The 60,107-nt window shown below is 40.0% G+C and overlaps 1 protein-coding gene across 1 annotated transcript; it reads right to left on the bottom strand.

The window, feature by feature from the left end:
- Positions 1 to 9,423: 9,423 nt before the first annotated feature.
- Positions 9,424 to 51,435, bottom strand: LOC136874996 (venom allergen 5). The gene is made up of 6 exons (XM_067148713.2): positions 51,339 to 51,435; positions 30,189 to 30,318; positions 23,985 to 24,080; positions 22,110 to 22,191; positions 12,142 to 12,286; positions 9,424 to 9,972 (listed from the first exon to the last, which is right to left on the bottom strand). Exons 2-6 carry the CDS (start codon positions 30,294 to 30,296, stop codon positions 9,789 to 9,791), a joined length of 615 nt encoding a protein of 204 aa, XP_067004814.2. The 5' UTR covers positions 30,297 to 30,318; positions 51,339 to 51,435; the 3' UTR covers positions 9,424 to 9,788.
- Positions 51,436 to 60,107: the final 8,672 nt, after the last annotated feature.

The raw sequence follows: 60,107 nt of genomic DNA, 5'->3' as shown, positions 1-60,107 counted from the left end.
GGTGGCATACACAATGTCAGTACGGATTGTTTTGACCTCGACTGGCAATACTGGAAGCTCCCTATTCTGTGGATCAGGCCGTCCAGCATGGCTTACAGTAACTCATTCTGTTGCTGAATAAGTGCCCTTTGGAGGTCAAGAATGTGCCATGGTGGTGGTGTTAGGTCTACAATCCTTCGGCCTAGAGCGCCGCAGGCATGTTCAATTGGGTTTTAGTCCAGAGAGCGAGCTGACCACTCAAGACGCATGTTGTCATGTTGCAGGTACCCATCCACTGTGTGGGCACGTGTCATCTGATTAACATCTAAAACCTTGTAAATCATCTTTAGTAAATTCTTCAGGAAAGGGAATTTTTTTATAAAGTCTGGACAAATTGTGCAACCATTGTTTACTGTTGATATCTCTATTGAATAGCATAGATGAACATTTCAAGTTAATCTTCGTATAAAAATGTGGTTTTAAGAAATAAAATTCTAACAAGGTTCTAAAGTTTGACTTTGAAAACATGATTATGCTATTATACCACTTTCAATGTGGAGCAGCTTATTGAATTCTATATAAGGTAGGTTGCGGTAATAAGGGCCACTGTTTGATTTTCGTATTTGCCACTTCTTTAGTCGGTAGTGAACCTACACATCTGCTTACTATCTATGCCTGCTACCTGTTGGAGAAAGTGAGAACTCAGCCCTCCTCAGTATTTGGTTGCTAGTCCAGTCAAGACGCGATAAGGTGAGTTGATCTCATTTTAATAACTTTTCGGTGGAAAGGGAAGTAAAAGAAGGGAATGTTAGTGCTAGGATAGCATTAAAATAATAAATGTATCTAATAGTACATTAAATAAGTAATGAAATGGTGTATATTTTATCAAATTTGGTTAAGAACACAAGATGATGCTATCGAAGGCCCACGCTTTGCAAAATGTGGGCCTTATTTCCTGCAGCTGCTATGAAAGAGTTTCAACTTATTACAAAAATATCATAACCCAATGTTATCTTAGGTCGTAAAGTTTCAAAAATATACTAAATATACTAAAATTATTTTAAATAAGCAAACAATTTTAAATTTTTTAACCAGTGTACACATTGGTATTGATCAGAATTTGAAGTCGAAAACATGTTCTTACACATGACTTTTGTATTAGACTACAACGGTGGTCTCAGGGTAGCATGCTAGCTTCTCAGCCTTGATTCGATTCCCAGTGTTGGCACATAATTTAGAAAAGTCAGGAGATCTGGAATAGCGTTATCCCAGCGTCGTGTGAACAATTGTGAGCAGCATCGTTCAAAAAATCAGGGGAAGCGTTATGTTGACCACATGACCTCTCCATCTGTGGGCTAAAAGCCAAGCAGCAGATCTCTTGGAAGCTTTCAGTTTTATATTTAAAATTATTACCATTTATCTTTGTAGAAACTTGTTAGCGTTATGAATGAAACCAGAAATTTATTTTTACCATCTTGTAATTATTCTATACCCAAAAAAGCCGTGGAGATCGCAGAATACCTTCTTTTACAATTAGGCTAGGTTAGTTCTTGTTTACATACACCAGAAATAAGGTATAAGAGTCGTTCACTTTGCAGTTACTATTCTGCTTAGAATATGTTTCATTTGTTTTGGTTATTACATAAGTTATAAAACTGATGGATTTTTAGCGAAATGTTCATACAGTGTTAGGAAGAAATTGAAATTCTGTATTCCTTTACATATTATATCAAATCACATCATGGGTAAGAAATGTAGAGGTCTCGGAGCCAACTGGGACGAAAGTATGATGGACGAAGCTTTGAGATTGTTCAAGAAAGGAAAATCTCAGATATATTGAGAGTCAGTGCGGTATTCCATGGAGAACTCTTAAGGATCATTTGAAATCTGGGACCAGCAAATAAAAGTTAGGTACCTATACATAGCATTCTTACTGAAGAACAAGAGGAGGATCTAGAGCAAAGGATTATACAATTTTGAGAAATAGGATTTTCCATGACCCCAGTAATTATGCGTAGGTGTGTGTACAAGTTTGTGGAAAAGCATAATATTAAGCAACCTTTTAGCAAGGTATCACAGTTAGCTGGCAGAGAGTGGTTTCATGCATTTATGAAAAGGCATCTGCGATTTTCGAAAATAAAAGCCCAGCCTATGAACCCTGCAAGGGCTCAGAAACTGAATCCTGCAATTGTGAATGATTACTTCAATAAATTGGATGTCACCCCTTCGAAACTGGACTTAAAATCTCGCCCTAAGAACATTTATAACATGGACGAAAAGGGAATTTGTCTCACCTTACATCACCAACAACATGTTCTCCCAAAGAAAGGAGCCAAACGTGTTCATATTGTTTCTCATGAACATGCTGAGAATGTGACAGTGGTTGCATGTACAAGTGCCAAAGGCTGTGTGATTCCTCCAGTGGTGCTATTTAAAGGGGTTAGGTACAGGAAATCATTCAAAGCTGGACTTCCTAAGGGAAGTATGACAGAAGTTTTCGTGAAATGGATTGAATACTTCGCAAAATACAAACCTCCGGGCCCAACTCTACTCATTATGGATGGAGCTAAGTGCCACCTCTACATCTTCATTGTGGATAAGGCAGAAGAACGTGAAATCACTCTGTTTTGTTTGCCGAGCAACACTACGCATGAGCTACAGCCACTTAATAAGGCCGTATTCCGTTCATTCGAGCACTGTTGGGACCAGCAGCTTTTACAATTCTGGGAGCAAGATTCTGAGGATCCAGATAGAAAACTTACAAAGGACACATTTTCCGAAATTTTCACTCCAGTTTGGGGTAAATGTATGAATCTAACATATCAAGTGGGTTTAGAGCAACGGGCATTTACCCGTTCGATTGCACCGTGATTTCTGAAGAAGCCTTCGCTCCAAGTTCTGTGACACACCGTGAAGAAGAACAAGACGTGGAAGACAACGCACCACTCTCCGAGAGGTTAGCTGCATTATCTCCTGGTAGTAGAGACAGGGCTAAAATGAAAGATAAAATTAAGTCCCCTTTCCAAGAACTGATGCCATCACCTTTGCAAAAAAATTAAGAAAACAATTTCAGCTCCTCGTATAAAGGCCATTAACTACCAAGCACAACAGCCAACTACAAATCTGTTTGGAGGGACTACTCAGATTCATGAAGACATTAATCAAAGGGAAGATGAAGTCAATCAACCATCTACGTCCACATCTATTGATGTAACAACCCCAGATATAAGCTGGTTTTGTACTGCATGCCAGGAAGAATACATGGTGGACATGCAAGCTTGCAAAACTTGCCTAGTTTGGGTGCGTGAAATGTGTGTTGGACTTCCTGTAAACAACAAGGAAGATATTTTTGTCCTGACTGCTCATAAGTTAGTGTTTTCAGACTTCGTTTTCAAAAGATCAAAGACTCTTATTTCATGCAGAATTAAATGTCACCTTAAAGTAAATTTGTTTTTTAAATGTGAATGGAAAAGTTAAAAATGACTTTGAAAATTAAGTGTTTTTTTAAAATGTTTGTGTGATTTAAATTTCAAGAATTTTATATTTAATGGTTACGATTAGTTTTTAAAAGCACATTTTTCATTAGCTTAGTTTTTCGAAGTAAGATGAGAGGAATTTATGATTCCTGTAACTTTTAAAGAGGTAAATTCAGATCTCCTAACTTAGCATGGTGAAATGTTTCATATTATATTTTCAATTTTAAAATTTCAACATTGAATTAATGAACACGTTTTTGAAACTTCTTATCTACAAAACGTGCCATTTACTGTTCCGACTAGCGGGCGAGTTGGCCGTGCGCGTAGAAGCGCGCGGCTGTGAGCTTGCATCCGGGAGATAGTAGGTTCGAATCCCACTATTGCCAGCCCTGAAGATGGTTTTCCGTGGTTTCCCATTTTCACACCAGGCAAATGCTGGGGCTGTACCTTAATTAAGGCCACGGCCGCTTCCTTCCAACTCCTAGGCCTTTCCTATCCCATCGTCGCCATAAGACCTATCTGTGTCGGTGCGACGTAAAGCCCCTAGCAAAACTCTTCCGATTTGACCTCATAATTGCCCATAGAGATGAGGTTAAGGTACGCTTCCACTGCGGGCCTTATTACATGTCAGAGCAGGAAAGAGGGCCCAATTACATTAATTACATAATTGTGCTATGTGTGAACCATGGATTCATTTACAATGATTTATTTGTGATATCTTGTGAAAAGATATATCACAGAACATTTCTTATTTGAAACACATTCTTGTATCTCTGTTACTTCAAGAGCAAACAGCACCTTATCTGTAAGTGGGCCTTATTTGCCCCCTGTACCTTATATAAAATAAGAGCTTTGTCTGTACATTGCTGAGAATTTTAAAAGAATGGTATTTCTGTATCGGTCATGTCAATAGTAACAAGGAATTGCACTTCTTAATTTTCCGTAATTTCTGTATGTATGTACGATAGGGTGTCCCTTAAAAGGGCAAAAACATTTTTCTTCATTTCTTCAAATGCATACCGGTACCCCGTTATTGTGTTTATTAGTCTATTAGTTACCCAAGTATAGAATTTCAACTTCCTACATTAATTTTAACCCATGCCGACGGGGCCTAAAAGTTTTAGAAAATAGCTGCTTAAAGGGTCTCTTAAATGTAGTTGTAGGTGATCACACAAAACAATTATTTTAGGGAAATATATTTGAAAACATAAATTTATATAATGCTCTTCTTGTAAGTAACAAAAAAGATACAATTTTTATAGTAATTCATTTGGATATTTCCTCTTCAAAGTCTCTTTTTTACAATCTGGTTAAATTTTTCTATGTTCTTGCACACAATTTAATAAGAACTGCTTCTGTTCTTCATCTGTGGTAATCAAACCATGAAAGTCTGTCATTAGTTTAAGAGCTCTTTCAGCTGTGTCATTAACTGCTTTTAAGGTAGAAACCTTCTTTTTAGCTTCCACAAACGCCACGTTGTCTTTCCATGAAGATACAATTTCTTGAAGGAAACCACTGTCAAGTTTACTGTCAATCTTTACTCTTGACAGAAACAAAATCACTCAAAGATTTTCCTGAAATAAGATAAATACTTGTAGTGCCTAAAACAAATGTTCTAAATTAAATACCAAATTAAACACTACTAGTCTACTACTTACCATATAGAGAGCCAGATATCTCTTCTTTCGATGAAACATATCTCTTTCCGGAATTACCAAAGCTTTCTTTTTGTAAGTTTCCTACAATGTTTCCTTTAGTCTGCTCATCAGCTTCATTATGAAAAAATTGAAAGGATGGCTATTTCCTCTGACAAGTACGGTACCACAAGTGTTGACTGAACTTGTTTAAAGCCACATTGGAAATCTATTTACCAACTTTCTCGTAATCTTTTAAGGTTAAAAAAAAAATCTTGATTCGGTGCTTTTATCGCCAAACTATATCCACATAAACTGCCACAACGAATAAACAAACATCTTGTAAAGCTTGTTTGTCCTTAGCGCTCGTTTTAAACTGGGACTTCAGTAAACACATTTTAAGGAGTAAATAGCTCTTGCCATCCATCGTGCTTGATGTATTGTACCAGAAGGTCTGATTTTTATTCTATTTTTAATGTCTCCACCCAGAAAAACAATAGCGAGCTCAATGAGCTCGCGATAATCATCTCATACAGTCGATTTTGCCAGCTCATTGTTAGAAAACGTCACCAATTCAATAATATTTGCCTCACAGAGATGTTGTTGGACAAAATCAAAAATCAGTGCACGGTTCGATGGCACTGGGATTAATATTCTTCGAATTGTCTCTAAACTTTTTGAACAGCGGAATATCAGGACTGCTAGTGATTTGTTGGATCTTAGATTCAAACACACTTTTGAGCACCAGTTTATAAATATGATGGCGGCAAGGAGAGAATAACAACTCTCTTTCTAGTTTTTGCTCTAAAATCACACAAGCTCCGTTCAAGCGTCCTGTATTAGATGCTGTTGTATCACAGCACATTATTTGTACCTTATCATCCAGGTTCCAGTCATGAAGCGCATTTGACACTGCTTTCACTTGCTCTTTGCCGGAAGAGTTATCTAACTTCGGCACAGCAAGAAGTTTTTCTTCCTCGTCATATGAAATAATTGGTAGGCGTTCTTCTTTAGAACTTCTTACGTCCAGAGCAAGTAACAATTTTCCATCCCAATGAACAGTAACTACTTCGGGCACGTTATTCTGAAAATAGGATTGAATAGATCTCGCTCTATCTTTTCTCATTTGTGTTCAAATGCGTTGAATAGAAGATTTGTTGATCGGGTAATTGTCAGAAATAAGACCAAGTGCTTCTACTACAGACTGAATTATATAAACAGAGTCTCTGATGCTTAGTTGACATCTGTCTAAAGTTGCAACTAATTTAGATGTAATAAAATCTTTTCTTCCTCTTCTTGTCGACGTAGCTAAAGAACTTACAGATTGAGGTGTGGATGGCAGAGATTCTTCCAGGCTTTCTTCAGCGCTTGTGGATTGTTCTTCTACGTCTTCATGTGTATCAAAAGTCTGTAAAGTTGCAGATTCCAATGAGCTCACGGAAGGCATTTGCTTTAGTCTCTTTTTATCTTCTGCGAGTTTTCTCAGCCTGGCCCTTTCTTCAATATCAGCCAACTTTTTGTCAACACCCGCTGGGCACCCCCGCTCTCTTTGCTTTTGCAAAAATATACCTTCTTCGATTTTTATTCTTTCAAGAGCATCGGCATGTGCGATATCGAATAAATTATCTAATTCAAGTTGAAAGTTCTCTTCGCGGCGCCTATGTAAATCCTGAATCATCTTGCTATTTTTTTGCAGTTCTCGCCAGACCTGATAAAGATCCACTAACTTCTTAACATAATTAGGCACAGCTCTGGTAGGTATTCTAGCCTATTCCCAGAATATATTGCACTCCCAAATGACAAGATTTGCGCTCTCACTAACAGTCAACTTAACCTCACGTATGTTGAAAAATAGAACTGCGAGAACTTGACGATTAGATGGTAATTTTGCGTCTGTTATTTGGTTATTTACTTCACCAACCAAGAAAATGCTTTTTTTATTGCTTCTTAGTTCCACTGACATCTTCAATATCAAAATATAAAACAATCCATGATAGCTACCCGATAAGCAAAAACTAAGTGACAATAACAATGAGAGCGCGCCACTCTTGTGGCGCAACTTGTAGGAACATGTTTGCGCGCGAGTCGGCACGGGTTGCACTATTCCAAATGAGGGGAAAAAAATGTTTTCGGGTGTTTTAGGCCCAAATGAATAAAACAATAACCTATGCATTGCAAAATTAAAACTTTGAAAAATAAGGGACACCCTAATGTACGACGTATGTGCATCATGAGAAAACGGCTGGAGAGAATTTAATCAAAATCGGTATGTAAAGTCGGGGAATACGTCACTTCAATCTAGACCATAAATAATTTTATTCATGCTGAGTGAAATGGTAGTTTAGAGGAAGTCCTAAAATTGAATTCTCAAATATTCATGTTAGTGGTCCTCTCAATAAATACTAAATGTTCGATCATTGATGTCTTATACGTATTTACTTTATCGGCCATGCTAACAGGTATGTTTATGAATTTGCATTTTTGTTGCTAAATCCATATCAACGCCGAGCCAATAAAAATTGGGTAAACAGAATTTGATAGTAGCCTATATCATTGGCAGTTATTGCGTGAAATAACGTTCTCTTATGAAAACCTGTGAGCCAATACATTTTGTCAAAAGCCTGGAAAAGTACTGCATGTTCAACTGTGAACTCCTTAATACCATTAACTAAAGTGGAAACAGAATGTCAGTATCTTAAACTGCTCACGACTTATTTGGGGTGGACATCTTAGGTGAATAACAATGCATACTTTGTGAATAACTGTAGATAGGATGTACACCTACTTGGATACCAAGGCGTGCATTATTCGAACCTGAGACGGGGAAGATGTGCTTTGCTACATACGCAACCCCCATACACATGAGTAGAACGTGTAACAGGGGTGATGGGCAACGCTCTCGAGACCGATTATCGTGTGCTGCGAGCTGTGAGACGTCGCAGTAACTACGAGTGTAAGCTTGATAGTTATCATCAACAGTTCCCACATGGAAACGTGTGTGACGATAAATTTTGTCAAAATCCTATGCAAGCACTGCATGTTGAACTATGAGCTCCTTACCATTAACGAAAGTGAATACAGAATGCCAGTATCTTAAACTGCTCACGAGTTACGTCAGGTGGGCTTCTTAGCTGAATAACCCGTATAATTTGTTAATAATTATTATTAGGATGTAATCCTACCTGGATGTCTCACAATCGTCGGCAGGGTAGTTTCTTGCGATTCAGACCGGGCCGGAGGTGTTCTGTGACGATTCCTCTTCATTGATATTATGCGTTTGTAAGTGCCGGATCATCCCAGAAGTATTTCTGCTTATGTATTTTACTACTTTTGAATAAGCAACACAGTGGGCTGTGCTATGTGACATCTCTTAAAAATAACCGACATCCACGACTTCACGTTGCGTTTCGGACATCGTCTTCAAGTTGTCGCTTACAGTTCGACACAGTTCACATTGCACCGTCATATATCGAAGTACCTACCTAATTATGACGCGAATACTCTATGGCAATTTAGATTGCACATTCCACTCATGCGTAATGGTAGTTGCATATGCAGCAAGGCGCATCTTGCCTCGTCTCGAGTTCGAATAATGCACGCCTCTAGTATCCAGTTACGTGTACCTACAGTAGCCTTCAGGTCTGTACTTAAACCACTCATTCGTGTACCTATCCATGCATACAATGCCCGAATCCGTATCCCTTATAATTATGTTATACTGCGTCAAAATTGACCTCGGTATAAATGAACGCCCTAGTCGCTTGTTGACACGTATTTACGAAAAATGAGAAGGCCCGTGGTTGCCTATTTGCATATTCGGTACAAAAAACATTCAGCTCCGACTACCTGCAGGCCTACGACACGCTGCTCGCTGCACATTGTGGGGACAACGCTCTCGAGAGTTCTCGAAATTTCTCGCGAGAAGTAATGCCTGCGCTAGCCTCGAGAAATCTCGAGACCTCGTCTCAGACAGCCCATCACTATTTTACACCATGCATAGCAGGACTGGCTGTATAAGGAAGTACTAGCTTCGCTCATACTTCAGTCAATTTCACATTGTCAAAGTCAAGGATAAGACTGTAACAGATCAATGAAAGTAAAAAAAGCTAATAAAAAAATTGTTCTAGCCCATACCAGAAGACAATGCACTGTAAACTCTAGGTCTTGTCAGCCAATTTTATTTCAAAAACTAAATTACGAGTAAAAATTACATTTTGTAAAAGAAAGTAATGATTACAACTAAAAATTACTTGAAAAGTATTCCTTTCGAGTAATTCAATTACTTCCCAACTCTGGCTAGTATGTTAAGCCTTTTAATAAATACACAAACACGATTTTGTTTTTTTGCAACAGGTTTATTCAAATGAAAAAATACACATTATCTGAACTGCATTCTCTATGTTGTAAAGTACTTTCTTCCTGCTATACAACACAAAGTCTTTAATACTAAACAGATTTCATAAACAAAACCATTTTACAGAATTATTTAATGTTTAAAAAATGTATCTGGTTTAATGAAGGATTGTAGGAACATTTCAAACACTGTCTAAACTGCATATGGTGGAAGAGTGGGAACATGTCATATTGGTCTTAAATACTGTACTCTGTGGATATTTTTCATTTTTCTTCTTCAGTCTCACCAGTCTACTTTGGCCCTTCAACAAAGAGCGGGGTAGTTGGAGTTTACTTGTGAATTAGGTCAGGCAGAACTAGGACTCCCTGTTAGGTACACCTTCGAATTGGAGAAGTTACCAGTAGGTCCGTAGTTACAGACGTAGTAACGTCTGCAGCTTCCTCCTGTGGTGTAAGTCCTGAATCCACAGCCAACCTTGTTTGTTTCAGCCCACACCACTTGTGAGTAGTGGCCAATGGGCATCAGAAACCTGAAATCAGTAAATATCATACATGGAGGCCATAAGGAAAGTGAAGACTGCTCTTGAGGTAGAGCTACAAGTGTTTGCCAGACTCAACGGTGTGGTACAATCCGATAATGGTGGCAACAGAGATACAGCGATATGTATGAAGTGAACATCACTGTTATTGAGTAATATTACACTGAGTGGCCAAAAAAATGCAACACTTCAATTTCTTTCAAAACTGAAATTTATTTTAAATTTATGACAATTTTATGACACTAATCCACTATCTTACGATAGAATATCTAAGTTTCTAACAATGAAAAGAAAAGACGATTACAAACAAATTGTACAAATTAAACCAAAAATGCACGTATGAAGGAAATATTGAGTAAGCTCATAAAAGTAATGCACTTCTGTTTTGATGTTATACACTTCACATTTTTACTTTACAGAGCTCGGAGATGATCTCGGGGACCTCTGGTCGCATCTTCAAAAGCATGTATTGCCACCTCTCGCACCAATGACGGCATTCAACCTTTCAGGCATGCTCCTGATTAATGCGGTAATGTCCTGTTGAGGAATCATCTCCCATTCTTCCAGGAAGGGCATTCTGTAGGTCCTGTAGGGTCTATGGATAGTGTTGACAGGCTCTTCTCCCCAGCTGGTTCCAAACATGCTCAGTAGGATTCAAATCATGGCTTCGAGCAGGCCAGGTCATAGCACGAATCCCTGCTTCATCCAAGAACTCTTGCAGAATTTTCGCAACATGTATACATGCATTAGTGTAAAATCATCACAAATAAATGGAGAAGCTCCAGAAGGATTTTCTCCACATACTGATGTGCGATAAGGCTTCCATTCTCCACAGAGACCAAATCTGTCCTTGCAGCTGTATTGATTCCTGGCCACACCATCACGGGACCACCCTGAAAAGGCATCCTGAATGAGAATGTGCAAGGGGAATACCTCTCCCCTGGCCTTCTCCAGACTCTCTCTCTCTTTCTTCTGTTAGATGATCGGAGGCCAAATTCTGACTCATCGGTGTACCTGATCCCATTGTTGTACTCTTAAGCCAAGATGTTTCCTTGCGGAACGTAGTCGAACTTTGCGATGCCCTTTGGTGAGTTTCGGACCTTTAGCAGGTCTTTTGGACTTAAGATTGGCTTCTTCTAGACTTCTTCGAACGGTTCCCTCACTAACATTGACCCCTTGAACTTGGTGAAGTCGATTTCGTGCTTCGACGTCGGTGGTGTGACGGTTGCAGATAATTTGAAGTTCTAAGAAGTGGTCATCTCCCTCCAATGTTGCTCTTCTCGGGCCTGATCCTGGTCTCCTTGCAAAGCCTCCAATTTCCCTGTACCTTCGTATGGTTCTGGAAATCGTGGAAAGTGTAGTCCTAAACACTTCTGCAACGTATTGCATGCTGCGACCATCTCGAAGCAACTGCTTTAGCAGCTTGTTCAGGGTTTAATGGCAGGTTTATTCCAGAAAGCTGATTAAGACAATCACAGAAAGATCCTACTAACATGTGTGATTGAAAGGGGAACAATTAAAGGTACAAGCGCTACAAGAGTGGGAAAACGTTATTGGCTCGCATCCAGCGATGTGTTTTCCAGGTTGCACGGGAACAAAAACAATTGAGGCTGGTGCAATAAACAATCAACACCTCATTGTTTGCTTGAAAAGCGATGCCAATAACATACCCCATCTTAAAATTGGTTGAAGTGCTTCACTTTGGTTAAATAGATAAGTACCAATAATTATACATCATTTATTGGGTGTTGCATTTTTTGTGCCGCTCTGTGTATTAAAAAGTTGTATTTAGATATAATGGAATATTTAGACGAGTTAGGACAAGAAGTATCCAGACTGGGTTTTTGAAAAATTTTAAAAATATCAATCTTGTCCCTCAGAAACCAATGATAACGTACTACAACCCCCCGTTTGCTAAACAGAAAATTTAGCGAAGTGTAAACATATAAATTTTACTTGTAGACCACTGCAAGTGCCATGAGAGTGAGTTATTGAGGATTTCCCCATACCTACATTCATACTGTACCTTAATTCCAAACTACAGGATAGAGATCTAAGAAATAACAAATACCCTCCATATTAGACAGAAGAGTAGTAACAAACAAAAGTACCATTGAACACCAATCAGAAAAATAGTTTACAATGGCCTACAGCACTCACCTGTAATTGTTTACATCATTTCTGTCGAATTTGGAAACTTCATTGTACCACATGTTCATAGGCACATTCCAATCTGCTTTCTTTTCACAGGAAGCGTCATAAGCTACGTTCTGACCAACCTGGTTGATCACATCCTTAAATCGGGCTGTAATAGGCAACATTCTGTTATTAAATTTTACGTCTTTATTAAAATCATTGTCATCAAAATATGAAATATGTTAATGTCACCTGAATGAATAATGTAAGGAAGCTTTTAAGTGACTCTTGATATTGAGATCTATGGCAGATGATCGGTAGCTGTACAAGAGGTTCAGTCCACTGGGAGGTAACTTTCCATTTAAAAACTTCACTGCATTCATAAGGATATGAATCGCAACCACCTTAGCCAATGACATGCCACTCAGCAATTTTACCCATGCTGTATAGTGAATTATGTTATCAACTGGATCTTAATAAGACTTTATTTTTTATTTCTACAACTTGCTTTGTGGTCCACCGAAACAGATAGGTCTTATGGAGATGGGATAGAAAAGGGCTAAGAGTGGCAAGAAAGTGACCATACCTTAATTAAGGTACAATCCCAGCATTTGTCTGTTGTGAAAATAGGAAACGGCAGAACACCATCTTCAGGGCTACCAACCCACTATTAACCCTCGAAGTGGCAGTCATTTATCCTGTAGTGGCAGCGATATTTTACCGTTGTTGCGGACTCTTAGTATAAATTGTGTTAAAAATCGTTGACGTGTTATACATGCATAAACAGCACACCCTTTTATCGTCAAAATTATAAGGAATAAGATGATGACGATACTAAAGCTGTTATTTATCATCCAAAATGTGTAAGACCAAAAATATATTGTATTTGTTTATATTATTTATTTTTGCAAAAGTTTTGCTGTATATAGTATGTTTATATTTAAGTAAATTTAAAAAAATGACATATAGAAAAGGAGCACCAGTTCATAGTGAATAGTTGCGTACTGGTATATAGTTTATAATACTGTTCTTAGCTGGAAAAAATATACAATTGTATGCTGCCACTTGTACATTTCACTCAGAGTCACTTGGGTGGGTCTTTCTTTTTACCCCTCGATTGTCAGGCCTCCAGAAGTGCACTAGTTTATGATAACACCCCTGGTGAATACCACCATTACATCCTAGACACCAGAATGTAATTCTTCTTTTCTTGCAAGCACACAACATACAGGCAATTGTTATTCTGTGGCAATTTTTCGAGAGCATGAGAGGGGCCTCCTGCATGATCTGTTGGCCTCACAACTGGAATTTGGAACAGTTCATTTACCAATCCCCTAATTATACTGACCACGAAGTCTCGTCTTGCTAATGGCTTATCAGTGTTCTTTGCGTACAGGATATATGCGTCAAATAATGCCATATCTAGAAGGTTTGAAAAAAATTGCTTCCATTACCTTCTGGTCAGTCTGGAACAAGTGGCATGGTAAATGCACTTATCTTTATTATCTACACCTCCCGTGAAGATATTATACTTATGAATCAGTAGTGGTTTCAACCCTTCATTTCGCTTTCGACTCCTTACAACATTATCCTCAGCGTGACATCCAGTTGTGAGACAATAAACTGGTTTCCGTGTTTTCTTCTCTTTATAAGCAACCAGTAGAACTTCACTTTGCCTAGGTTTGCCTAGGTTCAAGTTTTGTACCTAAAACAATCTGAGAGAGTCCCTTTGAAGATTTATTCACTGTTCCTGTGAGGTATGTATCCCTTTCAAGTAGTTTGTTAGCCAAGGGGATTTTTGTATACCAGTTATCCGTGAATAAATGGTTCTCTCTGTCTAATAAGTTGGCTCTTTCTAGCAAAGCCAAAATGACCTTTTGGGTAAATGGATCATTTCCATCGGATAGGAAATCTTTCCCACTATAAAGTTCCACATGCAAAACATACGAGGTCCTACTGTCACACACTTCAAATTTTTTTATGCCAAACCGAGCATGTCCTTTATGTGGCATGTATTGTATAAACACGCATCGGTTCTTTATGCCTATCATTGATTTGTCGTTGCATATTTCCTGAGTTGGTATGAAATGCCTCTTGAATGATGCATTGATGGCATCTAGAAAAGGACGTACTTTGAACCAGGGATCGTGACCAGATTGGCCCTTTGGAATATGATGTCCTGAGTTTAAATGTATCATTGATGATATCAACTGAAATCTCCTTAGTGACATGGTCTCTGCATAAAAGGGTATTCTTTCAAGTGGATCCATGTCCCAATAATGTGTAATATTGCTGCAAAACGTCAAGTCCATATTGAAATTTCTTTATTTCAGCTATAGTGACATCTACCCACCCGCGTATTCTGCTGTGCCTCGGTACTTCACCAGAGCAACGTTTTGCTGCAATTTTTTCACTAGCATAAATATTTGTCTGCTTTCAATCAAGTTCCACACAGCTGGAGTAAGAAAACAAATGAAAGTAATCTATAGGGTGTGAATTTCTTTGTGGACAGTTCTTTATACCTGCACTTGCTTCTCTCACCTTGAATTCGGGGTTCTTTGGAGGTTCAGGGCGATAAACTCTGACCCAAACTGGAGACACATTAGAACAGTCGCGGCTCGTTCTGAATAATGTTGGTGGTTCTGCTCTGTGACGACCAGTCCATTGCAGTAAGTATAATAGACAAATCAGCTGAGCTCGTGTGAATACGTCCTCGAATTCTGCAGAAATGCTTTTCTCCATGTCCTATCAGTATGAAGTTCTTGAAAATGTACCGAATATAAATGTAAATAACTGACTTGTACAAAAAACAACAACTAAAATTTACAAAACATAAAGCACCCCTTCCGCTTATCGAAAAAAGTTGACTTATCGACACATTCATATTTACAAAGGTTCTGAGACCTGCATACATCTTTGGCAGCCGGCTTTCTTAATTTAGAGGGAACATCATCTGATGGTACTAGCGTTTCTGTTTTCATTTTCATGATTACCTAACTCGGAAGAATTCACTACCATTACAGAGAAACATAGACATGATTACTTGTAAGGCTAAGAACTCGCTCATTCGCTTCGTACGAGAGAGAATGTTTTCGGTCGTTGGATAGAATTTTGCTGAAGTCCTGGTCATTTACACAAAAGATAGAAAAATATGCATACCCCAATCATAAGGTACGTTGTTTGAAGACCTAACATGGACAGTAAATTGATTTTGTGTTACTTAATCACAACCATCCTCTTTTATCACGCATTTATCCTGTATTTAAACTTTTTGGGCTTTCTTTCTACTGAACAGAAGCATCACAACTCTACTGTAGTATGTGAGAATGTTGACATGTAAGAATTTTAAACCATATCAATATCCACACAGTTTTAAAAGTTCAAAAGTTACACTGGTGAGTACAATGGAGGGAGCTTTTCCCAAACAACTGAGATTTCAACAGGATCACTCGCTGCAGCGATTCTCTTACGGATGGTGGCGCTGTCCAGTGTATTATTTACTAACTCTATAGTCATGGGAATAGGCCAGACGTACTGCAAGGCGTGCAGTTCATACAGAACCTTATGGGCGACTCTTAGCCACCTACCGGAAGAAAGCTATAGTTAAGTGTGCTCTCCTAATATTCTGTCGTTCACAGATCTAAACAGGGTTGCCAGATCTCCAGCAGCTGTGTCGGTATCGATCTTTGGCTCGATATACACACTCAATATGAAGGATGGGATCGCTAATAGCTATATATTACATTACTGTATATCTTTCATTGTGGTGGTTCTGCAGCTCTGCAGATCATATTATGGAGCTGCGCCTGCATTAGAAGGAGCAGGAGAAGAACTTGCACTTGCTGAACTTATATGACCTAGGCCTACTGTAGGAACAGCATCTTCACTATCAGACATGTTACAGTTTGATGGCACATATTCTTCATGACTTCCTGATGAAAAATCTTCCATCTGCACTTCACTGTCCTCGTCAATTTCAAAATCTGATCCCTCAACATCACTGAAATCAGCCTCGAGAATTTCTCGAATATCACTGGAACGATCCAGAAAATGATCTGCCATAATAAGGGTATTTACACATTCATGAACTGGAAACTCTACATAGATCAATTACGGCAATATTGAGAGGCACAAACACAATGCGGAACATTACTCTTGACAACATCAACAAGATATCTCTCTAACGACTAACATGAAATTTATCTTGCTAGCCAGCAATTCATTCTGCCAGAAGAATGAGAAAATGATTCAGTATTGCTGATATGAGTGCATATAAACACTTCAGATTGATATCAGAAAGAAAACTGGCGACTAAATATAGCTGGCTCAGCTGAGACATTACGTGTGGCTGGCCGCTGAGTATGTAGCAGCTAGCACAAGACAGCGGGATTATGACGCTACTTTGGCAACGATTTAAACTAGATTAGTGCAACATGCTATTATGCAAACTATTTCATGATTGTGACCAAACATTTCTTCTTCGACTGATTCGTAATTACCACATTTCGATAAATAATAATTGATTATCGAAATAAAATAAAGAGCATGTCAAAATGCCTGATATGAGGCGTTGCCACTGGGCAAACGCATAAAACGCCTGATATCAGGCGTTTACCACTTGGAGGGTTAATGAAATGCAAGTTGACAGCTACGTGACCTGAACCACATGGCCACTCCCTCGATCTTAATAACTTAAATGATCAATTTTATTTTATGAAAACTCCAAGGAATAGACACAGGTTCAGATCACTACGTAATTAAAATTAAACTCGCTCCCCAGAGGAGACAGCAAAAGCAAGCCCTTAAAACTAAAAGAAAAACAGACCCTACCCAGCTAATCAACAACAAAAATTACCAGAAAGCAACTGAAAAAATAAAAATCACAGATAAACTTGAAGCCTTAGTACACAACCTTAAACAAATTGCAGAAGAACCACGTAAAAAACACCAATGGTGGAACAGTGAATGTGATGAAACAGTGGAGAAAAGACATCAGGCACGGCTATTACACCAGTCCAAAAAAACAGAAAATTCCTATCAAAATCCAGTAAAACAGAGAAAAGAAACAACCAAAGTCTTAAGAAGAATAAAAAGACAACATCATAGGGACACACTGCAGTTAATTGAATTTGTCCTTTTTTAAATTAATAGACAACAATGAGCATTGTATTCTGTTATGAGACATTATGGCTGGCATGTCATGTTTCAAGAAATGTTTCAAATTTTAACATTGAAGATAAATTTTTTTATAAGAAGTGAGGACAATTTTGTGTAAATAATGTATATATTTTATCTTTAGTGTATTCTCAAATAGTTCTTAAAGGACATGGGTTCCTCTATTTTTTTCATTTACTGGACAGCAATAATGAGCTTTGTAATCTACTACGAGACGTTATGGCTGATGAAGTCTCAAATGAGATGAAACATGTTCCAGAATATGTTTAATATGTTTTTATATTAAACAGTTCGTCTCAAAAAATACCACAACAGGATGTAAATGGATCAGAGAAGTAAGAGAGGATCTGAAGGAAATAGGCCTTACAACAGAAGACACCAAAAATAAGATAAAATTGAATACAAAACTCAAGAATACAAACCTCCGCTTTACCCTTACACAAAACAAACCAACAACACGCACATTTTCAAATGAGGAAAGGGCACGAAGATCGGAGCGTCTGAAGAAGTACTGGGAGGACCGCAAAGCCCGAACAATCCCTTCAAAGAGACCTGAACGACGGACTGACTAAAGTGATCCTATGTGGTCATAAAAGAAGAAGAAGAAGAAGATTAAACAGTTTTCACTTGTAAAGTGAGGTGTATTGATTGGGTGGACCATTGAACCTAACATTGTTTCTTATTTTAAACTTTATCAATACGGATCTATATGATGAATTTCATGAATTGTACTAAGTGGTATGTTCCGACCTGTCAGTGGAGAGATGGTGTGGAATGACATTAGTAAACAAATAAGTTTGAGTGATGTCTTTAAAAGTAGGAAATATCACAATATGATGATAAAGTTGGAATTCAAAAGGACAAATAGAGCCAAATATTTGTTTATAGGAAGGGGAGTTAGTGATTGGAATAACTTACCAAAGGAGATGTTCAATAAATTTCCAATTACTTTGCAATCATTTAAGAAAAGGCTAGGAAAACAACAGATAGGGAATCTTCCACCTGGGCGAATGTCCTAAATGCCGATCAGTAGTGATTGATTTGATTGATTACAGTTCGAATCTTGTAGCTGTGAGCTTTCATTTGGAAGATGGTGAATTTGAAACACACTGTTGGCGGCTTTGAAAATGGGTTTTCTACCAGACAAATGGTGGGGTTGTACCTTAATTAAAACAACAGTTGCTACCTTGCCATCCTTGCATAAAAAATAACCTTCCATGTGTCAGAGTGACGTTAAACTACTACAAAAAGGAAGTTTTAAATTTAAATGATGTGATCAAAGTTTACTCCCAATTGTAACCTGTAGATTGTTGCTGGATGCAAAATACAGTGAAACCTCACTAAAGCATTCCTCATTCACACGTTTTCCTGCTTAGCACATTGCAAATTCGAAGTCCCGATTCTCATCGTATTAAATCTAAATAAAAATACCTCACTTATTGCGTCATGAATTTTCGCTATTACTTCTTATTATGATCACATTTTTCCCAGCCCTGAAAATGTTATTTGCCATCCCTTGTGAAAGAAACGTGATTTCCAACTCTGCTAAAAGCCATCGCCACAGTTGCATGATTACGGAAAAAGGCCTTAAATTCCTGAATTTCACAGGATAAGTTGTAGCCTAGCTTTGGGGAGCAAGCTGTTAGCCTCAGGAATGTTCAGTTTTGCTTGCCAGTTAGCAACGGGATTGCTGAATAACACAGTAAGCCTATTTGTACTTGAATTTCACATTACATTCAGAAGTTAGCAATTTATTTTGTGTTGAGTAGTACAGTGAAGGGTAACGAATATTTGTCACATGATAGCCTATATATGGATTAACAACATAATTGTATGAAATGGACTTGCGTGGTGCATATTTTTCTTGTTATAACCTAGTTATTGATACGAAAAAAGTCGTGAAATTCCTTACTTATGAAGAAAAGATAAAATCGGTCAGAAAGTGGACTAGCATCCACATCCGCACACAGAGGTTGTGAATGTTGAGCTTGCACGTTTGACATAGGCGTAATTCCGTGGTGGCAAGGTGCGGCAGTTGCTCAACCCCCCTCCCCTAATATTTTGCAGGAAAACAAATTTTTGTAATATTAGACTTAGAAATACATATTTAGAAGTATGTTTTTCGTTACTCTTAGTGATGTGCGCGAGTGATGCCTGGAATCGCGGTACTCGATTCTTTCGAGTCCAGGCTCGGACTCGCTTCGCTTGCGAAGGCTCGATGATAGCATGACGTCACACGTTCGCTCACTCGCCGGCTCGTAGATGGATGAAGCATGCGTACAAGCGGTCGCCGAGGGTTTATGGGATTGCGACAGCGCGGTACGATATGAAAAAACTGAATGAATGCGCAAAAGGAATAACCTAAATTTGATAATTACTTGAGAACGATAATAATGCCACTTAATACGCATAATAAGATATGAAAATATCCGTTTCCGGCGTCTCGCACACACTTCACTGAATATGCCATCTATTCTAATATTGATAATATAGCTTATCTGGCCTTCATAGCCCAACTTGGCCGGTTCGATACTGGTTTATTCCGCTAGTATTTGAAGGTGCTCAAATACGTCAACCTAGTGTCGGTAGAATTATTGGGACGTAAAAAATCTCATGGGGGACTAAATGCGGTACCTCGGCATCCCCGAAAACCATACAAATGTACGTACTTGGACGTAAAAGTTATATTATTATTATTATTATTATTATTATTATTATTATTATTATTATTATTATTTCAAATCCCTGTCACGGTATTATGTTGTAATTAGTGTATTTTAAACATGTGCTATTTGTAGACTATAGACGGTATTTCTGCACACATTGTATTGCTTCGCTACTGGTAAATTATATCTCATGTAGCCATTATGCATATACACGGGCGTAGATGTGCTAATATGATCGGTAGTATGACAGATTTATTGTAACCATAGCCTATTGCTAACCGCGCCAAAGCCTACAATCGTCCGGAGGAACAGGTGAATTACAGCAGTTTATATGTACATCATACTTTCGGCAGATATAATGTCGGGTATTAAGATGAGGCGTCCAGAATGTGACGTACGTTCACGCAGCAAATCAGCGGACAGAACATCATTCTGTTCTAGCTAAACAGCTGACAGTTTGTTAGTAAGTCACAACCTTTAGTGCCTATGATGATGATAATAATAATCATAACAATCGAATTATTGACGACCGATGACTGAACAACATCAATCATCAGCAGCAAACACATTGCACTCCACACCACAAAAATATTCTGTGGGTGACCCTGAATGCCGTACACTCCAGTACAGTAGATTTTAGTTCTAAGGCATGTCCACAGATAGCGACACCAGTATGCTTGGACTCGAGTCTGGAGTCGAGTAATACCGATTCTAAGAGCACATTACTCGATTCTACTCGATTCCGTCGCTAGCCCATCACTAGTTACTCTGTTTAATTAGCTCAATTAAACAAAATGCTCATTGCAAAATTTTATAGTCTATGTATATAATTTGGATAGAAATAATTTGTATTATTGTTCAAGTAATTTACCTTTATATTATGTAAAAAAAAAGTTTTGGTTTTTGTTCATGTTGTCTGCTTCATGTTTTTTTTTTCTGGTTAAAAACAGGCCAAGTAACAAATACATTTTCATTATGTCCATTTTTTAATTCTGTGCGAATGTTCTTTCCTTTACAGAGGTTTGGTTATTACATTAAAGTGATCAATATAGAATATTAGTAATAATGTTGTGGTCGCAAATTGCTCTCAACAGGGAGGACCCATGTAACCTCCAGTAATCCCTGCCCTCCCAGTCAAAATGCTTAAATTATGCCCATGACCTACAAGTTTCAACCTGATTTGAATTGGTCGAAATTTATTGATAATGGCAGCCAAAGTCATTCCTCCATGTCGCACGGTCGATTGTAACCTCCAGTTAATTGTCCAAGAGTGTGACCAGAAAATAACCCACTGTTGCAAAATAAAAGGCTTCTACTAACATTTGTTTTAGAATGGGCGTGATCTGCAGTAATACTCTGATATTTTTATTGACCCCATGCACATGTTTTCATATTTGTTGTTTGGTGTTTTTCACACCTTTCATTGCACTTGTTATTTTCTAAGCCCCAGCGGGAAAGGTTTTCGTAATTGTTCTCTCACGTCTTCCACACCTTTTAATATTTTCCTCTCATCTTTAGAAATGGTAGATATAATTATCACTGTACCCATGACGTAAAATGCTCTGTCGGAAAAAAACCACATCTAGTATTCCCATATCCCTGTTGGATAGTTTTTATTCATATATTCATTAGTACTTTTTTTGCTTAATACGTTCTTTTTGTTGTCCCCTGCAGAAACGTCTTAACGAAGTTTTACTTTAATAAGTCAGCATCTCTTTTCATTGCCTATATTTTTCTAATTTCTGCCTAACCACATGTAATTCAGAAATGAGAGTTTTGCGCAGATCCTCATACGAATTCAATCCTAGATTTCTATGTGTTTGAAATAATAATGAAGTTACCAAAATCCTACTTTAGTTAGTGATGGCTTGCTGAACTTCTCCTTCCACATAAATGCACCTTCAATGGTCCAAAGCAATAGTAGTCTCCCTTCTTCCTGATTCATAAAGTGTTCCGAAGATAGAGGCTGATACAAATGACAATCTTTATTTTTCCAACTCTAGGAGCAAAGGACTTTTAAATACATTCAACTGTACACACAGTGCCAAACACTTTAATGAATAATTAATTTGAATAATATTTGGTGAGCCCTAAATGAAGATTAAGTTTACATATGTTTTTAATTATTTTGAACTCTAATATACTACTTACGGTCTCTCCTGCATGCATCGTGTCCATAGTTACACTGATCTGCCCAGCGCTGGGCCACTTCAGCGAGACCATCATCCCAGGTCTGCAAAGGAAGTCCCAGTATTAATAGGAAAGTTTTGTCAAAACCATCATCCACTACCATTAATTTGGTTTTAAAATTTTTATGAAATAGGAACTATTTTGGCTAGTGTTTAACATGTCCAGTAAATGTTTGGAAACCGATTAGATTTGATGACAGAAAAGTACATACACATCCTCATGTTGTTCGGATTACTATACCAGTTTGATGCTGCATTCCATGCCACCCTATTCATTCCTGCGTGAGTAGTATGTTTCATATCTACTGTAATCTGTTTCTCATGTTCATTCTTTATCATTTTTTATCCTTTACACTTTCTTCCAAAACCAATTAACCCTCAGCAAGCATCATGACACTTGCAAACATAACCGGAGTTGTGAGGTCCGGAGGACTGCACACGTTTAAGGCTGAATAAGGTTTAGAATATCTGAAAAATGACATTAGATCGACAAGGTTGTGTTTAGTTATTATTGATTCTAATAATTTGTCCTAATTTTACTAAGAAATAACTCGTGAAGCAGTTATTGATAGGTTTTTGAAATATCATGTAGCTAATGTCTACTTCAGTCAAGTATGTAAAAAATATTCAATTGATCTGCCTAAGACACACAAAACATATCTAATTGTGTAATCACAATACCAGTAAAGATCCCAACAATGAAATTACAAAATGATTTATTCAAAAACAAAGTTATGTGGAAACCAGCAGATCTTATATTTTAGGCACTTCCGAAACCTATTTCACATGGTCATCCATGCGAACACTTGAAAAATTAAAATATGTCCTACTCATAACACCAAAATGGAAGGTGTAAATCTGTTCTTTCCCCATTCACCTCAAGTGAAAGCTAAAACTTAGTTTAATTTGAAGATCAAGCTGAATTTCAGAGGTGGTCACTTTTTTTGTACTGGTACATTCATCCAATATTGCTAACACATCTTCAAAGGAAGCACTGCCAATACACATCTCTAACAGTCTCGGGTTAGCTATAGTTTGGAAATTCAAAATGATTTTTGGACAGCAATAAAAAAAGTCGCAGCAGAACCGAAAATTTAAAACTTTTAAGTTGGCCATGCTGTTAGTGGCACGCAACTGTGAGCTTGCATCTGGGAGAGACAAATAAGCTTCAGTAGAGCTCTTAAAAGTGTGAAAGATTACAGTATGAAGATAAAGTAAGAATTCCGGAGGACAAATTGGAGCTAATATTCATTTATAGGATGAGGAAACAGTGATTGAAATAATTTATGAAAGAAATGTTTGATAAATTTCCAAGTTCTTTGAAAACATTGAAGAAAAGTCTCGTACCTGGGCAACAGACCTAAATGCAGATTTTTGATGACTAATTGATTGATAGTGAAGTAAAAATGACTCAGAATTCTTTTATCATATCCAAGAAAAGATATAACAAAATAACGCTATTCAAAAGAAAACTAGTTTTAAGGTAATGGTTGCTGTGCAACTAGCAGACTTGGTAATTGACCGATGACCCAACTGTTACAATGTTTGTATCATGTTCTTATATTTTTAATATTGTAATTATCATTTTAGCATTTATTATTACTGTATTATGGGTCTACTGAGTTCTTTGGGGCCACCTCCATTGGGAGTTAGTTTTATAAATTAGAAAGAATTGAAATGTGTGTTTGTTACTTAAGTTTGGAATTGAATCTCCATTTCATTGTAAAATTATGCAACAGTGGCCAACAGTGTAACATTAAACAAGGTATCAGGGAACGGGCTTGCTGGCCGACGGCTGTGGCCCTGGGCTGCCTTGTCCCTCTTGGCCACTGGCTACCTTGTTCCGTAGCTTGTTGTGGAGATCGACAATCATGTTCTTCTCTTCATTTGAAACACCATGAGCACCTTGAGGATCGCAAGCGTTTGAAATCCCCTGTAACAGAGTAGAAGGCAAACAAATATGTAATTATAACAGAATGTATACATACATACACACACAGATACATCCAAATAACCCAGAACCACTTGAAGTGCCTGCTTTGTTTTCAGCACATTTCTAGCGTCTTTGTATGTAAGTACCCAGAGAATGAGATTGGAATCTATTTCTTCGTCATGCACTTGATTCAAAATCCATTTACTAAATCTAATCCTATACACAGGATCATCTGGTTTAAGTTCTTGCATTTAGAGGAAACATGGCCATGATCGTTAAGGCATAAAGTTTATGTAGTCTGATACAGTGTTCAGCCAGTTTGAGTAGCATTGGTTGAAAAAGTTTTCACCATCAGCATGTTGGCCAGCAGGTAGGAGCTGCTCTAGCCTGTATGGTTCCTGATAAAAGTGTACTTAACCCTAGAATACTACATACGTAAAATTAACATGTCTGTATCACATAACTGCACACTGCTCCTTCCCGCATTAACCCCAACAGACCACCTCCATGCTGAGCTTCCCCTGATTAATGTAGATGATGTCACCATAGCATTTAGATGCAAATGTGAGAAGTGAATGCCAGGAAAGTTCATTTTCAATAAATCACTGCACTTTCTTTTTACGTATTGTTAGTATTAATGAATTACTATTGGTAGTTAAAACTTACGTATTATTAGTATGTAACATGTACTTGGATGTTGTATGTGGGCAGGTTGCTCATTCCGCATGGTTGCTTTAGAGTTATTAGGTGTATGGCTTTTCAGGACACAACGGATAAAGGAAGAGAGAAACAGTATTCTTGATGAGCTGCATGAAGATGAGAAGGGGGTAAACACTGTTTAGAAACTGAATCTGAGCACGAAGACTCTACAGTGCCGATCTGAACTATGATAATTGTTTGTAAAATAATCTCAGCTTTGATTCAAATTTACAAGCTTGTGTTGAAATTCAGCAAATTGAGCAGCCATCAAAAGGGTAATCTCAAAAAGGAACTAGAAAGAGAATAACAGAAGCAACTACTTCAAACAGCTCAGCTTTGGCCTCTTAACTACTAGAATAAATTTTTGTTGACTTTGAAGTGGATCAACTCATTGTTAAGGATGGGCATAATTTGAAAACAACTGATTCATACAAAGGAAAATACAAAAAAAAAAAAAAAAAGAACAAGCAAGACCTACGTCGAACATAGAAGCTGGTCCACTGAGGTGTTTTGAATCATTCTTTACTAACAACATAATGCAGACTATGCTTTGTAATTCTTAAATAATCAGTGGCGTGAACTGAACCCCATCTACCCCAGCATTGCTGTGGCAAAGAATTTTGTATGAATAGTATATTTATATTTTTATCAAGTTTAAAAACTACAAATAGCTACGTCAAGCCTAGTACAGCAGTCAGCACTCTCCAGCACCCTGGATCTCTTTCTTCTCTTCTTCATGTGCCATGTCCTCACAGAACGCTGGTGATCAGTAGCATGATCTGTTGTTTGTTCATAGCTGTTCTGAACAGAGTAAGCTTTGTCACCCCAAGCCACTGGCTCAAGTTGCTGAGCCAAGATGCCCTACTTCTCCCTGGACCACATTTTCCATTAATTTTCCCTTGGAGTATTACTTGCAGAAGGTGGTATTTATAGTTCTGCATCATATGACCAAAGTATTCTAGCTTCTTTCTCTTGATGGTAGTGAGAATTTCTGGTTCTTTATTCATATGGTGCAAAACGTATATATTGGTCATTTTAGCGGTCCAAGGTATCTTCGGCATTCACATTTCAAATGCTTGCAACTTCTTGCACATGGTCTCAGTTGGTGTCCATGCCTCAGCGCCGTATAACAGAATGCTGAAAACGTGGCACCAGAGTAGTCATGTCCATAGAGAAATGGAAAGGTCACGGTTTGTCAAAAGTTTTCTAAGTCTCTGAAAAGAAGTTCTGGCTTGCTCAATTCTGCATCGGATCTCGTGAGTAAGGTCCCAGTCATCATTGATGCGACATCCCAGGTATTTAAATGTAGCCACTCTCGTGATCTGTTCCTTTGCTGTTGTGAGATTATCTCGAATGCCATCTTCTTTCCTACTTATAACCATCCACTTGGTCTTCTTTACATTAAGCTTCAACCCCATTGCGCTGCTGGCTTCAGTGACAGCATTAAGTAGTTCCTGTAGATCCTGGAGATTGGTTGCAAGTAGCACAGTGTCATCGGCGTACCTGATGTTATTTATGATGAAACCATTAACCACAACTCCTTGAGTCTTTCCATAAAGAGATTCTCGAAAAATCTTTTCTGAATAGATGTTGAAAAGTTTGGGGGGAAAGAATACAGCCTTAGCGAACTCCTTTCATAATTGAGACTTCTTCCGAGACACGACCATCAGCTCTTATGCCAGCATACTGGTTCCAGTAGAGATTACTAATAATACGAATGCCCCGTCCATCAAGTCCTAATTCTCGAAGAATGTTCATAAGTTCATCATGGCGGACTGTATCGAAGGCCTTTTCGTAATTGATGAAACAAGCAAAAACATCGACATTGACATCTCGGCACCATTGGACTAATACCTGCAGACTGAATAATGCCTCTCTAGTACCAAAACCATGTCTGAAACCAAACTGCGAGGTTCCGATATTCTCCTCATATTTATGATAAATTCTCGCATGCAAGACTTTTAGGAATACTTTCAGAACGTGGCTCATCAAACTAATTGTTCTATATTCATTGCAGAATTTTGCATTGGCTCCCTTAGGCAATATTACGAAAGTCGATTTGAGCCAGTCTCGAGGAATGGTTCGTCTGCCGTGAATACTATTGAATAGGTCAACTAATAATGAACGGGATTTTTCTTTCTCAAGCAGTTTCAGTATCTCAGCATACATCTCATCAGGGCCTGGAGCCTTCCCATTTATCGCTGTTCTTATGGCATATTCTACTTCTTCACATGTGATATCCACACCATCGTCTGCCCAAGCACCACAATCCACATTTCTACGATCGAAGAAGAGATTTTGTACATATTCCATCCATTGCTTCAGTTTCTCTTCTGTGCTCGCTAAGATGTCACCATTCTTATTATATGGACCGGTTACTTGTCTCACTTTCTTGTACATATTGAAAAAATCATGTTTTGAATTCATTAATTCTATTTCGTTGCATTCCTCTGAGAGTTGTTGTTCTTTTGCATTCTTTATTCTTTGTCGTATTAAATTCTGCAAACTTTTGTACTTTATAGGATCTTTGTTTTTAAAAGACCTTCACTGGTCCTTCAGCTTCAGGATTTTTTCTGTCATCCATGGCTTGTTTTTCCTTCTTCCAGCATCCATTAATTTTACTTGACTTGCATCGTTAATTGCACATTTGATGTGATTCCAAGTGCCTTCAACATCATTTACATTAACGCTGTTTTGAACTTCCGCAAGTTTTACACGTAAGGCTGACTGAACTTCATCCTTCTGTGCTTGGTCTTAAAGATTCTGAATCTCAGTCTGACTAAAACACCCCTTTAAATGGCATTTCTTCAGCCTGAGATTCATGGAAGCAAACAGTAGGCTATGGTCTGAGTTGATATCAGCACCTGGACATGTTTTCACACATTTCATGGAATTTCTGAACCGCTTGTAAATTGTGATGTAATCAATCTGGTTCCTAATACTGCTGTCAGCATTACAGGTCCACGTATAGAGTGTTTTGGATAATTCAGGTGAACTCATAATGGATTCCAGGGAATCACTGGACAGGTGGAGGGAATATTTTGAAAATCTTCTCAATGTAAAAGGAAATATTCCTAGTGGTGTCATAATCAACCGAGCGCATGGGGAGCAGGAAAATGATGTTGGTGAATTTACGCTTTAGGAATTGGAAAAGGTGGTAAATAAACTCCATTGTCATAAAGCAGCAGGAATAGATGAAATTAGACCTGAAAAGGTGAAGTGTAGTAGGAAGGCAGGGATGTAATGGCTTCATTTCTCATTTTCAGTTTTAACTTTGCAAGGCGTCACTATAGTAACCAAAGTAATAAGATTAGCGTGATGTGTTGATAAGGTATGTTCAGATTGGACAAAAGCAGTAATTACACCTACCTATAAGCAAGGGAACAGGAAGGATTCCAACAACTATCGAGGTATCTCACATTGATTATCATACCAGGCAAAGTATTCACTGGCATCTTGAAAGGGAGGGTGCGATCAGTCGTTGAGAGGAAGTTGGATGAAAACCAGTGTGATTTCAGACCACAGAGAGGCTGTCAGGATCAGATTTTTCAGCATGCTCCAGGTAATTGAAAAATGCTACGAGAGGAATAGGCAGTTGTTTTTATGTTTCGTAGATCTAGAGAAAGCATATGACAGGGTACTGAGAGAAAAGATATTCCATATGGGGGACTATGGAATTAAGGGTAGATTATTAAAATCAATCAAAGGCATTTTTGTTGACAATTGGGCTGCAGTAAGAATTGATAGCAGAATGAGTTCTTCGTTCAGGGTACTTACAGGAGTTAGACAAGGCTGTAATCTTCCACCCTTGTTGCTTGTAGTTTACGTGGATCATCTGCTGAAAGGTATAAAGTGGCAGGGAGGGATTCAGGTAGGTGGAAATGTAGTAAGCAGTCTGACCTATGCTGATGACTTGATCTTAATGGCAGATTGTGTGAAAAGCCTGCAGTCTAATATCTTGGAACTTAAAAATAGGTGCAATGAGTATGATATGAAAATTAGCCTTTTGCAGACTAAATTGATGTCAGTAGGTAAGAAATCCAAGAGAACTGAATGTCAGATCGAGGATACAAACCTGGAACAGATAGATAATTTCAAGTATTTAGGATGTGTGTCCTCCCAGGATGGTTATATAGTGAGATTGAATCAAAGCTAATGCAGTGAGCTTGCAGTTGTGATCAACAGTATTCTGTAAGAAGGATGTCAGATCCCAAGCAAAACTATCTTTACATCGGTCTATTTTCAGACCAACTTTGCTTTATGGAAGCGAAAGCTGGGTGGACTGTGGATATCTTATTCACAGGTTAGAAGCAACAAACATAAAAGTAGTGAGAATGATTGCTTGTTCAAACAGGTGGGAACAATGGCGGGAGGGTACTCGGAATGAGGAGATAAAGGCTAAGTTAGGAATGAACTGGATGGATGAAGCTGTGCGCATATACCTGCATTGGTGGTGGGGGTCACGTGAGACAAATGGAGGAGGTTAGATTACCTAGGAGAATAATGGATCCTATTATGGAGGGTAAGAGAAGTACAGTAGGGGGAGACCATGAAGATGATGATTAGACTCAGTTTCTGATGATTTAAAGGTAAGAGGTATAGAACTAAATGAGGCCACAGCACTAGTTGCAAATAAATGATTGTGGTGACATTTAGTAAATTCACAGAGGTTTGCAGACTGAGCTCTGAAAGGCATAACGGTCTATAATAATGATGTATCGTTTGCAGCTGGGGTAACGAATGTGTTCACCGCACCAGACTGTAAATAATTTATTAATTCTGGCAAGAATGTGGAGTTTGCTTGTTGCTTTAGCATATATAGCGGCATGCATGTACTTTTTACGTACGTTAGTATTGGGCAACTACCGATAATGTAGTATTCTAGGGTTAAATATTTAAAACTGTCATTTTAAGAAAAGTCATTTAATTGACAGCAGAGGAGTAGTGAAAGTGGTGCTATCATATTTAAATAGCCAATTAAAATATACCTTTGTTATGTTTAGAAAAATAATATTAAAACATTGTTGGAAAAATGTGTAAAAGAACAGGCTGTATGGCCAAATGTTACTGGCAGTCTGAATTTTACTAAGTAAAAGGAAACCAAATAATAAACAGACCAAGCAGAGTGGCTGTATCTTTGCAGGTCTACATTCAGGAGGCAATAGTGTTGTCCTACCGTCGGCTATCCTGAGAATGGTTTTCTGAGTTTTCCCATCCTCCTTGCTAAGGTGAATGCCGAGACAGTTCCTTTTCTAGGCCACAGCTGCTCCCCTCTCATCCTTTCCACACCTCAAATCACTACAATACATCTCCTGACCTGAGAGAGGGTGACAAACTCTACGGGGTTCATTGTACCCCGTCAGGGTACGAAGTGAAAGCTAAAAATGGAAATAAAAAATATTTACTTACGTTATAGATGCACATTGTATGTTGTCCTGGGCATGTAGCACAGTACTCATCCCTAGTGGTCGCGAGAACCATGGAGCAGGCAGCAAATAGACATAACAGCAGCTTCATTGTATTGGCTCAAAAATGTAAACTGGAAAGAATTTATGCATTAATCAGTAGCATAGCCAGGATCGGCCAAATGGGGGGGGGGGGGGTTATAGTTACAAAATGATGATAGGACATACCGAAGGTGCTTGTGCATGTATAGTGTCATTAATACGACACTGATACAAGTGAATAATATTGATATTCACATTGCAGTACACTACAAAATCTTACATTAAATACAGAGCAAGAAAAATACAAACAGTTTTACAGTGAATGGTATGTTCAATTTACAACCTAATATCCAACATTTGAGGCTTCTTAGAAAATATATTGAACAGGTCTCTCAGTTCTACAGTTATGTCTCTGAATGTTTGTTTAGTTTATTGTTTATTGTCAGTTTCTGTCAATTTCTTTTTGTAAAAATTCCATGGTAGGGTGGTTTTAACCCCAAGTATCCCCACTGCCCCTGTAGGGTTGAAAAAATGAGAAACCATGTGGCTGCCAGTACTAGCTTTTGAATCCATAATTTCCTTACCACTCACTTTCTACTCCACGACCTATACCATAAAACCAACTTGTTCTTGTTGTTGTTCTTCTACTGGTGCTGTCTTCTCGCAGAAAGTTGGTGACTGATTTTGAAATCTAAGGAACTAAACACCAATGCTAAACTGTGTTTTCCTAATATGATTATGAAGTCTGTCCAGGGCTTCAGTTGCAAAATCTGTAAGTCCAAGTACTGATCAGGAGCCTTCAGAATTTTGTGAACAGAAGGTTGAGGAACATCCTGAGGATATGGTGGCCGCAGGGCATCTCCAATGAAGTGCTGTGGAGAAGAACTAAATAAACATCCATCGGCATTGAGATGCGCCACAGGAAGTGGAGGTGGATATGCGATATGAACAACATTGCCAGACAAGCACTTGAAAGGAACCCGCAAGGCACAAGACAAAGGGGCAGACCGATTAATACCTGGAGGAGGAGCATAGATACAGAAGGCAGGGAAGATCTGGCCTGAGATCAAGGTCATGGTGCAAAATGGAGTCTGGTGGTGGAAATTCGTGCATGCCCTATGCTCCGAATAGGGTGGTTATTCCAATTTTCTATGTTCTGCATCAGGCTTACTGGATGGTATATTTCCATTCTGTGGTATATAGCTTTTCTTTTTCTATTTTTGCTATTTGATTCATGTCACACCGACACAGGGCAGATCTTACGGGGATGATGGGACAGGACAGGGCTAGGACTGGGAAAGAAGTAACCAAGGCCTTAAATAAGGTACAACATTTGCCTGGTGTGAAAATGGAAAACCATCTTCAGGGCTGCCGACAGTGAAGTTTGAACCCACTATCTCCGGAATGCAAGCTCAATTCTTGCAGCCTGTCGCTGCTTACATCTTGCCTTCTGTGGACAGTTGAATTTGTTATTTGAGAAAATGTGGTAGAAATAAGTTTGTTTTTGTACAATTTGTGCGGGTTATGACCAGGGACCATATTTTGAGGACCTAGTAATTGCCAAAAATAACCTAAAAGCCCACAAAAAGTGACTTAAATGAGCAAATGAAATAATAACTAAAAAATATGAAGGAAAATATATATCCAGTAAAAACAGAGAAAAGGTATGAGTGTGACCCTTCGCCACTGTCTGCTCGATCTGCATCCATTGGCTGCTTATTACAAAATTTAAAATGGCACTGAATGAAACAGTGCATTTACAAATACTGACGGTAGGCGGGAGCAACAAATGGCCCCACTGCTGTCAGAATGAAATAGCGGAAAATAGGCTAATACTGTAGTTCTTTTCAGTAATGTATCATATGGGATTGTACTTGTTAGCGGATTGCTTCTCCGAAAGATTACAAATATGGACAGAGATCAGAATTAATATAGTCACCTTCTCGTAGTACATTAAATAGGTCTCCAGGAGCAAAGTTTGGGGCAGGTATTTGACCGCTAATAAAGGAAACATTGCAAACAGAATGATCTGTCTTATTTGCAACAAAATGGCAGTTAAAGAGTGGCTCCTCTATAATAATGAAGAGGACAGATTCTGTGGATTTGTCGAAATGGAGGGATTCTATGAAGAAGAAATTGGAATAAACCTTCAACTTGCCAACAAATTGCTGTGCTTCGTAATTCATGGATTGACGAAGAAATTTACGATTCCATCTGCCTACTTCATGGTGAAGGCATTACAAGGCAATGAAATTTCCTCCTGGTTCAGTAGGTATTGCTCTTTTTTTTTTCATATCTTTTCTAGTTGCTTTACGTCGCACCTGTTGTATGTCCGGCGCTCCCTTCTCGCTCCGCCAGCCAGCTGCACGCGCGCCTGTGTATCATCCTGCTAGCTTCGACGCGCAGCCCTCAGTGCGCGTGCCTGACCATCGAGTGTACTATAAATAGGAGCTCCCTGCCTGCTCACTTGCCCACTTGCCCCGGTGTCCAGCTCCAGAATACACCCTACGTCGAGCACGGAGGCTACTCCTCTTGAAAATGTGCTTCGACCAGGTGGACTGAATTTCTGGCAGTACGAGGTTTCACCTCTGGTCACCGCTCCCTTACCTGTTTCCGCTGCCTATGTTCCGTAATTCTTTTACAAGCCATTTTCATTCCCTAATGTATGCAAGCTCCCTTAGTTTCGCTAGGTGGAATTTCTTCAATCAATTGAACTTGCTTTTTAGGAATTCAGGCACTTCAACAAACAAGGACTCTCAAAGACATTCATGTTAGTGTGCCAGATAGTTCTCGACTATCAACGTGTCAATTCACAAAGACTATCTTTTCAAGATAGGAGTGTATATAAAGACTGTAAACCTGTACATATTGTATAAAGACAGACTTTTCTCAAGATTCAATATTCCTTTTTGCTTCAAAATAAATTTCAGTTATTTGTGTAAATATCATAAAGTGAAGCAATAAAAGTTGTGTTTTGTAAACTTCAACCTTGGTTACAACACAACTCTATGGCGACGAGGTAAAAAAGCAACAGCCTACAATTCTTCGACCCCAGTTGCCAACACTATAGCAACGAGGTAAACACGACACTACAATTCAACAGGCCCAGTTGTCAACTCTACGGCGACGTGCTAAACAACACCGACACTCCAACCAGTTCTGACACACAGCTTACCTTACTTATTCTTGCACGCATCTCGCAATGGCTACTGCGGAACAACTTGCTACGGTCTTCCAAGCCTTACAGCAGCAACAACAACAGTTTATGCAGCAACAACAGGCAGCATTACTTCAGGCTATTCAAGCTATTTCTGTCTCTACACAGCCATCAGCTATTCCTCCGTTCTCTGCTTTTGATCCGGCTAAGGAAGAATGGTCAGTTTATTTAGCCCGTTTACAACAGCATTTCATCTGCCATTCTGTCACAGATGATCAACGCCGCCGCGCACTATTTCTTAGTTCGGTTGGCAATGCTACGTGTGAATTACTACGTAAATTAAGTCCGGAAGAACACTTATCTGAGGTACCCTTCACGCAGCTCTTGGCCCGTCTCACGGAACACTATGCCATAGCTCCTCACATAGTGGCAGCTCGCTATAAATTTTTTCAGAGCAGAAAGCAACCCCATCAGACACATACTGAATGGATAACTGAATTGCGTGGTCTAGCTAAACCCTGCCAGTTCATCTGCTCCAAGGACGGTTGTGGTTCATCCTACACTGATTCTCTCATTCGGGACATGATAATTTTACATACTCCTGAAGACAAAATACGTTTTGACGCTGTCAAGCAGAGCAACCCTTCTTTAGAAGACGTCCAGCGTATTGCTACGGTTTATGAGCTTACTACCAAGACTGCCGCAGCCATAGCTTCTCCACACGAAGTTGCACAAGTCTCGCCTCAGGCCCGCAAGTCCTCTGCTACAGTGAACCGTACGGATAAGGCGCTCTCCACCAAGCATTCTCGCCAGGTTCCCTCTCGTAATGCTACACGGAAGCCCAATTCTAAAAGCACCTCGAAACTCCTGCCTTCCTGCCGAGGTTGTTTCAAGCATCATGAACGTCGTGACTGTCGTTTTTTCAAAGCTACTTGTGAACGATGTAATAAACTTGGACACATTAAGACTGTCTGTCAAAGTTCGCTCCGCCCTGCTAAGACTACTGCAGCACGCCGGAAGCATATACAGCCCCGCCAAGACATGGAAGTTGATCAGATCAATCTTATTCTTCCCACAAAGGATTCTCACAAAATCATCATTCCTCTCTCATTCTCTGATCGATCTGTCGATTTTCAATTAGACACTGGATCTCCTGTCTCTATTATTAACCTGACTACCTACCACGACTTAGGTTCACCTTCATGCTCTCCAGCTGACATCCAGCTCGTGACATTTAACAAGAAGAAAATTGACATCAAAGGTCAAATCAAGCTTCAGGCTCGTTATAAAGGAATTCCGAAGGCCATTCCTCTTCTCGTAGTTAACAACTACACTGCATCAAACATTATGGGCATGGATCTATTTAACTTATTTGGTTTCCAGATACATGACAACATTAACGTCGTATCTACATTGCATCCTACTTCTGACGTTACCGCTCTCCTAGCGCAGTTTCCTGAAGTCTTCGACTCTCAGCTCGGAACAGCAAAAAACTATACAGCTCACATACAGCTGAAATCCGGAGCTAAGCCTCGCTTCCTCAAGGCACGTCCAGTACCCCTAGCACTTCAAGACCAGGTCATGAAAGAATTAGAAAGATGGATACAAACTGGAATTGTTGTACCAGTTACTTCTAGTCAATGGGCTACTCCACTCGTGGTAATCAAGAAACCTGATGGTAATGTTCGACTTTGTGGCGATTTTCGATCTACAGTCAACGCACAACTCGACACAGATATCTTTCCTATTCCACGTCCAGAAGACTTATTCCGTCGTCTCTCTGGTGGACAATTCTTCTCTCGAGTTGATCTTAAAGAAGCATATCTCCAGCTACTTTTAGACGAAGAATCTAAGAAATTTCTCACACTCAACACTCCTCTAGGACTGCTACAGCTCCAGCGGCTCCCATTCGGTGTTTCATCCTCAGCGGCTATTTTTCAGCGCTATTTGGCTCAACTCACCGCCTCCATTCCCGGTTGTGCTAACTACCTGGATGATATTATTGTTACTGGAAAAGATCATCAGGAACACCTAACCAATCTACGCCTCCTTCTCCAGAAATTGAAAGACAATGGCCTACGAGCGAATCTCGCTAAATGTACCTTCTTTCAGCCTCAAGTTCACTACCTAGGACATATCCTTGATAAGAATGGAATTCGTCCTAGTACACAGAATGTCTCAGCGATAGTAAACATGCCAGCACCTCAGAACCTCAAGCAGCTTCAGTCCTTCATAGGCAAAGCGAACTATTATAATAAGTTCATTCCACGCTTCGCTACAGTGGCAGCTCCATTAAACGCTCTACGTAAAAAAGGTGTTAAGTTTCAGTGGACTCCGCAATGCCAACAGGCATGGAAAACAATCAACAACGCCTTAATTCAAGCTATACAACTCACTCATTTTCAACCCGACAAGATCATCACGCTAGCTACTGACGCTTCAGACTACGGTGTCGGTGCCGTTCTCTCCCAGAAGGATCGTCATGGACAAGAACGCCCCATCGCCTTCGCTTCGAAAACACTTAATGACCATCAACGTCGATACTCACAGATAGAGAAAGAAGCTTTAGCCATAATCTTTGGTATTCGCCGTTTCAATGAATATCTCTATGGCAACCATTTCCTGATCATTACCGATCATAAGCCTCTCGTACACTTATTCCATCCTGGTAATAAGATCCCAGAGAATTCCCTCAGAAAGCTTCAACGATGGTCCATGTTCCTTTCTGATTATTCCTATCAGATTGTATATCGTGCCACATCCCAGCATTGTAATGCTGATGCCCTCTCCCGCTTACCCGTTGGTCCTGATACTGCCTTTGATTCTCAAGAATCTGAATGTCTTCAGTTGGACATAGAACTTGAAGATACTGTATCCAGTTTTCCTATTGATGCTACCTGCATAGCTAAAGCTACGGATAAGGACAGTACACTTGCTACTGTACGTACTTACATCCGCAACGGTTGGCCTCTTCAGAGCACACTTCCTGCCCACCTGGCACCTTATCATCGTATGCAGCATCGTCTCACGACTCGTGCCGGAGTTGTATTACTAGAAGCAGGCACCATCTTCCGAGTGGTTATCCCACTTAGCCTACAGAAACAAGTTCTCGGATTATTACACCAAAGCCATTGGGGTATCTCCAGAACAAAGCAACTCGCCCGTCAACACTGCTACTGGCCCGGTATTGATACCGCCATCGAAAAGCTAATACGTCATTGTGAGCAATGTCAAACGAATCAGACCGCCCCGTCTTCTGATCTTGCTTCATGGCCTCCTGCTACTACTCCATGGGAACGAGTTCACATCGATTTCGCAGGTCCTTTCCTCAATTCCATGTGGTTAATAGTCATCGATTCACTGTCAAACTTTCCATATGTCGTGGATATGCATTCGACTACTACAACCGAAGCTACCATTCGTGCTCTCCAGAAAATCTTTACTACAGAAGGTTTACCGCAAGTACTCATTTCGGACAACGGACCTCAATTTACAGCTACTGCTTTTCAGAACTTTTGTACACATAATGGCATTCGTCATATCCTAGCACCACCTTTTCACCCTCAATCTAATGGTGAAGCTGAACGCTTCGTACAAACATTTAAAAGAAGTATGAAGAAAGCTGTCTCTTCAGGCTTAACTAAAGACCAAGCCTTGCTCCAACTCTTAAACACCTACAGAACTCTACCCGGCGCTGATAAGATCACTCCTGCACAGAAGCTCCATGGACGACCTCACAGAACTTTACTTTCTCTGTTACAGCCTCTTCCGGCCCAGCATAAGACATCACCAACGAAGTTCTCCCTCAACGACAAGGTCTACACCAGGACATTCAAATCCAACCCACTCTGGATACCTGGAGTCATCTGCAGATCTTTGGGTCATCGTCTATACGAGATACAGACTACGGAGAAACGTATCTGCCGCCATCAAGATCAGATACGTCTGCGCTACCGCCCCTGTCCAGCTATTGATGCTATTGCTAAACCCGATAAATCTATTGCTGAACGAGCTTTAGATCATTTAATAACAATGGGTTCCTTTCAGGACGAGACAGCGCCACTCCGCCCAGTTCCAGCTCCGGACAATACAACAGAGAAATCAGCAGCTCCGCCCCAGCATCGCAGTCGCCGCCAGCGCCGCCGCCGTTTCACGCCGTACCGGCGTATTTAGGAGGGGAGGGTGTTGTATGTCCGGCGCTCCCTTCTCGCTCCGCCAGCCAGCTGCACGCGCGCCTGTGTATCATCCTGCTAGCTTCGACGCGCAGCCCTCAGTGCGCGTGCCTGACCATCGAGTGTACTATAAATAGGAGCTCCCTGCCTGCTCACTTGCCCACTTGCCCCGGTGTCCAGCTCCAGAATACACCCTACGTCGAGCACGGAGGCTACTCCTCTTGAAAATGTGCTTCGACCAGGTGGACTGAATTTCTGGCAGTACGAGGTTTCACCTCTGGTCACCGCTCCCTTACCTGTTTCCGCTGCCTATGTTCCGTAATTCTTTTACAAGCCATTTTCATTCCCTAATGTATGCAAGCTCCCTTAGTTTCGCTAGGTGGAATTTCTTCAATCAATTGAACTTGCTTTTTAGGAATTCAGGCACTTCAACAAACAAGGACTCTCAAAGACATTCATGTTAGTGTGCCAGATAGTTCTCGACTATCAACGTGTCAATTCACAAAGACTATCTTTTCAAGATAGGAGTGTATATAAAGACTGTAAACCTGTACATATTGTATAAAGACAGACTTTTCTCAAGATTCAATATTCCTTTTTGCTTCAAAATAAATTTCAGTTATTTGTGTAAATATCATAAAGTGAAGCAATAAAAGTTGTGTTTTGTAAACTTCAACCTTGGTTACAACAGCACCGACACAGGTAGGTCTTATGGCAACGATGGGATAGGAAAGAGCTAGGAGTGGGAAGGATGCAGCTGTGGCCTTAATTGAGGTACAGCCCCAGCATTTGCCTGGTGTGAAAATGGGAAACTATGGAAAACCATCTTCAGGGCTGCCGACAGTGGGATTTGAACCCACTATTTCCGGATGCAAGCTCACAGCTGCACGGCCAACTCACCCGGTTAGCAGGATTTGAAAGCTGGATTCTACGTTATTCATCTTGTGACGGACAAACATAGAACAAGTACTCATATGTTCAAAGAATTTGGTGATGGAGAAGTAAGTCGTGTGGTTCAGCCATGCAACAGTTTCTGCCAATATGTTGAAGAGATACAATAAGCTCCTAAGCTCCCAATAATAATTAAAAAAGACTTGCTGAAGAGTCCTTGGCTGAATGGTTGACGTTGAGTTCTTTGGTTCAGAGGGCCCCGGGCTCAATTGCCGTCCAGGACAGGTATTTTAATTGCATCTGATTAATTCTCCTGGCTCGGGGACTGGGTGTTTGTGTCTCTCCCAACACTTTTCTCTTCAAATGCAGACAAAACACCAAACCACCAACCACCATAGAAACACGCAATAATAATTACATGCCTCCGTATAGGATTGGCGTCAGGAATGGCATTCGGCCGTAAAACAGGAGAAAATCCACATAATTATGGGTGACACAGGTGTGGGAAAAGCAGTGGAAGAAGTTTCTCTACTTTGTCTTTCATTGTTCATCTTCTACAGCATTATATTTTTATGTGTTGACAAAGGCCTTTCAGGAGATGCATTCGAGGCCATGTTTAGGGCTATAAAAATGAAGAGAGAGCAGTCACATTACTGATTCACGGGCTGCTCAGGATTCCATAATGAGAATTCTGAAATCCGGTATTTTTATGTTCACCGATGGTGCTAGCAAAATTCACAATTTTCTGCCTCAATATCTTCTTCCAGACTTGACTAAACAGAATCAATGGTATTTGACTTACTGGAAGATATTCATGAGCCCCCTGAATCAGTGTGTGCCACTTTGGTAACAACTTTGCAGGCATTAGTGTGTGTGGTTATTTGGTGTGTGTAATCCAAGAAGAAACTGAATGCAGTACGTGCATGCATAATGTTTACACCTCAGTTAATCCATCCCTATTGATGAACTTGATCAGTCAATCGGAACTGCCTGCGATATCTCCAGCCGCTATTTACTGGCTTAATTATGAATTTGTTGGGGTTGCTCTACCGTACAGCATGAACTCTTCGAGTCATTTAAAGTGTGTTATTAAAAATAATCACCAGGAACTAGCGTCTCAAACTGTGGTGGCCAAAACTATGAAACCTTCCCTTAAAAAAGTAGAGAAGTAGGGGAAGGTCTGGCAGTACCGGGCACCTAAGCAAATGCTCGAGTTAAAAAGGTAGACTAATGTGGAATTAAACAAATAACCGATTTTCAGGAACCTTATTATTCACCTTATGACTGCTGTTTAACTCTTACATAGTAACATTAAACAAAAGCAATTTATCAGTAATTTAGGAAACATAACAATCTTAAAGATTTAAAAACATGGCGTACAGTATCGGACAGTCTGCTTTCAAAGAAGTGTTCTTTCTTATATACTGTTACATTATTTCACACTGCACACGTCACATTTATAATAAAGTTCATTTCCTTCAAGATTTGTACACTATTCATGAGCCCAACCCTTGCATAAACTGCACTGGATCCAGTCCTCAGCGAAATTTTCCCCGCAGATGATGCAATCAGTTTCGTCGTCTCCAGTGTGAAATTTCAGCGCTTTCCTTGCAGTTTTACTTGCTGAATATTTCCTTTTAATTCTCTCCTGGATTTAACATTGAACTTGACAGTCGTCTGCACCGAATGGGCACCTTTTATTCGTTGTTTTTCTTCGAGGAGGAGTTTGTAAGGGCTTGAAGTGAGAATTTCACTTTGGTCCGCACGCCGTTTCCGTATGTTGAAATTACTCTTAGCACTTGGAAGTGGACAGATGTTGTGAATTAGGTTTTCACTTGGGGACAAAGAGGAACTATGTAGGCCTATCTCTAGAGATGTGGTGGCCTTTGGTACTGACAAGACGGGTCTTGAAGAGGAAGGCGTGGAATTGAAAGTTACAGCATGTTTTGAAGTTGATGGTTGTGGTTCGGGTGATGTTTCTAAGGTAGAACGTTGGCATGTACGGGCAACTTCAGACGAACATGGTGTCAGTTCAGTGGGGGGTGAGTTAAAGTCCAAGTCACTCAAAATATTGGGGTTCAACGGATAGATACAAGTACAAGCGAATGCCGACTGAGCCAGATCCATATGACACACTGTGGTAAATGCAGCATTTACCAGTCCAGAAATGTCTCTCAGCGAGATTTTCAAATTACTGTACTTCCTCATCCACAAAGAGCACGCCTCATTGTATGCATTTTTGAAGGGCTTCATAATAACCCTATCGTCCGACTCGTTAGCTGAACGGTCAGCGTACTGGCCTTCGGTTCAGACGGTCCTGGGTTCGATTCCCGGCCGGGTCGGGGTTTTTAACCTTAATCATCATTTCATCCTCATCATGACGCGCAGGTCGCCTACGGGAGTCAAATAGAAAGACCTGCACCTGGCGAGCCGAACACTTTCTGGGATATCCCGGCACTAAAAGCCATACGACATTTCATTTCATAACCCTATCCAGAGGCTGCAGTCTGTGGATAGTGTGTGGTGGAAGACTCAAGATGTGGATGTTCATGGAGCGAGCAAACAATATCACCTCTAAATCTTTATGACTACAGTGGCCATCAACAATCAACAGCACCAGGTTCTCTTCACTTGCATTCACTCTTTCAGAAAAAAGCTCTCATCCACTTAAGGAATCCATCTTTCGTGATCCAGCCACTTGGTTGCGCATCAAACACACTACCGTGGGGAGCATCTTTAGTTAGTTCACTGTCCATTCTTACCCGTGGAAAAACAAATAAGGGAGTAACAAACTGGTCCCCCGAAGCATTAATGAACAACAGAACGGTGATGTTCTTTCCCCGTTCGCTAGAAGTCAACTTTCCTACTTGTTTCTTACCTTTCACTGAAATGACCTTCAACTGATTTTCATGCACTACAGATACTTTAGTTTCATCAGCATTAAAAATCATCGATGGTTTGAATGAATATTTTTCCATCAGTTCAATGAGTTTGTCGAAAAATCGTTTCACCTGCTGTTCATTGAATTCGATAGCGTGTTGCAAACTCGTGGATTCTGTGAACCTTAAACTCAAGTCGGGATGTCTCTTCATAAATGAATACCGGTAGTAAAAGTTTTTTCCAGCCATTCGCTTTTCTTTATTGAACTAGTGATTAATTTGTTATTGTTCAGCAAATTGATAAGCTAATCTTAGAAATTCGCTTCTGTTGAGAGGCATTAGTTGGTTGTCCAGCATTTTGGCATGCGTGTACAGTGTGTCCCCCTGTTCTTCATGAAAAGTAGATTTGAATTTACCCAAGTCAGGTTTCAAAGTAAGCTCATTTCCGGAAGAAATTAATTTTACCCTGTCGCCTAATGTGCTTTCTGGGAACAGAAAAGAGTTCACTTGCTTCCCTGATACTTCTGTTTCCACTTTTTACTTCATTAATGGCCATTTTCATATTTTCCTCTGTCCATTTTCCACGTTTCTTCTCCATTTTGAGCTAAAAAAAAATAGAAAATTCTTATAGTCGGCAAGAAAACTTACAAGCTTCATGTCCGATACTGCTCGCCAATCGTCTGTCCGATACTGCCCGACCCATTCGTTTAAAGTTTATGCGTCAGGAAACTGAATGTATTAAAGCTACAGGGATATTATACCACTCAATTGTGCACTAACCAATAGTAATTGATGAACCGTACGTTAATTGATATTGCACTTACCTATGCTGACGTTATTAGCCAAGAAAGTTATCTTCGTACAGCGACACTTGAGCACAAAATCACGAAATCTCACACCACAAGTACACTTCTTAAGTAACCACCTCAAAATGACGACCACACGCTTCCATCACAATAAGCTTTTATTATCTGCGCACTTTTTAGCGATAGATTTACACCCTAGTGCTGAATCGGTCGACTTCGGTTATCTTCGAGATTCGTATAGGCAACCTTTGAAACACAAACTAAGAATAGCTTATGGTCGCTGTGCGACATCTGGCGTAGGTCTACACTTTACCTACTCGTACTGTTGTTGTTTACACAGCATAGCTAAACTATAGAATTCATGCTAGGAACACGTTTCGCATCGAGAAATGTTATATTAGTATTATATATATTGTGTGTGACACAGTTGTTGGCGTAAGATAATAAAGGTTTACAAAAATTCATATCGATCGATTATATTATCGATTAAATTCAGATTTCATTTCCATTCAGTTGGCAGTACTACCGAAACCGGTAGTGTTCCCTCCTTACTCCTTATCACCGTACAAAATTCTATCACTAAAAATTGCGCGTACAATAAGCACTTACTGAAGGGTGCTGCAATGTTGTGGCGATTCCCAGAAAGTGACACTGTCCGATACTGCACGCAGTCCGGTACTGCCAGATCTTCCCCTATAATACAGACGAAGTTTCTAGATTTTATGTCCGTCGAAGCCTGCTTTTCGAGAAGTGCTGAAGATATAAATCTCTAGAGCACTACTTTATGAGTAAAACTCTTCCCCTTTTCTACTTTATTTTCCGAGTTTCAACTTCGCTTGTGTGCGTATCTACCTGTATTCCCGTGATAATTAGGGCCATTTGGTGCTGCCATCTAGCGGCGGATTTTTCGCAAGTCGTGTTACATCACGGCCGACTCAATGCGTCGCTCTAGCTAGTAGCTCCTAGCGCAGCGAGGGATCCAGTCGGCTGTGGTTACACGTTTGAGTTTGGAATGAGCAGGCAGAATAAGCAGCCACCGGGTGCGTATCAAGCAGGCAGTGCCCTTGGCCTACCAAACGACCTACTCCGCCTGAAAGTCTGCAGATTACGACGTGGCACATGGTCAGTACGACGAATCCACTCGGCCGTTATTTTTGGCATTCTACTGTAGACTGGGGTTGCCACCTCACCGTCAGATAGCTGCTCGATTGTAATCAAGTAGGTTGAGTGGACCTTGAACCCCAGCTCTCGGATGCCTCACCTGGCTGGGAATCGAATTCCGAATCTCTAGGTGAAAGGCAACCGCGCTATCGTAGACCACGTGGCCGGCCAATGTGATGCGAATATTTATAAATAATACAAAAAAAACCTGCGACATATTTCAGCCCTATTTTTTATATGAAGTTATTACAACAAAATAACTGCAGATAAAGGTTTTAGAAAGCAGTCCGACTCATTGGCTGAATGGCCAGCGTTGAGGCATTCGGTTTACAGGGTCCTGGATTCGATTCCCGGCCGGATGAGGGATTTGAATATCGTGTGATTAATTCTTCTGGCTCAGGGGCTGGCTGTTTTTGTTTGCCTCAACACTCTCCTCTTCAAATTCAGAGAACACTACCAACCACCACAGAAATACGCAATAGTGATTTCTCCAAGTAGGGTTGGCGTCAGGAAGTGCACCCAGGCGTAAAACAGGACCAAATCCACATGTGCAACACAGTTCTCACCCGCGAACCCACAAGTTTCTGGCGATTGCATGTTCACGCTTATTCAACGATCTGATGATATGTAGATTTATCATAAATGTATGAAAACAATCAAATAAAATTGACTTACAATCGAGGAATTAATATACGAAATAGCTGACAATCATAAAATATTGGCACAAAGATAAAGAAAATTACCTGTGAATAAACACGGTAGGAAATGGCGAAAATTTAACCTAATAAATCCACATTTCTGAAATATGATGACCCTGATAAGGATTTATATCGCTTCCCGCTGGTATAATAATCATATTCGCCCTATGATTAGTGAATGGGTGATCTCTGCGAGACAGGCTACTGTATTGTATTGACATTACACAGTATATCAAATATCTTCTTAATCTACTTACCCTTCAGGGATGGTCTTTCCCTCGGACTCAGCGAGGGATCCCACCTCTACCGCCTCAAGGGCAGTGTCCTGGAGCGTGAGACATTGGGTCGGAGGATACAACTGGGGAGAGTGACCAGTGCCTCGCCCAGGCGGCCTCACCTGCTATGCTGAACAGGGGCCTTGCGGAGGGATGGGAAGAGAAGAAGGGATAGACAAGGAAGAGGGAAGGAATCGGCCGTGGCCTTGAGTTAGGAAGTGGGAAACCACGGAACCACGGAAAACCACTTCCAGGATGGCTGAGGTGGGAATCGAACCCAGCTCTACTCAGTTGACCTCCTGAGGCTGAGTGAACCCCGTTCCAGCCCTCGTACCACTTTTCAAATTTCGTGGCAGGGCCGGGAATCGAGCCCGGGCCTCCGAGGGTGACAGCTAATCACACTAACCACTGCGCCACAGAGGCAGACATATCAAATATATTTGTTAGAACCGATCAAACAATCAATCTCTACCGATCTGCATTTAGGGCAGTCGCCCAGGAGGACGATTTCCTATATATTGTTTTTCTAGCTTTTTCTTAAACAATTTCAAAGAAATTGGAAATTTATTGAACATCTCGCTTGCTAAATTATTCCAATCACTAACTCCCTTTCCTATGAACGAATGAAAATTGAAACCTGAAGCCTGTTTTCCAGTCTTAGACAGGTCAGGGATATAATGAATGAACCATATATACGATGGGGTCGCCACTCCCAAAGTGATTGTTTAATGATTGATAAATGCTACGAAATGATAATGGGGAGTGTTACTGGAATGAATGATGACATTGAAAACCGGAGTGCCCGGAAACCTGTCCCGCCTCCTCTTTGTCCAGCACAAATCTCACATGGAGGGACCGGGATTTGAACCACGATATCCAGCGATGAGAGGCCGACGCGCTGCCGTCTGAGCCCTGTGAATGAATATTTGCCCCAATTTGTCCTCTTGAATTCCAACCTTATCTTCATATTGCGATCATTCCTACTTTTAAAAACACGGCACCACTCAAACTTATTCGTCTACTAATGTCATTCCACGTCATCTCTCCACTGACAGCTCGTCTTGTTTCTCCCAAGTCTTCTCAGCCCAAACTTTGCAAAATTTTTGTAACGCTACATTTTTTGGTAAGTTACACTGATAGAAATTGAATTAGAGATACTTGGCTAGTAGTGTGTAGCACCGCCCTGATGACGGTTCCAATGCGGCGAGACGTGGACTCCACAAGGCACTAGAAGCATTGGGAAGCCATACTGATCCACATTCGCTACACAGCCCCCCATAATGCACGGAGATAGTTCGGAGCAGAACCTAGGGCGCACACATCCTTCTCGACAGCATCCTGGATGAGTTCTGTAGGATTGAGATCGGGTGACTATGTGGGCCAGTCAAGAATCTTCGTGTCCTTAGAGTTTTCATTGAATCAATCGGACAGTGCGGCAGCGATAATGCTGAAGGATAATAAATGAGTGGACATCTTCTGATGGTTAAGTTCCTGTATCGTTAGTTAATGAGGAACGTTGTCGATGTACCAGGGTTTCCATTTCATCCCATGTGAACGGTTTCGCTAAAATGCAGCCATCTCTAATTCAATAGCTAATCAGCGTAGTTCATAACATAAAATTCAAGTCTGCTATTTTGGAAAGTACAAGCACATGAAATATTAACGGAGAGGGCATATCAGTCATAGACAGATGCAAGGGTTGTTCCAGAAACAACGCGACAACGGGATAAATTCCGGCCTAACACTTGCCATTTTATATAATCCAAATATTCCGACAAAATAGACCGTTTCACTGCTTAGAATCAAACTGGACGCTAACAGGTTTTAATGGATGTAAAACACGATTATCTGAGATCGATCAATTTGAAGGAAGGTAGATTGCGATGAATTTCTAAGGATCTTTAAGGTTTTTAGTAACACTTTAGCCATTTCGTTCTTTCACGGAGAGGAAGAAAGTTGAAGTATTTCTTCAACATTGTTATTTCTCTTCAGTATGGTCCAATTATTATTCCACAAACATTTGATTCATAATATGGTACTGTTCCATGGTCCGGTATTTTGCACAAAGGGGACTATTCTGTCTTTCTAGTGAAACTTTTTGTATCAGTACCAGGTACGTAATCTCTCTGCCAACGTGCCTCTAAAATTATGAAAACTAAGAAATGAACAATTGACTGGTTTGGTTATGCAGTCGATATAACGCCCATTCCTATACAAAAAAAAGTCCACCACAGACGCTTGCCAAGTGAGGAGGCTTTTATACGATAGACTTGTAGCGTTTGATTTAATTCAATGCAAATGATTCCGTTTTCTGAACGAAACTCTGGCACTCTGGAGTATTTCAGGGCAAGTAATGGTTCACGACACTTTATTCAGGAAAGTATGACTTCGATGAAGAATTAGGCCAGTTAACTACAGACGAGACAGGCCTATGGAGGAGTGAGGCTCAAGAGCCTCCTGCCTCACAACATGTGGAAGAACTGATCCAAAATTTCTCGCCTTCATGGCGGGTAATAAAATTCATATTTTTACAAGTGTTTTGCTTCACTTCGGCGGCCCATTATTACCTATTATTATTACTAGGGTCAAATAATAATATACTAAATACCGATCGAGTTTGCCGCGTGGTTAAGGTCGCGTAGCTGTGAGCTTGCATTCGGGAGATGTTGGTTCGAATCTCACCGTTGGCAGACCTAAAGATGTTTTTCCGTGGTTTCCCATTTTCACACCGGGCAAATGCTGGGACTGTACCTTAATTAAGGACACGGCCGCTTCCTTTCCAATTCTAGCCCTTTACCATCCTTGTGTCGCCGAAAACCTTCGATGTGTTAGCGCGACGTTAAAAACCACTAGCAAATAACAATAATACTTACATTATCCTATGCAATTAAAGACTTTCCAATTGTTGCGTGGTTCGAAGAGACGCCGGGGTTTCGATATTTTAGCCTGAAATGGGACACTCTAAAAGTGATCGTAAAAGCACTGAAACGGACTTATTTCGATAGGGCTACGCTGAAATGGAAAACGTCTTTGTCTTCGTCCACTTCTTGCACCTCTATAGCCGAATTCAACATCCTCTTCCGCCTCATCATTATAATTGTTACGGAGATTTCCGTGGTGCGGAGAGAGAAATAAGCGTCAGGGTGAATGGCTCGACAAAGAATGAACAAAAGTTTAATTTTTGCCAGTAGTATCAGCTCATAAAAATATTTCCTTCTTTTCTTATTACTGGGGTTATTTGACAATGACCACGAAGTTTAACAGATCACAGAAGGAAATTAGAAGTTCGGAAATTTACAATAGGAGAGCTCAGAAAAATTTACAATATGTGGAGAACTTCCATTTCGAATATGCCAGTCAGAGAATGGAGACCAGGAGGTCTTATAAATTTACAAGTTATAAAGGTAGACTATCTTTTACATAACCGAGAGAAAATAGAACAAATACAGTTCAGAGAAAGAAGCCGTAGCTCCTTGAGCAAAGTCACATAGAACGGGTCTCGAACCCTGGAGCTCATTTTAAAATTATACGTTGATATTAATTGCGTAACACTACTGACACTTGAAGCAGCAAATATATTTTGTTTTAAAATTAATAAGGTAATACCTTCGCTACCTTTATCATATAGGTGAGCCACACACGAAGAAGGATCGAAAGCTCCAGAAAGTTAACAGAGGCCACAGCCCATACTACACGGCAATGAAAAGTGAATGATAAAAATAAGAGATAAAGGTACACTAGAAAGGCCTAGAACAAAATATGAATAATGGAGGCTGAAATTCTTAAGCACTCCAATATTTAAGAACAAAGAAAAACCTAACAGGCTATAAGGATGGATGACGCAGAGATAAGCCATCTTACTAGATGACTAAGGAAAGTAGAACTGAAGTCCGAAAGAAAGGATTATGAATTTTTAAAAATGAAACTCAGTCACCCATAAACAGAATAGAAGAAAGGAAACGAGGGTACACGCTCGTAAGTCCTTACATTTTACACGATCCCCATTAGAGATGATTAAATTTAAGTCCAGACTGCCAAGAAACCTACTTTTTAAGATTAAAAGAAAATATAAAGTCCAAGTAAACGCAGGAAGACATAAACGTTAACTGCTAAAGAGGAACACTGGAATCTTCCCTTTAATATATTAGTGCTCACATAGTTATATGAAAATTGTGCCTTTACCTTGTTAAGCCACCTTCTCACACCAGCCCGCACCTCAACATCTCCCGAGGGAGACCTCCTCAGTAATGTAGTATATTCAAAGAATTACTGAAGTTTAACATCTTAGCTAAAAACGCATAGTTTTATAGTTTTTATGTCAAGTATAATTCTATTGGTGGAATAGAATTTGATAACGATGAATTTGAGAAACAGATAAAATGTATAACAGTGCTGAAAACTCCAAAATAAGAAATAAACAGTTGGAGGGTGATTAGGTTATCAAACCTCCAAACAAAAACATTCTGGATAATTAGCACAAAGTAGCACAAGAAAATTGCTGCTTGGTACATCAAGTTCCCAGCGGTAAAACTTCTAGGATATAGAAATTTTGATCTGTCTCTGGTAGATTACACTACAGCCACACGGAATATCGAGCATTCAAACTCAAAATTGGCTTAACAATTGTCACAATAATTATAATTATTATTAATTTGCGGCCAGAAGACTGACATCGTTTCTGTGCCTGCTCGTTTATCACGTATTTTACCAAGGTTGACTTTTTTCTGGAGATCAACACTGACATCCGAAACGAAAAAAACACTGTGACAGTAGTTAAGTTTAAATCTTGACTCATCATTTCTAATTCGAAATTGTTACATGTACATACTGTATGGACAACAAAAAAAAACAACAACAGGACAGAATTCATTCGCTATCGTATAATTGATTATGTTCTTAGAACCTAGCTGAAGGAAAGTCTGCAACTAGATTTACGATTGCTGGGTTCTACCACCTATATACTGTAACTGCAGAGAGAAAATATTAAGTTGGCCACATTTTCTTTTGGATGACACTAATCAGTGTTAGAAGAGCTTCTGGCGTTGGCTTATTGAAAATATAATAAGAATAAGAATAAGAATAAGCTTGAACGCTAACCACTCGACCACCGCCGTTTCGTGTTCATGACCCCAACGCACCGGTACATATTCGACGAGAAAATTTCTCTTGCAATTTTCTCGAGAACGCCTTAGTAGTACGCCTTACTACTTGCACATTATGTTGTCCTAATGGACTACTAAATCTGTACAAAGTTTGAAGGTAGTCCGTGATCCGAACGTCGTGGCCTCCCCTTGTAAGTGTATTGTACCTGTATTCAGTCTGTGCTTATTAAATTTGCGTCTATATTTCCTCTGCTTGTTGTATTTTGTAGATAATGCAAAGTATATTAGAAAATAATTGTGGTATTAGTTTTATATTTAATCCCATTTTTGGATGGTATTCATGTTTTGGAATATTTAAAGGAATTTAATAATTTTTTTACAGAAATTTGTACCACAAATGTCACGAAGACCATCTGATGCATGGCATTTCTTTGAAATTACTGATGATAAACATCAGCAAAATGCAAATTTTGCGGCCGCATTTTCGCGACGGGTGATGTATGTATATATGTATGTATGTTGGGTAGTCAGCCCCAAGGCTGGTTTGATCCTCTGCAGTTCCGCCAATAGCTGTCATAAATAGCCTAGGTGTCACTGAAGAGGCGTACTAGGAAAATGAGGAGTGAGGTAGTTTCCCGTTGCTTTCCTCACCGAGCCAGCCGTTCCTATTACATATCAGTCTGCCAAGCCCACTGAAATGCATGCACCAACCGACCCTATGAGCGATATTTTCACACCATTCATAATAGGGACTGGCTGCATAAGGAATGGTATTACTAGCATCACTCAGACCTCAGTCACTTTCATATTGTCAAAGCCAAGGATGAGACTGAGACAGGTCAATGATAACAAATTTTATATAGCCTATACCAGAAGACACAGCGCACTGTAAACACTACATCTCACCAGCATAGGAATAATAATAATAATAATAATAATAATAATAATAATAATAATAATAATAATAATAATAATAATAATAATAATAATAATGGACACTTGTTGAGGATGGACAGTAACAGTCTAATGAAGAGAATCGTTTGAATTCTTCAGGAAGGGGAATACAGAGCTGAGATTGTTTCGAGAAGTGAGATTATTATTATTATTATTATTATTATTATTATTATTTATTTATTTATTTATTTTCCACTAAATGTAGGTACAATTTAAGAAAAGGTACACAAAAGTTCCTCCACTTGACGAAATTGGGGGTTCCGGAAGATTATTTCAAGGACAGATTTAGACAACTCGTCAAAACGTTCCGGGGTTTCCAGGAGACTGGGAAAAAACTAGTGAGAAAAGGAAGATCTCATACAGAAGAAGGAAGTAGGAGACAGAATGAGAGTAGTCTATACTGTTGGAGGGTGAAGGCAGAGAAGGCTAAAAATACCGCAAAAATTGTCAAACGTGATCCACAGACGGGCAAAACGAAGGGAATAATAATAATAATAATAATAATAATAATAATAATAATAATAATAATAATAATAATAATATGACATTTTATGTCCCTCTAACTACGTTTTGACAGTTTTCTGAGATGCCAATGTACCGGAATTTTGTCTCGCAGTTCATTTATGTGCCAGTAGATCTATCGACACGAGGTTGAAAACTAAAGCAAGCTTATACATTTATGTGAATGTTGATAGCGCGACCATAGCCAAGGGATCGTTTACACTAAGTCCGAACAACAGGAACTTAATTTTCTTTTAACAAACCCGCATCCGCTTGCCGGGATCCGAATTGCAGCCGCCTCGGTGAGAAACACACCTACCATTGGACTATCTCGCCCCTCCGGCTGGATTATTTTACACCTTTTGCTTCATACTAGCCTGAAATGTGTGCTGGATGTGTCGTGTGTTGCATGTGAATGTGAATCGCTTCCTTCAGACCAGTTATTATCACAAGTGAGTTCCGATCAGAAAGTCTATCAGTCAATAGGAACTAATATTGTAGCTATGGTCTACTTACAAGCAGTAGAAATTTCTGTGATGAGACTGAAGAAAGCCAAGTGTGCTTCACTCCAAAATCCACTGCTCTTTTATACTCTAAAATGAAATAGATAAGCCTTAAAATTTATGTTACACGAACTTCCTCTTCACCCACTCACACTCTATTTTTCAAGATGCCCTTGGAGTCTTTATCATAATTCTACAACATTAACCACTTATCGGGTATGTCCTTTGGAAGCTTTTAGAATAAAGTACAGGATTACGTATCTTTATCAACGCTGGTGACCTTGTTGGAAATGTTCATTATGAGGGATGAACTAGGATATAATAGGCAAATATCAATAACAATAAAGCTTACATAGAATTTCAGAAACTGTGTTTAATTTCTTAATAGGCCACCTTTCTTTTTAGACGGTATGCATTTATTTGGAACACAATAATCGTCCTTTCCTACTGTAAACTTTTCAAACTTCAGTCAGAAGTCAAATATTTTTTCAATTGGTCTTCAGTCTGTCACTATGAAATGGGTGATACTGCTTTTTTTGCTTTACGTCGCACCGACACAGATAGGTCTTATGGCGACGGTGGGATAGGAAGGGCAGGCCTAGGAATGGGAAGGAAGCAGCCGTGGACTTCATTAAGGTACAGCCCCAGCATTTGCCTGGTGTAAAAATGGGAAACCACGGAAAACCATCTTCAGGGCTGCCGACAGTGGGATTTTAACCCACCGTCTCCCGGATACAAGCTCACAGCTGCGTGCCCCTAACCGCACAGCCAACTCGTCCGGTGGGGTGTTTCTGGCTCAATCTTGGAATACAAGAAATATCGACAGGTTTGTCTCCTTTATTTCATTCTCTAAGTACTCGAAATTCTCCACATTTTAGTATCTCCAATTTCCGCTCCATCCTCCTGCCATCATATTAGCATTTTGTTTTCTCCACATTGTCCTAGTTTTCTAGCCTTCAAACTACTCCCTTACTCCATCGTCTCATATTTTATTAGTTTCACATCCTTTTTTCAACTCACAATTTCATCATCAAACGGTACTGGTACGTCCTGTCGATTGTCCTCCTCATCAGTAAACAAAGAATGATAGTTATCCCAATGAACTTTATACTTTTACTGTTTTATTGCTATTTTCTAGCAAGCCGGTTCATGTCTGATATAGAATACTGGAGTTATCTGTTGGATTTTCTGCCCTCTACTTTTACACACCTAACACAAACACTAATATACTGGAGTACGGGAGCTGTACATAAAGTAATGGGAATGTTGATAGAACGCAATATTTAATGAACTAACAAGTACAATTGTAATTACATTCCTTCAATGTGGTCGCCCGGAAAGTCTATTACCTTTTGCCAAATGTCAGGAAGCCGTTGGGGACAAATGGCAAGGCGCTCTCCGTTGATGACAGCGACGAAGCGCCCTACTGCGCGGAGTACCGCTGCCACGTCAGGAAATCGGCGGCCTAGTAGGGGTTCCTTCAACTTCGAAAACAGGTCCAAGTCACAAGGACTCATGTCTGGTGAGTACGGAGGATGTTCCAAGATCTCCCAATGCCACCGTTGCAATAGGAGCTTGACATTGTTTGCGACATGACAACGTGCGTTCTCATGCAACACAATGGGGTGATCGTCTCGCAATAAAGGTGGAAGTTTGCGCTTCATAGCCGGACGCAGATGTCACTCCAGAAATCGGCAATAGTAGTCACTGTCGACGGTTTGTCCCTCAAGCACAGCATGCGTAAGAATACCACCCTCATAATCGTATGCCATAATCTGCATAAGCTTCACCCGACTGGGTTCCTGTCGAAATTTCTGTGGACGAGGCGAACTTGAGCGACGCCATTCATTCGATTGATGCTTTAATTCAGGCTCGTAGACTCGTGCCCACGTCTCATCAATGGCGGCAATACGCTGCAGAAGTGCGTCTCATTCGTTGAGGTATCTGTCCAGGTGGATGCCAGCCAGTGCATACCGGTGCCATTCCTTTACGTCGGTGAGTTGGTGTGGAAGCCAACGCGACGCAGTTTTCATCATGTTAAGACATTTCGTCAGTATGTGCCACCATTTGCTGACTGAGACCAACCGCTACTGGTAATTACCGGACAGTCCATCGATTGTCTACAGAAACGAGACCACTCACGATGTCAGTCTGATCTTGAGGAATGGAGGCCGATCTGTTCGGTGTAAATCCGCAGTATCATTCCGACCCTCACGAAACGTCTTGACCCATCGAGCAACCGTCCTATACAATAATGAATTCTTGCCACAGGCTTCACGCAATCCTCGGTCACATTTTTGCCACGGGTAACCTCTATTTTAATCCACGATCGCTGATCACCTTTTGTTAACGTGATTTAGAGCGGTGAAATTGACACTGTTCACTTCAACGCCACACGGCAACAACACTCCCAACTGGTGTTGCACACTACACATCGACAACAGGGCCACCTGACCTCTCCCATATCCTACTTGCGATGTCCGATCACCTGCGAGTGTCTGGACTACGTTGCCACTACTTTATTACAGCATGCGTACAAGTGATGTCTGATATTGATAACGAGTGTTTTAGTGCCGAGTCTGCTATAGCCTGGATGGTGGATTCAGGTGCTTTAATATTCGTCAAGAAATCCAGAGAATTGGAATGACACATAAGGATATTTGCGGATGATGTTATATTATGTAGAGTAGTAAATAATTTGCAAGATGTGAGCGACTACATAAAGACCTAGGCAAAGTTGTGAGACGAACAACAGACAATGGTATGATGATAAAAGGGATGAAAAGTCAGGTTGTAAGTTTCACCAAGAGGATAAGTCCTCTCAGTTTTAATTACTTTGTTGATGGGGTGATAGTACCTCACGGGGATCACTGTAAGTACCTACCTGTTAATATAAGGGATGATCTTCACTGAGTTAATCATATTAACGAGTTTAGCTGATTTACCCGTGCTTCGTTACGGTATTCTACATTGTATACCGAATTCTACGTTAGGTAGTGCACACGTTTTGTGTAAGATTGTATTAAATTGCATAGCTCTTAACGTTACCCTAGAAACGCGACGGGTAAGACGTCACCAAATGTCTTTTCTTATGTGAAGACTGGGTCAGGGAATTTTCATTGCAATGGCAGGCCCCCTTTTTTAATTTCAGGGGAGGGAGGGGGGCGAATAGTGTAGAGTCCCAGGGCAAAAATTATGCCCTTTTACTCATCTGTTCAATAGGAGTACCCGATGAGTCGGAAAATCTCAGTTCACTATACTGGGGAAAAAGAACTATCTGAATATGAGACCACTTTTCCTCCAAGCCAGAGAAGAAACCATCTCTTCGCTGCCAATTTGGAACAAAATGAACGTATAACTTAATAAAAGTGAAGAGGTAAAAGCTTTTCTTAAGAAACGGCTCTTTTCAGGATTGAATTTTGAGTTATTTAGTGAATTGTGGTGCTATAATTGGGAATAGACTAGGTCATAAATGAGCCTCTGCCATTACCGATATTAAGTGTGCACACTGATTATTCCAATCAGAGCGTCAGAGTAGCGACCGAATACCTAGAATACTATGATAAATTGAAATGCCGTGTGGCCCCCAGAGACGCCTGGTGCAGTCTCTTGATTTGATACCCGTAGGCAACCTGCGCGTCTTGATGAGGATGAAATGATGATAAAGACGGCACCTGCACCCAGTCTCCGTGCCCGACACTGCCGGGAATCGAACCCGTGACCCCTGTGACCAGAGGCCAGCACGCTAACCACTTAGCCATGGAGCCGGACAATACTATGATGAAGCAGTGTGTTACGTACCAGCAGTATCAGAAAATGTATGAACCAGAGGAATGGCATGCTAAAGAAGAAAGTTATATGACTCCCCAGCTATTTGACACCAATATTCAGGCAGGCTGTTATAACTTCGTACGCAGCAGTAATCCCATCTGTCGTGTATGAGTGGCAACATAGAGACAAAGAATATCACAACAAACAATGGTCAATGTAATGTAACTGCTGATCAGTTTTATGAGCTTTCGGTATAGTAGGCCTTCACGTTTCGTTTTCTTCCAACACTGGAATGCCACTGTTATCATAGTCGGTATGGTAAAACTGAATAAAACATAGATGATCGGAAATTGTATTCTCTGTAACTTTTGTTATGTAGTACTTTTCGATAGGACCAATAACATGTATATATGTTCATAGGTATTTAAAAATTAAATTTTAGGCGCCTTCCTCTGAACTACCATTTTATCCAGGGTGAATAAAATTGTTTATAGATTAGACTGTAGTTTCTTATTCCCCGACTCTATACACCGATTTTCATTAAATTCTGTTTACCCATTTTCTCGTGTCTCGGCGTTGATATGGACTTAGCAAAAAGATATACATACATTCATGTATATCTCTGTTATAGCCGGTACGGTAAAAATGTATGACATAAATGATCGGAAATCCAATTGTATATAACTAAAGTTATGTAGTATTTATCGATAGGACCACTAATAACACAAATATTTGAGAATTAAATGTTAGGCCTTCCCGTAAACTACAATTTCACTCAAAGTGAATAAAATGATTTACACCCTGGATTGTAGTGGCTCATTTCCCGACTTTACATACTGATTTTCATTCAGTTCTCTTCAGCCGTGTTTTCGTGATGCACTGACAGACAGACAGACAGACAGACAGACAGACAGACAGACAGACAGACAGACAGACAGACAGACAGACAGACAGACAGACAGAGAGCAATTACGGAAAAGTAAAACGTGCTTTTCCTTATTACTCTGGACATGGCCGATACAGAAATACCATTCTTTTTTAAATAGGGAACATGCATGATCCGGGGTTTTAATTAAAAATGTGCTAATCTGATTCAAAATTTCGTGCAGAATTCAAAAATGTGATCAGAATGTACAAATAATAACTCCAAACATGATAAAAATCTAAATCAATTTACGAAACTGTCACGTGACGCAAGTACGCGATCTCATTGGTCTGACGTCATCGTACAGGTTGACTGAATTGGCAGACGAAATAACACATATTGTGCTGTGAGAAGCAGGATACACTTCGCGTATTTCTGGTATGGTTAAATTCGAGGTCTATACATTGGATAATAATCTGAGTGGTATATTTTAGACTTAAAATGAATCCTGCGCAGACAGTGAGACGGAAAACTTACAAATGGTGTAGAGTTCCGATGTGCAATAGCACATCGCATACCATCCCAAACAAATTGTTTATAAATGTTCCAAAGACGCTAAAACTAGGGAGAAATGGATTTTGGCGAGCCGGAGAAATGCTGGTGATATATCGGAAAAGTCTACAGTTTATTTTTGAAGATTTTAACGTAAGATGAATTTGTTTGAATTTTCAATCACTTTTCCATGTCAGCTGTTCTAGTGGTAAAACTTCAAATTTTAACGTATGATGCTTTATTTAAATGCTTCAATTACATCTTGGAATATGAAAGTAATAAACAGTGCATTAATTAATGTTCATTATTAAAGTATTCTCCAAACCTAACCTATGTTTTGGATGATCCATGTCAAGATAATAAATTCAAGGGGTTATGAACCATTTTGACAGCTCTAATTCTAGCAATTTATCTTGGCATGCGACAGTTATTTATGTCTTTATTGAAGAGCTTAATATGTAAAGAAGTTTAGGCTATATCTAAATACTCTATAGTATAACAAAAAATAGGCGTGTACATCATGAAAGGAAACAACGTGAATTTAACAAATGTATAACTCTACACAAAACCAATGCTTGTCTGTTGGGGTCTTATAAGTTAACAATGCTCAATTATAATAATTATCATAATATTAATGAAATAAATAACATAATTGCACACAGGTGAAAATAGTGATGTTGGTGTTTAAAATATTATCCAACTTAGCCTAAGTTTTAGGTTATACAAGCCAAGTCAATAAACCGAAGGGTAAAAATACCGAGCGAGTTGGCCGTGCGGTTAGGAGCGCACAGCTGTGAGCTCGCATCCTGGAGATAGTGGGTTTCGAACCCCACTGCCGGCAGCCCTGAAGATGGTTTTCCGTGGTTTCCCATTTTCACACCAGGCAAATGCTGAGCCTGTACCTAAGCCACGGCCGCTTCGTTCCCATTCTTAGGCCTTTCCTGTCCCATCGTCGCCATAAGACCTATATGTGACGGTGTGACGTAAAGCAAATAGAAAAAAAAAACAGTAAAAGTCACAACACCCAAAGACATTCCTGTATTGAGCGACTAAAATGTCACCAGGACACTTTTCTTGCCTGATATGCTCAGCTTGTTAAAAGCCAAATGTAATTAATGTTATTGGCTTTACGCCCCGCTAACTACTTCTACGGTTTTCGGAGACGCCGATGTGCAGGAATTTAGTACTGCAGGAGTTATTTTACGTGCCAGTGAATCTACCGACACGAGGCTGACGTATTTGAGCACCTTCAACTACCACCGGACTGAATCAGGATCGAACCTGCCAAGTTGGGGTCAGAAGGCCAGCACCTCAACCGTCTGAACCACTCAGCCCGACTTGTGAAAACTAGATGAGGTCATATTTATCTTTATCGTGTTTAACTTTTTTCCTCCACAAAGATATTTAATGTTTCTCTTTCGTGGGCCCCGGAAGTGGGTAGGCCAGTTGTCCCAACCATAAATATATATTTTTGGGGGAATGATAGTTTATAGCCCTATAGTACTATGATCTTTCTTTCTTTCCTTCTTTCTTTCTTTCCTTCTTTCTTTCTTTCTTTCTTTCTTTCTTTCTTTCTTTCTTTCTTTCTTAATCAGTTTATTCTTCACGGTTGGTTTTCTCTCGGACTCAGCGAGGGATTTCACCTCTACCGCTTCAAGGACAGTGTCCTGGAACGTGAGACTTTGGGTAAGGTGAGGAGGGCCATTACCTCGCCCAGGCGGCCTCACCTGTTATGCTCAACAGGGGCCTTGTTCGAGGATGGGAGGATCGGAAGGGATAGACAAGGAAGAGGGAAGGAAACGGCCGTGGCCTTAGGAGCCTGGAGGAGAAGTGGGAAAATACGAAAAACCATTTCGAGGATGGCTGAGGTGGGATTCGAAACCCCTCTACTCAGTTGACCTCCCGAGGCTGAGTAGACCCCGTTCCAGCCCTCGTACTATTTGTTATCAACTTTCATGGCAGAGCCGGGAATCGAAACCGGGCGTCCGGGAGTGGCAGCTAATCACATTAACCACTACACCACAGAGGCGGACTAGTACTATAATGCTACCTATATGTTTATGTTAGTGCTGAAATCCGATTTCTTACTTTACTAATGCTGAAAGCCCGAAAATGCAATGTTATTCTTTAATATGGGAATCAGTCTAGAAGGAAATGTTGAAAGCGATGTGATATCTATCCAGGTTCGTTGTCCTAATACTATGTCTTACAGTACATTGCACGTATATAAAAGACGCCACTTACAAACTTGCTTTTTTATCCGCGAATTTCTGCGGCCACAAAAGTCACTATTTTTCAAGAATGATGACATCTACACATGGTAGATTGTCTGACTTGCTGTTTTGAACCTTTTCTCTGTGATTTCGAAGTTATTCGCTATCATGAATAATAAACAATCGGCTTTTAGCGACGGCTGATGCACAACGGCTCGTAGAGCTGCATGCGGTACTGGATCGTGACGTCACAGCGCGCCGCTTACGTCAAAGGCCGTTTCACTCGCCTTGCGGAAAGGCACTATTAATTATGTTTTTAATGGTAGAAAACAAGGCGACTTACCAAAATGTAATACGTTTACGTACTATTTCATTGGTGTATTTTTCAAAAAAAGAAGTTTTGAAAATTATGCATGTTCCCTATTCTGAGCAAAGTACAGCCAAAACTCTTATTTTATAGATTGTTAAGAAAGGTCACAGATCTCTTCACATGATCATGAGGTTCTTTAATGTTTGTAGTAAGGATGTAAAGAAGAGGGCGTATAAGTCTCTGGTAAGACCCCAACTAGAGTATGGTTTCAGTGTATGAGACCCACTCCAGCACTTCTTGGTAGGAAAACTGGAAAGGATTAAAGAAAAGCAGCGCGATTTGTTCTGGGTGACAAAAGACTAGGTACTGTTAGGAACATGTTGCAAACGTTGGGCTGTGAAGACTTGGAGGAGCAAGGAGACGAGATGCTCGACTAAGCGGTATGTTCCGAGCTGTCAGTGGAAAGATGGCGTGGAATGACATTAGTAGACAAAGCTTGAGTGCAGCTTTCAAAAGAAGGAAAGAAGATGAAGATAACGTTGGAAGTCAAGAGGACAAACTAAAGCAAATATTCATCTATAGGGCGAGGAGCAAGGGAATGGAATAATTTATCAAGGGAAATGTTCGATGAATTCGCAAGTTCTTTGGAACAATGAAGAAAAGGTTAGGTAAATAACTGAAAGGTAATCTGCCAACTGGGCGACTGCCCTAAATGCAAAACATTAATGATTGATTCATTTATTCATTCAGTAGCGCAACCAGGATTGGCCTATGAGGCTAGGGGTTATAGTTTGATGGTAGAACACAATATAAGTGCTTGTGTGAGTGTGTGTGTGTGTGTGTGTGTGTGTGGTGCGCGCATGCAAGACTTGGACACTGATACAAGTGAATTTAGACTGCAGTACACTACAAAATCTTGCACTAAAATACAGAACAAGAACAATACGATACAGTTCAACAGTTTTACAGCGAACGGTATGTGCCCAACCACTTGACATTTTCGTATTCTGTATCTGTCACGTTCCTCACAATGTGGTTCATATATGGCTTCTTCTCATCACAGATGTTTTC

Source organism: Anabrus simplex, chromosome 5 (assembly GCF_040414725.1).
Source record: "Anabrus simplex isolate iqAnaSimp1 chromosome 5, ASM4041472v1, whole genome shotgun sequence".
NCBI classification, from domain to species: domain Eukaryota; kingdom Metazoa; phylum Arthropoda; class Insecta; order Orthoptera; family Tettigoniidae; genus Anabrus; species Anabrus simplex.
This window is presented reverse-complemented; position numbering and strand designations above follow the sequence as displayed.

Excerpts from the sequence above, each read along its gene's own strand:
- LOC136874996 (XM_067148713.2), bottom strand. The coding sequence starts at position 30,296 with ATGAAGCTGCTGTTATGTCTATTTGCTGCCTGCTCCATGGTTCTCGCG. Across the intron at positions 24,081-30,188 it reads ATACAATGTGCATCTATAAC|GGGATTTCAAACGCTTGCGA; the intron begins GTAAGTAAATAT and ends ACTCTGTTACAG. Across the intron at positions 9,973-12,141 it reads AATGATGTAAACAATTACAG|GTTTCTGATGCCCATTGGCC; the intron begins GTGAGTGCTGTA and ends TACTGATTTCAG.